This window comes from Chenopodium quinoa, unplaced genomic scaffold (assembly GCF_001683475.1).
Source record: "Chenopodium quinoa cultivar QQ74 unplaced genomic scaffold, ASM168347v1, whole genome shotgun sequence".
NCBI lineage: Eukaryota > Viridiplantae > Streptophyta > Magnoliopsida > Caryophyllales > Amaranthaceae > Chenopodium > Chenopodium quinoa.
In genome coordinates this window covers 2,967,134-3,039,222 of record NW_018742523.1, presented here as the reverse complement: position 1 = coordinate 3,039,222, position 72,089 = coordinate 2,967,134, and the positions used below count along the sequence as shown (strand labels likewise).

General features: G+C 36.3%; 1 protein-coding gene and 3 long non-coding RNA genes across 10 annotated transcripts in view; all 4 read left to right on the top strand.

The window, feature by feature from the left end:
• The window catches only part of LOC110719997, a 7,617-nt gene extending 2,454 nt beyond the window's left edge, over positions 1-5,163 (top strand). The window contains exons 3-10 of one of the 4 annotated variants that reach the window (XR_002511231.1): positions 133-270; positions 670-799; positions 1,562-1,656; positions 2,648-2,701; positions 2,802-2,860; positions 3,539-3,648; positions 3,788-3,842; positions 4,765-5,163. This is a non-coding gene — a long non-coding RNA (uncharacterized LOC110719997). The remainder of the gene's footprint in view (positions 1-132; positions 271-669; positions 800-1,561; positions 1,657-2,647; positions 2,702-2,801; positions 2,861-3,538; positions 3,649-3,787; positions 3,843-4,764) is intronic. The other 3 variants (XR_002511230.1, XR_002511229.1, XR_002511232.1) reach the window with 3 other exon arrangements.
• Positions 5,164-28,289: 23,126 nt separating this feature from the next.
• Positions 28,290-32,525, top strand: LOC110719994 (squalene monooxygenase-like). Its single transcript, XM_021898993.1, has 8 exons — positions 28,290-28,815; positions 29,438-29,549; positions 29,792-29,966; positions 30,447-30,615; positions 30,737-30,955; positions 31,086-31,361; positions 31,695-31,973; positions 32,095-32,525. The coding sequence occupies exons 1-8, from the start codon at positions 28,576-28,578 to the stop codon at positions 32,200-32,202; spliced, it is 1,578 nt and encodes a 525-aa protein (XP_021754685.1). The 5' UTR covers positions 28,290-28,575; the 3' UTR covers positions 32,203-32,525.
• A 1,656-nt stretch (positions 32,526-34,181) lies between these two features.
• Positions 34,182-37,521, top strand: LOC110719995. 4 transcript variants are annotated; one of them, XR_002511225.1, is made up of 3 exons: positions 34,182-35,502; positions 36,030-36,891; positions 36,981-37,521. It is a non-coding gene; the product is annotated as an uncharacterized LOC110719995 (long non-coding RNA). The 4 variants fall into 4 exon arrangements; XR_002511227.1 differs by having other exon boundaries at positions 34,182-36,125; positions 36,292-36,891; XR_002511226.1 differs by having other exon boundaries at positions 34,182-36,125; positions 36,216-36,891.
• A 230-nt stretch (positions 37,522-37,751) lies between these two features.
• LOC110719996 lies at positions 37,752-39,988 on the top strand. The gene is made up of 3 exons (XR_002511228.1): positions 37,752-38,272; positions 39,076-39,256; positions 39,526-39,988. It is a non-coding gene; the product is annotated as an uncharacterized LOC110719996 (long non-coding RNA).
• Positions 39,989-72,089: the final 32,101 nt, after the last annotated feature.

Below are 72,089 nucleotides of genomic sequence, written 5' to 3'. Positions count from 1 at the left end.
TTAAATGAATGTGACAAAAATGCAAGTTAGTTTGTTGTTATTCTCTTATATGCTTATGCCCACTGATTAAATGGGACTTCCACATGTTTTGATGTGGTTTGTATTTTGTTTTTTTTTTTTCTGGAATTGCAGCTCAAACTAGATGAAATTGCCGTTGTTGTGAAGGGTTTCAAGGAGCCCGAAACCCTTACACCGACTAGGTTACACCTTGGTGGAGCCAAGTACATATTTATTAAACATGAACCTGAGGCTGTTATTCGCGGAAAGAAGGTACAGTATAATATTGGTTGATTCCTTATGTTTGCCAAATTCTGGCTTTGTTGGCTCTTTGTTTTTTTTGCATGTATATTGTATGTTACTTTCGTATTATCTAGAGACATTCTTGAAAACAGAATACAACACATAAAGAATAGTTAATGTTTATAGGTCATGTATTGTTTTCTACATCAAAATGTCAATTAATAGTTTTGGTTACCTTTTCTTAAATGCGAGTAACATCTATCTTTGGGTGGAATGTGTTTGTGAACTACTATGATCTTATTGTTACAGAGTTGAAGTTGCGCTTTAATAGTAAAACATTTTGGCAGACTTTAACATTAAATTGCTTTGATGCATTTGATCATTCTTTAGTTTCTAACTTGGTGATTAGTAATGTATTTCATGTGATAGATGTCTTGGATTGCATCATAATCAAAACCTAGGTATACAGGCACCAAAGTGGTCTAAATCAAACTCTCTCTAACTCATTCTCGCTTTCTCTCTGCTCTCAGACAAAGACGACGGTGACTTCATTCTTCTGGTAATTTCATCGTTTTTGTACTCATTTGTTCATTTCTAGGTTCCCTGAATATTTTTCGATTTTTTGTTTGTAATTTATTCAATTTTTGTTGTTGATTTTGCGAGCTTTATTGTACTTCTGTTTTTGTGAGGTTATTGTGTGCTTGTTATGTCTGATTTCAATTTTTTAAGTTAATGGTATAGACCATTATTTCTGTAATTTGCATGTACACATATAATAGCTATGTTAATAGACTGGAATGAGATGATATAACTATACCTACCAAGATGAAATGGACAGTGAAATCATGGTCTATAATGACTTCATTTATTTAGTAAAATTAATTATACCTGCCAATTATATTAATATTATTTTCCATAGGAATAATATGTTAGGCTGTGTCCGTTTCATATCTAATTTCCAAATATTTCACTCTAGAATTCGTGAGAAATCGCTCCCATTTGTGCTCAATTTATCTTGTTTTTTCTTTTATCGAAGGTGATTCCTGGGTTCAGTTTAATCTATTGTGTCGGCAATGTGTTAATTGCTTTTAAGCCCAAACTTTTTCCTTGTCTTACTATAAAATTCTCGGTTATTAATTTAATGATATACCCATATAAGCATTAAATATATTATTAAAATGTTATAGGTTTGAGAATATATTATAAATCACATGTTAATTGGTGTTATTAATGCTTAATAAATTTTAAACTTCCCTTTTTAGTTTTGTTATATGTTATCATTTTCATATATTTTGAATATTTTTCTACTTTGAAATTGCAGATGACTGATGCTCTTTGCAAGAGGTGCAGTGTGAGAAAAGTTAGTCTTGTAATTAACTAGATATCATACAAGCTGGTCATGGTGATCACTATCAGGTCAGTATGATTCCTGAGAATCTAATCAATTATAAAGCCATGGGTGCATTTATAGATATTGTGCTTAGGTCATTGGTCAAGCTTAACAGAGGCCACCGACAATAGTAATTCCCCAGGAAAATGACCATTCAAGATTAACATTCATAAAGATAAACAGCGTCTGGTTTAGGTGGGTTTAATTGAGGTCTGACATTATAAGTGAGATATTGCAGGAGTTTCAAAAGATTTTAATGTCCAAAGATAAGTTGGTTCAATGCTTGAATTGATAGGTTTGGTTCCTGAAGGTGTTGATGTGATGGCCATCTGCTGATTATAGAAGTAGGCTGTGCATATTCCTAAAGAAGGGTTTTATTGATCATGAAAGGTCTACTAGATTCAATGATGGGAAGCAATTAGGCTCCTCAAACTGTCATGTCAGGTTACCGAAAAATCTCAGTAGTTTACAAAACATGAAGGGGAGGAATTGAGTGTAAAGATAGACCTATCCACTTAGCTTATCCAGCAAGGATACTAAATGATAATTGGTGTCAACATAAATGATGTGTAGCTCAAAAAAGTGCTTCAGTTAAAATGGCATGCCTCTTGACTAGAGTAGAAGGAATAAGGTCTAGCTGAAGGTGTATCTTAAAATAAAGCCATAAAAAAAATTCAGTCTGAAGTGTGGGAAAGACGCATGCGCTATATGTTCTGTTACAGAAGCGTGGAAAAGCAATGTAGATAAATGCCTTGAAATTCGGAATAGATTAGTCTTTATCACCCTGGTTTCAATGTGGAGGGGGTTTAGTATTCTTCATATGTCTAGCTTTGTTTGGATCCCACTATTTTTTGTAAAAGTAGTGAAGTTTTTCAATTCTAAATAATCAACAACAAAAATGACACGAACTCCCTTTCCTGTTTATGATCCATACTTCTTTCAGTTCTCACCTTTCAGGCTTTCATATGATTTTACTGTTTCTTATTTTTCTACTGACATTATTTTATTTCATCCCAGACGGATGACTTGCAGGATCATATTATTATATGTGGATTTGGACGTGTAGGCCAGGTGAACATCATTGTTATAAATTATTAAGTTCCTGAAATTTATCATGAGCTTTGTATCTTTTTGCTTTCTCCCTACCTGTGATCTTGCTTCTTTCCCGCAGATCATAGCTCAGCTCCTGTAAGAACGTTTGATACCATTTGTTGCCCTTGATGATAGAAGGTAAACTTATACTCATTTTAGATATGTACCAAATATTGCTGGATCTCCTTTAAAGTAATGTGTATGATCATGGTTAGCATTACATATATTGCTCTTTCTCTTGCCCACATCCCTCTTAGCTGAGACCTTTAAGCACTGGGTTTATTCTTATTTGATCTTTTTTTCCTAGGGAAGACGATACTGCTTCGTTCTTTTTTGGGTCTTAATGCAGAAAAACTAGATATCACATACTTGACATATCATGGAAATAATATGCTTCTCGAGTAGTCACTGATCACAATAATATGATAAATATATTTGATCCTCTAGGGAAGCACGCTTGTAAATTTTAGCTGCTGACAAATGTGTGTGTGTGTGTATGCGCGTGCGTATGTGGAGGCGAAATAAGCATGTAATTACTCTGCTAGGGCTGTAGCAAGTATTCTTTTTGTCTTAAAGATGACAAACTATGCATGAAAACCTAGGCAAACATCCAAGAAATGAAAATACAGGTTATGTTTAGTACAATTATACATGAGAAGCATACGAAGTAATAAGGAATCAAGGGCCTTTAGAAATTTGCAATAGTCATTACTGTTCCAAAATTTTACTTATTTGTGTTGTTGAGTGTACCTCACATTGAAATATGAGTTTAGACACACTTCATAGCAATTATTTTGTACACATTTCGATGAACAGGTTGATAATATAGTTTAGAGACCATTACTGCTTTCTTATGCCTTACTGAGGATGGGAGCCTCTTCAGATGCATGGATGTTGATGTTATTTGACTGGTGGAAGGTCATAGTGTATGCTAGCTACTTTATGCTTCTATTATGTCTCTTATGCTTATGTTTTTGATCAGTTTTGTCGTAATTATTATCTTCTGCTTTTGATTTTGCTGTTTTTCCTTTTGATTTCGTGTATAATTATTCCCGGATATCGCAGATTTGATCTTTGGAATCGACAAAGATGGCGTCATTTGAGATGGGTGATAGAAAAAGTAAGCGTATACTTCTTTTTTTGGATATAAATTGTTGTTAATCTTAATACACTTCAAGAATTTTTAATTGATGTTAATGAGTTAGTTTTAGCTATTGTATTTAAATCATGCTTATGCAAATTGGGATGCTGCTGAGATTGTGAATTAGATTAATGGCGGATTGGCGTTAATTGGGTTTGAGTACAACTCTAATTGCTGTTAATTGAGTTGATTGTTGCTATTGTTTTTATATCATGCTTATGTGATTTGGTATGCTGCTAAGATTTTGAATTCAATATCGCGGTGGATCGTGGCAGTGAATTGTGGCAATGAATTGGGTTTGACTATCACTCTAATTGCTGTTTTTTGAGTTGATTTCAAATCATGCTTGTGATTTCGGATGCCCGATAACTTGGTGGATCATGGTGGTAAATTGGGTTTGAGTTTCTGGATTGTTGCCATAGTTCCTAATCATAAATGGAGAATTTAGGGCCAATTTAGGAGGAAGGGATTGTTGTTTGCAAGTCTTTATTAACTGCTTGCTGTTGATATGTATTTTCAACTTGGGACAGGAATTTAGTTTTGGAGAGGACTGCGGATCTTTGGGTCAAATCTGTTGATCTCTTTCCTGATTAGGATCTAAATCGTCTATTGTGAGACTATAGGTTTGTGTTTAAAATCCAAACTTGGGGACAACAGTCCTATCCAAGTGATAAATTTACAAATCATGTGTTTTCAATTAAGACCTTAGAGTGACAATTCCATGGGGAGGGATATCATGGAACAGAGCTTTTTACTACTTGGTGTTATGTATCAATTGGCCGCGCACTTGATCTTCCTGTATATTTTGGAGATGCTGGAAGTCGTGAGGTACAACAAATTTCCAAGCTATACAAGCTTGTTGCATATTCTCATTTAAAAATCTTTAATATTTTGTGTTTAGGTACTTCATAAGGTTGGGGCTGAAAGAGCTTGAGCTGCAGCAATAACATTGGACACTCCTGGACTCCTGGTGCAAATTATAGAACTGTTTGGGCTTTGAGCAAGCACAACCCTTGACCAATGATCTGCCACTATTAAGCTTGACCAATTTTACCTGGTGGACTTGTTTGGAATAAGAAACTACAATAATTCAATATATAGACATTGGTTGCTTATCTCTTATTTACTTGGACTTTATAGAACTCCAGTTCTGAGCTCTTTTATATTATATTTTGTCCATGAGAACAGCTGGGATTGTTTTTTGTATAAAAATAATTGACATTGATTTCTATGGAAGTTAATTCTGTATACAAGGAATTAGGTTCTGATTTTTTAATAGATATCTTGATTTGAACTTGAATTCTTTCCACCAAAAAATGCTGGAATTATATCTTTCCCTGCAATCAAAGTATCAAAATCTATTTTAAGCAATCTTTAAAGTTTATATGTCATATTGCTAGTAAGCTCAGAAGTTTTTCTCTTACCTTGTCTAGCCATTGCTGGTTGTTAATTTATGTTTTGTATTTTAATAGCTAATCTATTTGTGCTATGGAGAAATTGCCTCAGTATCCATTGTCGACTCTTGACCTTGTTCTGAGAGGTCTTATTCCAACTGAGTTTGAGTTTTGAAATTGAATCACTTTTCCCTATTCATTTGATTCACACAATATAGTATCGAAAGAGTGACAATTTGTCTGATTTATATTGTAGATAAATACAGTTACTTATGAAATACAGTTTGTGCATAACTGTTATTCCTTTAAACTCCCTCTCCCAATGTTCTATCAATGACTACCAAGCAAAGGAGTTTCTTGCTGCTTTGAATCTGGTTCTATTAAAGGTATACAACACGTAAGCAATAAATAAGTTATATTAATTATATTCAATTTTAGATCTAAAATTAATGTTTTTTATTAAAAAAAGTATAATTCATGGGATTATAGGTTCTATTTGTTTTAATTAGTTTGATTTTAGGGAGATTAGAGTCTTTTGTTATAGTTAAATAATGGGATAATAGATTCAATTTGTGTGTTATTATTAATGAAATCGGTATTAATGGCGACAATATTTAAATTGTCTAAACCGTTTATACATTTCATTCTTGATTTGTTTTTTTTTTTTTTTTTTTTAAAGATTACTTATGTGTTTGTGTAATTAAATCTTTGGTTTTTATTATTTTATTGCTGTTGCAGGGATAACAAAATTTATATGGCTTCAAAGGAGAAGGGCTCTTCAGTGGGGATTGATTTAAAGATACGAAATAGAACTGAATCAGAGTTGGGTTTCAAATTTCAAACTGAAGCTGTAGAGTTAATTGATATAGGAGCATTTATTTATTTCTACTATGTTAGTTATTGCACGTCGATTTTCGTTTTTTAAGGTTCAACTTGTGAATTTTATATATGATAATAAAGCTCATTTAGTTTGAACTTCTATTGAATCATAAGTTTAAATTTCTTCTCACCACAAAAAAAGAAATTAATTTATTATTTCTTCATTCGGATTTTATTATTCTCTATATTTCAATTTGTATACAAAATTTAAATTGATTTATGTTTTCAAAGTATGATTGGCCGCAAATAACGATGACCCTAAAAAGGGTAGCAAATAGTTTTTTTTTTTTTTTTTAATAAAAAAATAGGAAGAATAATGAACAGTTGGCTTCAACAAGTGTTCTCTTTGCTATATCATTACAAAACGGTTAAGTAGAATATATGTTGCATATTCCTTCTTTATTTTAGAATTATTGGAAGGGAAAAGAGAACGGTAAATTGGTTAATAATATATTTAGAACAAAAAATTCAACATTTAGAATCATGATGGAGGAGGAGGGTGTGGGAGATAAAAAGGAGAAGAAGAGGGAGAGAGAGAGAGGGGGGGGGTAAGGGAGAGGGAGAGTAAGGAAGAGAGAGAGAGAGAGAGAAAGAGAGAAAAAGGGACATGGAGAGAGTGAGAAAGGAGCATGGACAGAAGGATGTGTCAAGAGAGAAGAAGCCAAATTAGAGAAGGGTCGGGAATGAGAGAGGGGGTCGAGAGAGATAAAAGGGAATAGGAGACAGAAAAGGGCCAAGGGATAGAGGGCAAGCTAGCTAGGAGAGGAGAGGAGGGGGCACACCTAGAGCGGAGAGAGGTCAGGAGAGAGAGAAAAAAAGTGGGGTTAAGAGAGAGAGAAAGATAGAAATAGGGGTAAGGAGAGAGATAAAGAGTGAGAAAAAGGGTGCGGGAGTGAGGAGCCAGAAGACACTAGTAGAAAAATAGAAATTAGCACCGAAGATATAGCACCGGTTATTAAAAACTGGTGGGCAAAAAAACAATGGCACCGGTTAACCGATGCTATTTGTTTTAGAAAATAAATTCCCAAAAACAAAACAAATGGCACCGGTTAACAACCCATAATAAACCGAGAAAAAACGAAGAAAAAACCAAGAAAAATTAACAACCCGAAAATCGAAACCAAGAAAAAACCAAAAAAACCAAGAAAAAACCAGAAAACCTAGAAATTTCGAACCCAGAAAAATCTAGAAATTTCGAATACAGAACCCAGAAACTTCGAACAAAGAAAAACCTAGAAATTTAACCGGTGCCCCCAAAATTTCTATTATAAACCCTTTACTCTCATCCGCCTCTTTTCATTCTATGATCTCCTCTCTCTTCTCTCCTTCTCTCTCCTCTCTCGCTCATCTATTCTTCTCTCCTTCTCTCTCCTCTCTTTTCCCTTCTTCTCGTTTTCTTTCTCTGTACTCCTCTCCTCGTTTCCCCCTTCGGAATTCCTCTTCTTCATCCACTCTCCTCTCTTCGTTTTCTTTTCTCACTTCTCTTCGTTCATATCTGATCTCTTGTTCTTCTCTCCTTCTCTCTCATCTCTCATTCTTCTTCCTCTTCTCAACAACCACGAAGTTTCGAAACCAATCAAGAAGCAACCATTGTCGCCGCCGTCAATAATTCGAACCATGCAAGCATCAGCCACCGTCATTAGAACCAAGTGGTAAATTGCCTTGATTTTTTTTTGGGTTTAATTGATGTAATATTACGGGTTTCTGGGTTCTGGGTTTTTTGTGGGTTTCTGGGTTCTGAGTTTTCAGGGTTTCTTTGGGTTTTTTTGGATTTTGGGTTTCTGGGTTCAAAATTTCTAGGGTTTTCTGGGTTCGAAATTTCTGGGTATTTCTTTGTTCGAAGTTTTTGTGTTTCTGGGTTCTGTATTCAAAATTTCTAGGTTTTTCTGGGTTCGAAATTTCTAGGTTTTTCTTGTTTTTTCTTAGTTTCGGTTTCTGGGTTGTTAATTTTTCTTGGTTTTTTCTTGGTTTTTTCTCGGTTTATTGTGGGTAATTTAATTAATTTTGGTGTTTTAATTGATGCAGGTAGTACTCCACATAGAAGAAGGATTCAAGATTCAAGGCCATGATTGATTTTGTTGTTCATTATTTTTGCCTTTTTTTTTATTTTTTTTATAAAATTGTAAAATAACAATTTATTTGATGAATATATATATGTGATTAATGTATATTACGATTTTGGTGTTTTAATTGGTGTTGTTCATTGTATATTACGATTAATGTATATTACGATTTTGGGGCTGTTCATTGTCTGCTGATTGTTAAGTGAAAAATTGTAATTTTTTTTATTTTTTGAAGGCATATTGGGCACCGGTTAACCGGTGCCAATTGTTGTTAAAACCAAAAAATAAAAAGCGTGGCACTTAGTTTTAGCACCGGTTAACCGGTGCTAATTCTTAGTTTTCCCACCGGTTTTGAACCGGTACGAAAAGTTTTTCTTTTTAGCATCCCTCAAATCCGGACAGGTTCAAAACCGGTGCGAAAGGGGGGTTTTGAACCGGTGCGGATATACATTTTTTGCCTAGTGAGAAGAGAGAAAGATATAAAGAGGAGTTAGGAGAAAAAGCGAGTGAAATAAATAAAGAGAGAATGAAAAACAGGGCCACGAGAGAGTGATAAGGGTCGAAAGAGAAAGAAATAGAGCAATAAAGGAAAAGAGGGGCTGGGAGAGAGAGATGGGTCGGGAGAGAGAGAGGTAAAGAGGCCGGAAGAAAGAGACATATAAAGAGAAGCTAAGAAAACTAAAGGGGATTGGGGAGAAGGGGGGAGGGTTGGGGGGAAAGGAAGCAAGTGTAATCTATACTTTTCAAAACCTTTTAGAGGATGGAATAGGGACAAGAAAAATTAGAAAGAAAGAAAGAGACTGAGAGAAAGAGTATAGGGCCATGCGCGCGCTAATAAAGGAATGAATGAGTGACATGGGAACAAGTTTGATCTATAATTTTTAGAGCCATTAAAAAAAGTGTGTGGAGAGAGAGAGAGAGAGAGAGAGAGAGGATTTAGGGCAACAAAGGAAGGAAGAGGTGAAACAATTCAAGAGACCATTTTGAATGTTTTATTGTGGAAGAGACTTAGAAGCTATGGAGAAGGAAATGGAGAATATGAAATAAAGAAGGTAAAATGGCGATTGGTTTAAAGGAAGGAGAAAAGGATGAAAAACTCTTTATAGAATCATCTTTAGTAGTAATCAAGGAGTAGGTAAACAGTACTTTCCAAAAAGATTTTAAATAATTTTGTAAAATCATATAAGTCAAGTATTAAAATGTTAAGGAAGATGGAAAAAGGTGAGACTAAATTATACCCACCAAATTATCCATATATTGGAGAATCAAGATAGGGCATGCCAGGAGAAGAGAGGGCATACTAGGAAAGGAATTTGTGAGCGGTGAACAAGTGTTACTTATAATTTTCAAAGAAATAGTAGGTAGACAAGGTCAGGGGAAGATAAACAGAGAAAGAGAGGAGAAGTTTGGGACAATAATGGAAGGAATAGATAAGAATAAAACACGTTAAGAGACCATTCTTAGTGCTTAATTGTAGAAGAGACACAACGGCTACAAAGGAAGGAGAAAGAGATAAAGATAACTTTAATTAGAAGACTATTTTTTATAATGTAATCAAAGAATGGATAAATAGTACTTTTGAAAAGATTCTAAAATTTAATAAACCATATAAGTTAATTGTAAACATATAGAGGAAGATGGAAAAGAAGCGTGCTAAAATAGGATGGCAAGGTCCATTGAAACCTTATTAGAGGAGAGCAAGTGAGAATTGGGGGATGAGGGTAGGAGTTGAACGCAAGTAAAGATTATCTAAATAAATTTTGCAAAATTATAAAGTAGAGAAGGAGGGAGATAAGGATGAAATAAAGGAGAGAGAAAGAGAGATATGGTCACTTAATTCCCAATCTTATTTGCTTAAAACTTAATATTAATGTGCTACTTTGTATAGAAAGTCAAATTGATTAATAACACATTTAGAACAAAAAATTAAAACTTAAGGTAGAATCGTGATAGAGGGGGGGAAGGAGTGGGAGACATAGAGGAAAAGGAGACGGAGAGAGCTGAGGGAGATAAAGAGAGAGAGAGAGAGGCCGGAAAAGATAGATGGGCGGGGGGGGGGGGGAGAAGGAGAGAGAGAGAGAGAGGGGCATGGAGAGAAAGAGAAAAAAAAGGATAGAACATGAGAGATAGCGAGAGAGGGGCAGGGAGAGAGGGATGCATCGAGTGAGAAGGAACGAAGTTAGAGAAGGGTCGGGAAAGAGAGATGAGGTGGAAGAGAAAAAGGGATCAGGTGAGAGAAAGAGGGCAAGGGATAAAGGGCAGGCCAAGAGAGGAGAAGAGAAAAGAGGAGAGGTTAGGAGAAGGTATGTCAGGAGAAAAGAGGGGTTATGAGAGAGAAAAAGAAAAAGTGGTTAGGAAAGAGATAGACAGTAGAGTTGGAAGAAGAGAGAAAGAGATAGAAAGAGAAAGATGAGTTGGGAGAAAAAAAAAACCGTGAAATAAAGAGAGAATGAGAAAGATGAACACGGGAGAAAGATAAGGGTTGAAATAGAAAGAAATAGAACAATAAAGGGAAAGAGGGGATGGGGGAAGAGAGATAAATAGATAGATAGAGTGATAAAGAGAGAGATAGGTTGGGGGAGAAAGAGAAGGCTCGGGAGAGAAAAAGGGAGAGGGAGGCCAGAAGAAAGAGGGAGATAGAGAGAAGCTGGGAGAAATAAAGGGGCTTAGGGAGAGAGGGGGGCCGAGGGGAAGGGAGCAAGGGTAATCTATAATTTTACAATCTATTATATTTTCTTTTACAAAAAGTAAAATTACAAGATATTCAAAGAATTTTACAAGATCTTTTACCCATAAAACCTTTTTAAAATATTTGCAATCTATTTCATTTTCCTTTTCCAAAAAGTGAAGTTACAAATATCCAAAGAAATGTACTACCATTTTGTTAACACATAGATAATCATAGCCAGAAGTATTTAACTCTTTTTACATCGAGAAAGAGAGGGAGTTAGGAGAGAGACTGTTGAGAAAGAGAAAATGGCTAGGAGAGAGAAAGAGGCCAAGGGAGAAAGGGACGGAGAGTGATAAAAGGCAAGCCTAAATAGAAAGAGGGCAGGCTAGAAGAGGAGAGAGCATTGCGGGAAAGGAGAAGGGTCGGGACTCGGGAGAGAGAGAGTGTGTGATAGGAAAAGGGACCGGGGGAGAGAAGTCAGAGAAGAGAAAGGAAAATATAGGGGTTAGGAAAAAAGAATTTGAGATAAAAAGAGGAGAGAGTGAGAGAAAAAAAGGGGTAAGAGAAAAGACAACGGTCAGAAAGAAAAAAAAAATAGAGAAATAGAGAGAGAGAGAGAAAGGGAGAGGGCCCGGGAGAAAGATAAAATGATATAGAGATGGATGGGTTGGGGAAGAGAAAAGTGTCAGGAGAGAAAGATAGAGGAAGGCCAGGAAAAGAGGAAGATAGCAAAGAGAAGCTAGGAAAAAAAAAGGGGCTGGTGGGAGACAGGGAAAGGTCAAGTGCGAGAGGGGGGAATTGCAACCTATAATTTTCAAAGTCATTAAAAAAAGAGGGAGCAAAGAGACAAGGTGGGGGGAGGGGGTAAAGGGAAAGAGAGAAATAGAGGTTTTAGAGCAATAGATGATGGAAGAGCTGAGAATCATTTCAAGAGACCTTCTTAACGTATATAATTAATGCTTTGTGTTGAATTTTATAATTTATTACTGAACTAATTATATAATGCAATTACCTTTGAGTGCAAATGTGAAAATTTTCCTTTTTTTCCCTTCTATAATGTAATGGGGAATTCGTTAGCGTATTTAGTAATTAGCATTCTTTATTAGGAATGTATATAAGCAATTCAGTTTGCATAGATATGTAATACTAACTACATAACCTACACCTACAAGTTATTTTTAAAAGCACTCCCTTAAAAAAAAAAAAAAAAAGAGCACTCCCTAAATTAGATACATATATTACAAATAAATTCAGTCAAAGAATATACATTCATTTTAGCATTACATATAACATTGTAAATAACATTTGTTTAACTAGTTTATGGCCTTCTAATTACTCAATCTTCCATGCATTAAGCATTTTGATTGATATGATTACAAATAAATCTGCTACTGCTGTTACAACTTTTATTAATTTAACAAAAGAAAACATATAAGCCTCAATCAGCAATCTGAAGCAAACTTACCATTGAATAAACACAAGACATACATAATCAAATCAACATCAAATTACCTTGTACAAGACATAAACAAAACATAGACCACTTTTGTTTCGGGGTTTTCTGATGTCCTGCGGGAGAGTTACAATTCCGAGACTGGAACCGGACGCCTGTACCTGCAAAATAACGGAGACTCCTGAGAGCTCCGCCTCCAACGGTCAAGTTAGTACCTGATTAAGGAGTAATTAATACAGAAATTAAAGTAATAAGGTCTCTCTAGGTGAGAGTATTTAATGTAGGTAATCTGCTTTGCTAGCGAGATCAGCCGGTTATTAGTGTGTTCCGTAATGTATTCGGTCCCTGATTAATGAGGATTAATCGAGTATTTATAGCCTTGGGAAGCGTGCAACTCTCTAGGTTTAAGGTAAACCTAGGGCCGATCGGGCTTCTAGACTGAAATGGGCCTTGATGGCCGGTTGTCCCATTTGGCATGGGTGGACACGTGGCGTGTCTTAAGTGGTCCGTGGAGGACGCGTGGCGGAACCTGGTTGGTCCACTTGTCAAACGGTGCTTGGTGGATAAAAATCCCCTAATCATTTGCCCCTCACAGGTGGCACGCGACTGGTCACGTGTCGCCTGTGACAGGCGTCGCACGGTGACAGGCGACGGCCCGTTACAGGTGTCACCTTGCAGACGGCCGGGAGATTCTCCCGCCCAAATTTGAATTCGGAAGCGACCCTTCGCCTTCTCATTTTGCCTATAAAAGGAAGTGCTGACTTCGGTCATTTTCACATTTGAGAATTTTTGCGAGAACATTCGGACCCCTGAACTTGCTCTGACATTTTCGGACTTTTTCTGCCTACCGCCTGTTCTGTCAAGCCGACTGACCCGAACTTTCAGGACTTCATCAACTGTCATCCGTTCAGGTAACTCAATTCTCTTACTCTTAATTTTCTTTTTATTTTTTGAAATGGCACCATGGAAGCACACGACACGCCCTAAGTTAGTGATCAGCCGGTCACCGGGGACGGCTGAATCTAGGACTAGGAGTGCCGCCTGCCCTTTTCTGGACCCATCTTTGCCCTTTATACAAAGTCCGACTGAATCTGTGTCTATGCAGAACGTGATGGCCAGAACAAAAAAGACTGCTAGAATATCAAACTCAGACGGCTCCTCCCAAAGGGTACTCCTTAGCGAAACATCTGACCAGGCGCCAGATGTGGAACGAGGCGACTGTCAAGCTGACAGTTCTGAGAGAGGGACCAAGGTGTTCCCTTCTCATCTAACCGTGGACATGTCCAATTTACCTTCTGCTCCTTCTAAGGGAGAGGAGGCGGGCCCCTCTAGGAGAGGGGAGGAGTCGTCCTCTTCGGACTCGTCAGGGGACGAGTCCGATTCCAGCTCTTCTGACCACAGTTCTTCTGACTCAGAAGAAAAACATAACCGCCTACAAGAGGCGAGAAGTTCCCATGCAGTGGAGAAGGGGGATAATTGGGCAGAGCCGTCCGCCTCTTACAGAGAGGAAAACACCCCCTACTACTGCAGGGTGCCCCGGGGCCGGATCGCAACCATGCGAGACAACGTGGCGAGCTTTATTGCTAACCACAAAATGGGCCCGGAGTATTTACTGTTTGTGCCGGATCCAGAAGATACTGTCGTCTGGCCGGCTGGTACCAGCTATGGTGACGGCTGTTTTGGCTGCTATGTGGCGGCCATCAAAGCTGGTCTGCGCTTCCCATTACATCCGGCTGTTCAGCGGATTTTAGATGGGTATGATCTGGGGTTATGGCAGTTAGCCCCCAACTCTTGGGTAAACGTACTCGGCTATGTGGCCGGGTGCGAACTGAACGGGGTGGAGCCAAGTTTTGAGGCTTTCGCCCACATGAACTATCTCAGCCGGACCCCTAAGTCGGGAGGTACCGGCTGGTATCAACTAACAAGCCACAGGGGTTACCTCATGACGAGAGGTAAGGCAAACAAATGGAAGGATTGGCGGAACACCTTCCTTATTATCGAGAGTTCAGACACGGAGCTGAACAAACGATTTAACAAGTGGAACAGGGATCCGCCTCTTCTTGCAGGCGGCCTCAGCATGCCGCCTGTTCCCCCAAAGGCTAAAAGAGAGATCCTAGACAAAGGACTCTTCAAAGTAGAGACTAGGGTGAACTCTACTTCAGGGGTACGAGAGCAAGTACCCCTACACTGCGTCCCGAGCTTCAAGTGGCTCTATGATGAGTACTTCTTGGCCGCCTGTGGCCTCGGCAGTCGGTGCTCTAGAGGTAGCCGGCCTGACGAATACTCTGTTTTTTCACGCCTTGTTTACTTGGGATTTTTACTAACTTTGCTGTTTATTTCTTTCAGCCGACGCCATGAGTAAAATAACAGCATCTAAGACTGCGGCGGCCATGCTGCGGGTTTCGCTAATGAAGCAGTCGTACGCCGACTCCCCCAGCAAGGAGGCACCCTTGGTAAGCTTTGAAAACTCTTCCCCTTTAAGTTGTATTATGCATATACTAACTCTTTTTGTTTTCAGTCTGGCACTCCAAGGGCTTCTTCCTCGCAACAGCCGGACCCCAAGGCCCGGAGGACGACTGTTGCAAGCTCTCCTGGGTCTTCCAGGAAAACAGTGGCGGCTGAGAAGCAGCCGGCCACTTCTTCAAAAACCCAAGCGGGGCCGCCTAGATGTATGGACCCTTGCTTGTAAAAACTCACTCTTGCTTCCTTCTTGATTAGGTCTAACTTGTTTTTCCTTCTGCTTAATGCAGCCGGCCCCCAGGGACTTGACTTGGTTGAGGTAGCCAAGTCAATGGTTAAAGTAGTTCCTCCCTCTGACAGGGAGGCGGTCAAGGGTGCCGGCACCCTTGACCTCGATGGAATTTCGGGGATCCTAGCTGAGGTATACCCTTTTGAAGTTCCAGGACGCCTGTTAACCCTTATGATTGGAAACTGACGCCTGTTTTTCTTTGTACTTAGGCCCTGCTCCGAGTCAACAGCCTTCGCAAGCCGATTGATCGGAAAAACAAAGAGGTAAAGGCCGCAAAGGCTATGGCCGCCTCCAGCTGTGATAAAGCAATGTTTCAAATTGCCCAAAATGAAGTACTGACCATTGATCTTCTTTATTATCAGGCGCAGGCGACCGCCGCTGTTCGGGCTCAGCTAGAGGCGGCCCAAAAGAAGGTTGACGAGCTGGAGGGGACCGTCACCAAACTTAAAGCCGAGCTGAAGCCCCTTCGTCAGAAAATGCACTCTTACGAAGCCATGGAGAAATCTTTGGCTAACGTAAAAGAACGCCTGGTGAACCAGGAGAAGAGTCTTACCCAAGAGCTCTCGGACAAGGCCGAGCAAGAGAAACAAGAGCTCGTCCGGGAGATGGTGGAAGACTCCGCCCAAATCCAACGCATGACCTGGGAACGACTGTTCCCCAGTGCCGACTTTGCCTCATGGGAAAGAACGTACCGCCAGTGTTCGGAAATATATAATCAACAGATCCTGGCGGCTGCTGAAGAAGAGGCGATGGACGTTGCGTTGGAGGAGGAAGAGGCTGTTGTGGCGCTTGTGCCACTTGGGGGTAAGGCATCAAAAGATGATGCAGCTAAGGCCGAGTCCAGCAAGAAGAGTGCTGACCAGGCGGCTGCTGCTGATACTGAACTGCCCCCTTCTTAAGCTTTAAGTATATTTTTTCTTTTCACGGCCTGCGTGCCGTTTGCTTTGTAATTACCCGGCCAGGGGGCCGGGGTTTTGAATATTCTGCTGGTCTTTTATGGCCGGCTCATTTTAATCAAATTTTTTGTTTTTGTTCAAATTTGTCTAAGTATTTGAAATTTGCTCACTAGACAGACTGTTGTGTATGGCCGAACGTTAAGACAGGTACAAATAGTAAGTATGCCGCCTATGCCCCTGGACGACTGGTTGTCTGTTTCCAGGATAGATGATCAGTCGGCCATTTAATCAATCGGTATTCGAACTCTTTATTCAATTTGACCAAGTAAATAGAATTACCAAGTAGCCAAGGAATTTAAGTAGGAAAACAAGCGGCGGGTACCGGTTGTTTCCCTTTATTGCCAATGTTGGCCTCTAATTTGTTATTTGTTAACCTAGCAAGAGTATTGGTTGAGAGCCTTTGTTTATAAAAACAAGTGGACGACTCGTACCTTTTAGGCTCAGTACTAAGTTTGAGTGACTATTAAGTTAACATAGGAGTTACTTAGTCTTCGTCACAATCTTGATTGAGTAGTAAAGGTATCAGGCGGCGTAGGCCGGCTAGACCCCTTGATTTACCAATGTTTGTTGGCTATTTACTCAATAGGTTATCCAGTAGGAATAGGGGTTCGAGTGCCCTTGTTTGTATAAAACAGGCGGACGACTCAAACTTTTTAGGTTCCATACCAAATTTGAAGGAGTGACTATGAGTTAACTTTGGAGTTACTCAGTCGCCGTCACTTTTGTTTGAGAAGTAGAGGTACCAGGCGGCGTAGGCCGGCTAGACCCCTTGATTCGCCAATGTTTGTTGGCTATTATCTCAATAGGTACCCCCTGCATTTATCCCAAGTAATACAGGCGGTCATCTGACTCAGATGTCAACTGCTACCACTGGTTTGGTTAGTGATAGAGTTATCCTTGTCTCAAAAACGGCTACGTGGTTGCCCTTTGGGACAGTCGTATAGGTGCCGTGTAATTAGTTTATAGAACAATGTTCCACCCAAAAGGGAGCTGCTCTCTGCGACGAATTTCATCCGAATGGATGCCGCCGGACGCCTGCTATAATGTTGGGACAGGTCGGATTAGTTTTTAAAAGTTAGATCAGTTGACTAGGCGCCTGGTCTGATCATTCGGCCGGTGGCCTTGGTAAGTTCTTGGTGAACGTAGGTGCTAAGTCAAAGAAGGGTAGCCGCCTGTTAGGCACAGGGTCGGCCAGGCCCTAATCTTTTTAGCTAAGTATTGTGAGTAAAATACTCAATGGAGAGTAGCCGACTGTAAAGGTACAGACGGCATGCCCCTCTGATGATAGAGTGAAAAAACTCAATGGAGAGTAGCCGACTGTAAAGGAACAGACGGCATGCCCCTCTGAAGATAGAGTGAAAAAACTCAATGGAGAGTAGCCGACTGTAAAGGTACAGACGGCATGCCCCTCTGAAGATAGAGTGAAAAAACTCAATGGAGAGTAGCCGACTGTAAAGGTACAGACGGCATGCCCCTCTGAAGATAGAGTGAAAAAACTCAATGGAGAGTAGCCGACTGTAAAGGTACAGACGGCATGCCCCTCGTAATACAAAATTGAATAGTAAGTGCCAACTTTATTAAGTAGCTCTTTACTTTACATCATTCAAAAGAAATATTTCTTAAGGTTATCTACATTCCAAGTTCGAGGCAACGGTTGTCCGTCTGGTGTTTCCAGACGGTAGGTACCGTCCCTGACTTCCGCATAGATTCGGTAGGGTCCTTCCCAGTTGGGAGTTAGTTTGCCAGACTCGTTAGCCCTACCAACTGCTTCCATTTTTCTAAGTACAAAGTCCCCTACTTTGAGTGGACGCCTGTGCACTTTCTTGTTGTATGATCTAGTCATTCTCAGGCGGTAGATTTCATGGCGCAAAACAGCATTGCCCCTCTTTTCAGGAAGTGAATCTAATGCCAGGCGCATAGCTTCCCAGTTTGCCTCTTCGTCATATAGCATTACTCGAAGAGTCGGCTCGTAGTGTTCTATTGGAAGAACAGCTTCTGCACCATAAGTTAGGAGGAATGGAGTTTCTCCAGTCGCCCCTTTTTCAGTCGTCCTAATGGCCCAAAGAACATGTGGTAGTTCATCTGCCCATAGGCCGCCTGCTCGTTCAATTTTTTTCTTGAGACCGTCTGAGATGATTTTATTAAAGGCTTCTACCTGGCCGTTTGCTTGTGGACGGCCGACAGATGCAAAGTAATGTCCAATTCCTTGGTCTCCCAACCAGCTTTTGAGAACAGGCGTCTCAAATTGGGGACCATTATCAAAAACCATAGACATGGGAACCCCGAACCGAGTGATGACGTTTTTCCAAATGAATGAAATTACATCTTTCGTCTTGATTCCCTTTACAGCCTCCGCCTCTACCCATTTAGTGAAGTAGTCAACGGCAACAAGTATATACCTTCTGCCGCCTGTAGCAGGCGTATATGGACCCAGAATGTCCATGCCCCACTTAGCAAACGGTAGTGGGCTGTGAATGGTAGTGAGGTCAGTAGCCGGACGGTGAATTAATTTGCCAAACCTTTGGCACTTGTCACATTTTTTCACCATCTTCATTGCATCTGCTTCCAAAGTAGGCCAAAAGTAGCCCTGCCGCCTTGCCCTTTGAGCAAGCATCCTACCACCTATATGGGAAGCACAGAAACCAGAGTGAAGATCATCTAGTATCTCTCGTCCCTTTTCAGGAGTAACACACTTTAAGAAAGGTTGAAGGTGCCCCCTCTTGTGCAGTTCCCCCTGTATCATTTCAAAACAGGAGGCTCGTTTTTTTCAGTGATGCCGCCTGTTGAGGATCATCCGGCAGTGTACCGTTTGTCAGATATGCCCTGATTGAATCCATCCAGGTTGAGCTTCTGTCTAGAATTCCAATAGGATTTTCCTCGATGCTTCTCTTCTCCATTACTTCCCAAAACACAGTTCGAGGAGTATCGGAGGAGGCGGATGATGCTAATTTCGAGAGTGCATCTGCCTGGTTGTTTTCTGATCTCGGTACTTGGATCAGATGGAAATCCTCAAGGGAGCCGACTGCTTGTCGGACCGCCTGTAAATATTTGATCATGGCCGGATGTGTTGCTTCGTATTCGCCATTGTACTGACTCACTATCAGTTGTGAATCAGAACAGGCGTCTATTTTCCTTGCCCCGGCCGCCTTACACATGCGGATCCCGGCTAGTAAAGCTTCATATTCTGCCTCATTGTTTGAAGCCTGGAAACTGAAGCGTAGAGCATACTCGAACCTGTCGCCCTCTGGAGATTGACATACGACGCCTGCTCCACAACCGTTTGAAGTAGAGCTTCCGTCCACATATACCTTCCAGACTTGTTCTGGAACTTGAGAGTCAGGAGGACGAGTCATCTCTACAATAAAGTCAGCAAAGGCTTGCCCCTTCACTGCTTTTCTAGGCTCGAAAGTAACTTCGAGACTCTGCATTTCTATGGCCCATTTGATCATTCGTCCGGAGGACTCCATGGTGGTAAGGGGCCGCTTGATTGGTTGGTCGGTATACACGACGACTGCATGTGCCAGAAAGTAGGGCTTCAATTTTTTAACAGCCATGAAGAGTGCAAGACCAAATTTCTCCACTAGGGGATACCTCAACTCGGCATTTTTCAGTACGTGACTGACAAAGTAGACCGGAAGTTGACAGCCGTCCCTTTCAGCAAGGAGCACCGCGCTTAACGCATGATCAGAGACGGCCAGGTACATGTAGAGATTTTCTTTGGGCAAAGGGCTGACCAGCCTTGGCAAGGAATGCAAGTGAACCTTTAATTTCTGGAAGGCGGCCTCAGCATCCGGCCCCCATTCAAACCTTGCCTTTTTCTTAATTGCCTGGAAAAAGTATAGGCATTTGTCGCCTGATCGGCTTAGAAATCTTCCCAAGGCCGCCAGACAACCTGTTAACTTCTGAACCTCTCGGACGGTACGAGGCGACTGCATGTCAATGACCGCCTGTACCTTCTCAGGGTTCGCCTCTATTCCTCTCTGGTTGATAAGGAATCCGAGAAATTTCCCAGACTCAACTCCAAATACACATTTCTTGGGATTGAGCATGACATGGTGCCGCCTGAGTGTGGCGAAAGTTTCTCGGAGGTCCGTCAGATGATCTTTCTGAAGTTTAGTCTTAACAATCATATCATCAATGTATGCCTCGACGTTTCTCCCAATCTGATCAAAGAACACTGTGTTTATCATTCGTTGGAATGTAGCCGGGGCATTCTTAAGACCAAACGGCATGACCGTATAGCAGTATAATCCCTGATCAGTGACGAAGGCCGTCTTCTCCTGATCTTTCTTCCACAAAGGAATTTGATGAAAACCAGAATAGGCGTCCATAAAACTCATCAAGGCATGGCCGGCTGTTGAGTCGACCAGGTTATCAATTTTTGGCAGAGGGTAACTGTCTTTGGGGCACGCCTTGTTCAAGTCTGTGTAGTCTACACACATTCGCCAGGTGCAATTCGGCTTTTTAACAAGTACCACATTTGCAACCCAATCTGGGAAGTAACATTGCCGAATGAACCCTGCATCAAGTAATTTTTTGACTTCGGCGGCGGCCGCCTGACCTCTTTCTTCACCATGGTTCCGCTTCTTTTGCCGTACCGGCTTCTTTTTCGGATCCACAGCGAGTTTGTGTACTGCCAGATCAGGACTAATGCCTGGCATTTCATGGACTTCAAATGCAAAGATGTCCTTGTATTCTTTCAACAGGTTGTGAAAGTCATCACCAAGGTTTCTCAGAGCAGTCGTCCCAACTTTGACTGTTCGGTCAGGGCGGGAGTCGTCTAATATCAGGTCCGTATGCTCACCAGCCGGCTGAGGGCGGAACTCATCCGGCCGGTCCTCTGCCAGTGATTGCTATTTTCTTGCCTTTCTGGCGGACTCTGTCTGGGACGCCTTTCTTTTTCTGTCGCCTGTTTCTTGAACAGGCGCACTTTCCTTGACATTGTCAAGGTCTGTTTTTTCTCCACTTGACCCAGTGGCCTTAGCAGTGGGTTTGACATCCGAGAGATAGCACTCTCGGGCCATCCTCTGATCTCCCCTTAGGGAGCCGACTGTTCCATTGTCCCTTTCAAACTTAAGCAGCATAAGTGACGGGATTATAACAGCCTTGGCACTATTCAGGGTTGGGCGACCCAGAATCATGTTGTAGGCAGAGAGTTCCTCTACAACTAGGAATCGGACTACCATGTGTCGTCCTTCCCCTTTTTCGCCCAGGCGGACGGGTAGATCAACTCGTCCCAGTGGGTGGACGACTCCTCCTCCAAACCCTATTAAAGGGTGGGAGGCCGGATGTATGCAGTCCGTCTGATATTTCAGTTTTGACAGACATTTGCTGCTGATGAGATCTGAAGAGCTCCCAGTATCTATGAGGATTCGACCAATTCTCTGGTTGGCCACTTTACATTCAATAACGAGAGGGTCGTCATGCGGCCCCCTTATTCCTCCTAGATCCTCTTCAGTGATGACAATCTCAGGAAATGTATATTTGGACGGTCGTTCTTGGTGAACGGAATTTACATCTAACCGCCTTATATTATCTTTGTTGCCCCTAATAGTGGGGCCGCCTCCTGAGAAGCCGCCTGCAATGGTGTAGACGACTGCATCATCTGTATCGGAACTGTCGGCCTGTTGATTCTTTTTGGCCGACTGCTTTTTTGAGGAAGTATTCCCCGTAGATTTCTTGACATAAGTGTCAAGATCACCTTGATCAGCCAAGCGGTCTAGGTACCGCATGAGACTAATGCAGTCGTTGGTGTGATGACCAATGTCATCATGATAAGCACAGATTTTGTCTTGGCTCCGGTTGCTCGCAGAACCCTTCATGGGGAGCGGTTTCTCAATTGAGAGCCGTCCCTTTATTTCTTTTAGGATAAACTGGTTATCCTTGTTAAACACATACTTTGGGGAGTATGGTTTGAATTCCTTTTTCTTCTTGGCCGGCTGTTTAGAGGAATCAGCCGCCCAGACCCCTTTTCTTTTTTCATCTTTGTTGGACGACTGTTTCTGTCGTCCTTCTCTATTGTCGAACCTCTTCCCGTCCGACTGTTTCATTGTACACAGATCAGTCGCCTGTATATAGGCTTCTGCTTCAATCAAGGCCTCTTGAAGAGTCGCCACCCTTTTTCGAACTAAATCAAATTTGAAGGTAGACCCGTCTTTGAGACCTCCAAAAAAGTCAGTATAAGCTACCTCATCCGGTAACCCTTGAATCTGTATTCTCATCAGGTTGAACCGCCTGATGTAGGAACGAAGCCCCTCCTTTTCACCCTGCTGAATTGTTCCCAAATCAAGGGTCGTTTTCTTCGCAGGGATGTTCATTGCAAAGTTGGAGGCAAATAAGTAAGCAAGCGTCCTGAAACTGTTTACACAACCAGTCGGCAGGTTGCCGAACCATTGCTGTGCAATTCCCTTGAGAGTTGCTGGGAAACACTTGCACCAAGTGGGATCATCCAACCCTTGAAGGTACATCAGGTTGGTGAATGCCATCAGATGGTCTTCCGGGTTAGTAGTGCCATCATAGGCGCCTACTAAAACATTTTTTACTTTGGCCGGCTGAGCGGCTTCAGTAATTTCCTTGGAGAAGGCCGACGGCTGTTCACCAAGTCTAAGCAGCCGTAGCTGCCAGTCCATAGGTTGGACGTTTTTTGCTGCAGGTCCACCAAATGGAGGTGGCTGCATAAAATATTGTTGTTGCGGCACAAATGGCAAATTTGGTACCGCCTGCGCACTATGAAAGCCAGACTGTCGGGAGGTGCCGCCTGACTGACTCTCATGGTACGACTGAGTTGGCCTCATCGAGGCATTTCGCAAACTGTCCTGAAAATTTGAAGTAGAAGCCGACTCTGATAATCGGTCACTCCTCTTCTGCTCTAGCAGGTGCCGAGCATCTGTGAACGTTTGCTTTGACCCGTCCGCCTGAATATGACGAACCGGTTTCCTATTTCCCGTAGGATAACGGAGTTTTGTGAAATCAAGAGCAGACGGCTCCCGCTTCTTAGATTTAGGATGGGGAGTCGCCTCTCGCCCTTGAACTGGCTTCCTCTTCAGTGAAGTGGAAGGTTTTTTGGCCGCCTGCTCTTTGACTGAAGCAGGCGGTTTTTTGTTGATCAACTCTTGGATCTCTCCCTTGAATCCCCTCATGAAGGTCATGAGTTCGTTCCTTGTGATGGGAGCAGACCCATCAGTCGGCTGTTGCCGAGCAAGCGGTGCGCCTGCTGGCTCGCTTCCTGTTTGAAGATACTCCCGTTCCCTTATTTCAGTATGACGGGTACGGCGGGCCCTTAGGGTCCCGTCTGGAGCTGTATGAGTTTCAACTTCAAATTCACTTTCGGTATCATGGTCCGACTGAACTTGAGGGTCGTCTAGGGGACGCCTCTCTTCTGGGGTCGGTACAGACTTGGATGCCATCTCTGAAGTACTCTCCCCACAGACGGCGCCAAATGTTTCGGGGTTTTCTGATGTCCTGCGGGAGAGTTACAATTCCGAGACTGGAACCGGACGCCTGTACCTGCAAAATAACGGAGACTCCTGAGAGCTCCGCCTCCAACGGTCAAGTTAGTACCTGATTAAGGAGTAATTAATACAGAAATTAAAGTAATAAGGTCTCTCTAGGTGAGAGTATTTAATGTAGGTAATCTGCTTTGCTAGCGAGATCAGCCGGTTATTAGTGTGTTCCGTAATGTATTCGGTCCCTGATTAATGAGGATTAATCGAGTATTTATAGCCTTGGGAAGCGTGCAACTCTCTAGGTTTAAGGTAAACCTAGGGCCGATCGGGCTTCTAGACTGAAATGGGCCTTGATGGCCGGTTGTCCCATTTGGCATGGGTGGACACGTGGCGTGTCTTAAGTGGTCCGTGGAGGACGCGTGGCGGAACCTGGTTGGTCCACTTGTCAAACGGTGCTTGGTGGATAAAAATCCCCTAATCAACTTTTTTTAAAGCAAAAATTCAAAATTTAATAAAAAGCAATTTGTTACTAATTAACCACTTCAACTTTCATGATCTAAATGAACATATGTTAAGATAAAAAAAAAAAAAAAAAATTTCGACTAATTATGTAATATGTAATGTATTGTATAATTCGACATGATGATTCAAATTTTAAATTGGCCTATTGATCAACATCTTTCCTTCATTTACAAATATAAATTTTACCAATTTTAAAAACTAAGGTAGATTTTTTTTAAACCGTCAATCACTTTTTTCGATTTGCCACTTAGCCTTATTCCTAATATCTTATACGTTAGTTCATGTTTTACCGAACAATGATTACTCATTTTATATATCAAATTAATTGACGTAATTTTTGAACAATCTTTTTTACTAAAATAAAAATTAAACACACATTCTTCTTTTAGAAAAAAAATAATCTTTCTAATAACTTCCCTCTACTTTAATTAAACGTTAAGTTTGGTATTACATATTGTCATTACGAGACTTAATCACGCTTAAGTAACCCGGTAATAATTGTACAAAAATTGAAGATTGCAAATGCACACTAGAGTGCATATAAACCCCAATACTATATTCTTTAAAGCTTTTCACCTAGCCTCATGAAATATATATACATTAAATACCGCTTTATGTAAAAATAAAAAAATAAAAATAAAACATGTTTTTTACTTCACGTTTGATTTCACAAAATTGGTGGTGTGGGGGGGGGGGGGCACTCGCGTTGCGGGGGCACCCACAACTAGTATCTTACAAGGATCAATACTTTCATAGTAGTTTCATCTACAATTTTATCATATATACTTTATGTTAATGTATAACTCAGTGTAACTATTAAATATATAACTTCTATCCTCTTTATTTCTTTAAAGGGTTCTGAGTCAATTCTAGTGAAACAGAGAGAGTATAAACACATGAGCATTATATCGCAATTAACAAAATGTACCGATGGGCAATGGCTACTCAAGTAGTCGAGTATTCACGCTTTCCACGAGGGAAGAAACCAGATCTTACAAGACAATACAGAGGGAAGCTTGACTTTTTGATTGGTTGAAATAAAATAAACCCAAAGTTTTTATAATATTGGGGAATTTACAAAAATGAACCCTTAGAAAGCTCCCTCGAGGGAAGCGTGGCTCCATTGTGAATTGAAAACTTTTCATAACATATCTAACATGTCAACCATTACAACTCTCAAATCTTATATGATATGGATATCCCATTATCCCCATACAATAATAAATTTCCAACTGTATTCTACGAAGTATGTTGTACGCAATTATGCATTTAATGCACATCTTAAAATCTTTGATGACCTTATTAAATAATTATTATAATATCATACTTTCATACCTAAAGTCGTTTTCCGTGACTTCATGATGCTAGAATTCGGGAACGTGTGGTTTTTTTATTTACATAATCGAATTATTCCCATAAAAAAGAAATATTCATAATATACTTCTTTGTCAAAGCAATATAGAAAAGTGTAGAAAAGCATTAAGTCCATTCATAGATCATGTAATGAATGTGATTATGTACAAAAAAATTTTTTTTTTAAAGAAAAGATTATGTAAGTTAAATGATACTCATACAATATATTTAAATAAAGAGATTGAGTAACCATTTAGACTATATAGTATAAGGATATAATCAAGTAATCACAAAGATCTAAATAATACTTCAATTGCAACTCATTTTGGTTGTCTTATAATAATTATTATACCCCTTATATAATTGCTTAAAAGAGTTTAATATAATACTCATACCAACAAGATACATCTTTCTTTTAGAAAACTTATATGCTAAGTTAAGCGTTGTGTTGGTCTGTGAGGACAATTGTTGGCCCTTGATGCACATTTTGTGACAATAGGCCCCTCCTTAATTTGTTTGGGGTCGGACTGTTACAATAATAACTATGATATTTAATCAATAAAAGGATTGACACAATAATTGTTTGTTTGGATTGAAAAAAAAAAAGAAAAACCTATATGGGAATTAATAATCTTTAAAAACATATTTAAATGCTGTGATTTAGCTAAAAATTTATGATTTCATAAGCTTATAACATCACCGAAAATTCAATTTTATAATCACAAGAAACAAAGTCACCGATTCGAGTAAAAAAAAATCGGGAAAACTAAATGTTTAAAGAGGACCTAAGTATGGATCAAAATCTGAAACTAAAGTTCTTTATGTTTCAATTTGCTAAATTCTGTTCCAAATCTAGTTAGAGTCAATGTAAACCAACCCTTGGTCATGTTCAGTAAAATTAGATACGGATTATATTTATTAAATGGTGCTTTCGTTAGTATATGCTAGCAGTGTCAGCCTGTCACCTTGTAGCTATTTAAGGTAATTGTTAAATGATGTAAAATAATTTTGAATAATGGTAGTATAAAGGAATATCTGGTAGTTTTTGACAAACATTAATAATTCATCAATTATATTAACTATTATGAAACACTATTTAAAGCTAAAAACTCCCCTCCACTATAAATAAACTAAAAAGATACTCGCAAATATGTATTGCTCATCAAGCGTAAACTTATAATAAAATAATTTAAAATAATCTTGATGCACAATAAAAAAAATTTAAATTTTTAATTGATAAAATTGCTCAAATCACAAAATTACACCATGTAAAAAATTATTCATAATGTATTCCATAGTAAGTACAAAGGTAACCATATTATTTTTATAAAACTTATTGTCTTTGTTCACAATATATGAGATGCTCTTTATGTCATAAAGTTTAAAGAAAATGATTTAAGCACACCTCTATGTGAGAAAAGCATTGGAAACTGTGCTCTCACAGTAAGTGTACCAAAAATCAATTTTGAGTGTGTCTAAATCAGTTTCTGCAACTATTTTGAATGATCAACTAAGGTGTCGTTTGGTTGCTATGAGAATTTACTTTCCACAAGAATTTATATTTTATGGGAATTATATTCCTACATCAAATTTATGGGAATTATATTCCTACATCAAATTTATGGGAATAGTATAAAGTTGTTTGGTTGGCATGAGGAAAGTTACAAATCATGGGAATTTTGACTTACCTAGGGGGGGGAGGGAGTTAGGTAATTAACTTCTCATGTTTTGTGGGAAGTCACAATTCCCATGAATTTGCAATTCCCTCATTTACATTTTTTATTGTAAACCAAACAACTCATCCATTTTCAAATTCCCATGATTTTACACTTCCCCCATTTTTTGTGTGTAACCAAACAACCCCTAAATCCCACTAACCTGTTCTATTCACCTTATTTTCACTTATTTAATGTGTAAAAAGTTCAGATAAGTTCAGTTAATTTAGATATGTTCAATTCAAGAAAAATAAGTTTTAATGAGGGTTACCTAAGTACAAATTACAACTTAAAATTTATTTTAATAAGTTCAGATAATTTCAGGTAAGTTAAGATAAGATAATAAGTTTAGATAAGTGAAAATCAGGTGAATAAAACATACCCTAATTTACATTTGTGTCATTTGTTATCATTAAATTATTATCCCATCTAGTGGTGCTTATGAGACGAGACAACTCACGGGCTACTCAAGCTCGACTCGGTCAAAACTCAACCCGAGTGAGCTCGACTCGAACTCGAGATTGACTCAAAATATTAATGAGTCGAGTCGAGTAGTTCAAAACTCGACTAGGAAACTCGTGAGAAACTCGAATTCCTTTGTACATTATTATATTTAATAAAAATAAAAATATTTTTATTCAAAAACTTTATTTTACAATAATAATTAATAAATATATAACATTTATGTACTTATATCATCACATGTATATATCTTATAATACAAACTTTAAGAGAAGGAACAAATATTACACTAAATAGGGGGTTCTACTAAGACCGAATCAATTAGCAAGCTACTCGAAATCGACTCGGTCAAAGCTCGACTCAGTCAAAGCTCGGTCTAAACTCAACTCGATAAAGCTCGACTTGATATGTTAAAAGTCGAGTCGAGATACCCCAAACTCGAACTCGACTCGCATCATAAGCACCCCTATTCCCACCAACTTCACCTTAACAACAAACTCAGCCTACTACATTTTTTCCTTAAATATTGCCATTGGATTTGAACACTAATCTGTGGATTAATACAAACATACAATGATACGACTGATACAAGTTCTTTAAAAGATTATCCCCGTGGCTGTGACTCGTGAGGCATCAAACAATTAGGCTAGTAGGCCATACATAGGCGCAACGTAGACATTTACGTCCTGTTTTAGTCCCTTGAGATTTTCAGTTGCATTCTCATTATCTCAATTTTGTATTTAATCAAATCAAATTAAAAAAAAAAAAAAAAAAAAAAAAAAAAATCGCAAGATACTCTGGCACTCTGCTGAGCTGTAACCTTTATATAACGATGCCATCTATGATCTGTTCATAAACATTTAAACAAATACATTCATCAAATTTAATTTTATTCCAAACACGCCTCCAAATCCTGATCACTTGAGAGGCAAAACTAAGCGAAAAATCCAGAACTCCGGCCGCTGTCGACGGCGGCGAACGATTTTCGAGGAGAAAAAACCGAACCAATTGCAATTCTTTTTTTATTTTCTACTTCGTTAATCTTTGAGAATGTTCGTCGATCAGTACATTGTTGGAGGGGTGATCGCTTTATTGTTGACCGTTACGTTTGTCTGGAATCTTCGATCGAGTAAGAGGAGAGAGAATAAATGTTCGTCGGAAAATAGTGTTTCCGGCGTAACTACCACAGCTGTTTTCGCCGGTGAATGTAGATCCGATGTGACTAGTTCTGACGTCATTATTGTTGGTGCTGGCGTCGCTGGTGCTGCTCTTGCTCATACCCTCGGGAAGGTCTTATGATTTTTGAATTTGGTTTGTTGTTTTTAATTGTATTTTGCTCGTTGACCTGTGTTTATAATTTGGTGGAGTTAGTTCTAAATTGATATGCTAATTTAAAATTTAATTCCTTAATTCAAAGGATTATTCGTAGTACTTAACTACGAGTATGTAATTTCTAATTAAGTGACAAACTGTTTTGTACTCTTTCCATTTCTAAAAGTTCTTCGATTATTTCATCAAAAAAATCGAAATATGAAGAATTTTTAGAGACAATGGATTAGCAGGATTTCAATGAGTTGTTTGCAAACGTTTTTACGTTTATTGTTGGTTGATTGGTCAAAAAAAAAAAAAAAAAAAAATAATTGTCAAAACATGAAGAATTTTTTAGAGATGGAGGGAGTATACAATTGATAAGCAGGATTTCATTGATTTGTTTGCAAGTGTTCTTAGTTTATCTTTTGTTGATTTGTTAAAAAAATTCAAAACATGAAGAGCTTTTAGAGAAAGCAGGAGTATACAATTGATTTGTAGAATTTCAATGATTTTGCGAGTGTTTTTAGTTTATTTGTTTTTACTTGTTATGGCGTATCGCTAATATTATTGCTGAATTAGAAACTTGTAATTTTTTTTGTAGGACGGTAGGCGAGTTCATGTTATAGAGAGAGACTTAGCAGAGCCTGATCGTATTGTTGGTGAGCTTTTACAGCCAGGAGGATATCTCAAGTTAATTGATTTGGGACTTGTAGGTAAAAAAACTACTACTATCAAGTTATTATATACGAAGTATATTTTACGGAGTTAGTTGTCTTGTTACTAGTTCAATTCACGCTATCATTGTGACAATTAATTTTGGACAGGAGGATGTATTTGATATAATAATACATTCTTTTTCCGAATTCTAGGCAACAACTTTGGAACAATGTTTAGTAACGATTACCATGGATTAATGTTGATTGTGGGTATTTCCATTTTATTGATGTGATAACAGATTGCGTAGAAAATATTGATGCTCAACGCGTATTTGGGTATGCTCTCTTCAAAGATGGGAAAAATACTAAACTTTCTTACCCTTTGGAGAAATTTCATCAAGATGTTTCCGGGAGAGGGTTTCATAATGGCCGTTTTATTCAGAGGATGAGGGAGAAAGCTGCTTCCTTGCCCAAGTATGTTATGCTGTACTTGTGTACTTGGATAATTTTGTTTTTATTTTTTGTTGATACATTATATCAAACCCGTTTTTGATTGTCTTTGGTTCAAAATTTATGATTTTGATCAATTTTGTCATTGTTATGTTCTACTTGTGTAGTTCTCATCTTATTATCAGATTGGGATTTTAACCTAGAATTCATTTCTGGGAAAAGTTTGAGGTTTTTGAAAAACATTTTAAAGAGTTGTCCTAAACAACTTAATGTTCAGGCTTGAAATGTGATTTTTTTTACCTTCCTGAAGTTTGAATTTTGCTTTTTTCTAGAGATGATAAAACAAGGTTTTTTTATTTTATTTTTGAAAGTAAAATTTAAAAAGTATTACCTGCTAAGATGATGAAGTTTGAATTTTGCTTTTTTCATCACGTATTTCGGTTTGATAGCCATTGTGTACAGAATAGATTTTACTTGGGACTCATTAAACTTTCTTCTCTCCAGTGTGCAATTAGAGCAGGGCGCAGTTACCTCCCTTGTGGAAGAAAATGGGATAATTAAGGGTGTTAGGTACAAGACCAAAGCTGGACAGGAGCTATGTGCATTTGCTCCCCTGACCATTGTGTGTGATGGTTGTTTCTCAAATTTGCGTCGCTCACTCTGCAAACCTAAGGTGATTTTCTGTGAAAAACTATACATATTCTATTTCTCAAATACTGTTGCTTACTTGCAGTGTATTTATGTATATCTTTCAAAAAGCTTTGAACTAATTCATAAAGCTTTGTTTCTGGCAGATAGACCAGCCTTCATGTTTTGTGGGGCTCGTTCTGGAGAACTGTCAACTTCCTTATGAAAATCATGGACATGTTGTTTTAGGAGATCCATCCCCAATCTTGTTCTATCCGATTAGTAGTACTGAAGTCCGGTGTCTTGTTGATGTACCAGGAGAAAAAGTTCCTTCTATTGCTAGTGGTGAACTGGCCAAGTATTTGAAGACTGTAGTTGCTCCTCAAGTATGTAGATCCCTTAAAAGCTTGGTTTGTTGTAACTTATTTTTATTAGTGCTTCTGGGAGAATTTACAGAGGCTGTGATTTTTAACTTGTGCTTTTAAATTTTATTAATCCACTGATCTGCCATTTCAGATACCTCCGCAGTTGTATGATGCCTTTGTCACAGCCATTGATAAAGGAAACATTAAATCAATGCCAAATAAAAGCATGCCAGCAGCTCCTCTTCCTAAGCCCGGGGCATTACTAATGGGAGATGCATTCAATATGCGCCATCCTTTAACAGGTGGAGGAATGACTGTAGCTCTGGCTGATATTGTACTGTTGCGAGATCTTCTGAGGCCTCTGAAGGACTTGAATGATGCAACTAGTCTCTGCCGATACCTGGAATCCTTCTACACTCTGCGTAAAGTAAGTTATTTTATCTCTTTCAGGTGTTTTAGTGGTTACACCAATCTTGACCGTTTATTAGTTATTAAATAAAGTTCATTTGATGAATCATACTATGAAGATTGAAGGTGAGCAAATACTTAGTTCATATAAGATATAAGATTGAATATTCTTGTTTATTTTGGCTTAATTAGATACTTGGAGGTCTTAGTGTTTAAGTGTTTTAGCTATGACATTCATGCACATGAATCCCCATGTCTCTGCAAGGGTTTGCTGATTTGGCTCACCAGGTTGCATATAGAGATTTATATGTTACTTTTAGAACCGACTCAATTATTTTTTTGTGATTTGCAGCCAGTGGCATCTACTATCAACACATTAGCAGGTGCTTTATACAAGGTTTTCCGTGCCTCCCCAGATCAAGCTAGAAAGGAGATGCGCCAAGCGTGCTTTGATTATCTAAGTCTTGGAGGTGTCTTTTCAAATGGACCCATCTCTCTTCTGTCTGGGCTGAATCCTATGCCATTGAGTTTGGTTCTTCATTTCTTTGCTGTTGCCATTTATGGAGTTGGTCGCCTACTACTGCCTTTTCCCTCTCCTAAACGCTTATGGATTGGAGCCAGATTGATTTCTGTATGTCCAACTTCACTTTCATTCTGTTTGTTTCCTGAAAGAGGATTTATGTGTTTCATTGAGTGAATCTGGTTTTAATTATACTTGATGAATGTTCTTGATCTGATTTTCTCATTCACAGGGTGCATCCGGAATCATATTTCCAATTATTAAGGCAGAAGGGGTGAGAAAAATGTTTTTCCCTGCCATAGTTCCTGCATATTACCGGGTTCCTCCTGTTAATTCATGACCTCTGTAACATCTTCGTCTTCTTGTCGTTGTTGACACCCCTTAAAAAAAAATAAGAGGGCGCAACGCACTCAAATTATTGTCACTGTATCATCTTCTTTTCATGATCTGAAATTACAGAAATTTGGATTGGAAATTTTGGTCATTTGTCATCTTGATTGAGATGTTCAAATTGTATATATGCCATGTATCAATTTTAGGTAGAAGGTGTTTTACTGTTCTTTTCTTTTTGGATATTTTCAGATGATGTTTTTTGGAGAATAAATTGAATTTTACTCTAATTTATCGTGGGAGGACATATAAAATTTGATATTTTGATGTCCCTATGAAGTCTAAACATAAATGCAATGATGAGATTAAGTATGCTAGCTGCTTTCCAAGGGTGTATTCATAAACGTTATGAATATTTTTTTAAATTGGGTAGTGCTACTATATGCATATAAACCTTGAATAGACTTTAAAATTGTACAAATTTAGGAATTCATGATAAAAATACACATAAATTAGTGTAATTAATGCTTTTTTTTTCTTTTTTTTTTTCCTAAAAACATGTGTAAATCAATATATTAATGCTAAAAAAGTAAAGATATTTAAAAATAAACATAAATTACAAACATGGATTTGCAAGTGTTTTTGCCATGGATTAATAAATTTATACTATTATAAAAAGTGCATATAATGTTTATATGCAACCTTAACCGTTTAAAATTTTGGTGTATCGAAAGCCCAAAGAGCAATTGAATGAGATTTGATCATCACCATATTTGATACTGTAGGTTTGTACATAACACTCACAAGGATCAACCCCAAGTGAATCAATCCATTATCACGACACAAATTCATCACAAATTAAATAACTCATCAAAAATTAAATCACCAAACAAAAACCCATAAGGGCAAGTATGAGCGAATAAGGAACCAAAAAAAGTAAAAACAATCAACTTATATCATTTTACATGGAAAACTCGATCTTCTTCTCTTATGAGGGCAAAATGAACCTAATATAAGTTCACAACCCACCATGTAAATTGTATATGCTAGATGTCGCATAAAACGTCACTTGGTTGGGACGTCAACAACTAGATAATGATAATGATGGAAGAAAATAAATGTAGAGAGAAGAAAAAATAATGGTGACACCAAAAACCTTAGGAATTAAGAAAAATTGCAGGTGGCAATGAGTCCACCAATCTAATATTGTAAGTCACCAAGTGGTGACCACCAACTTAGAATACAACAATCTAGTTGTCTAATGAAATGGAAAAAATAGCAATGTGCTCACCAATTGTAGTTGTAATACAAGATTCAATTTTAGAAATAAACTAGGTTTAAATCCCGTGCAATGTATGGTTGTTAAATATTTTTGACAATAATATTACAAAATATAAAGTATATAAAGGATATTCAGAAATATTTCATTTGAGTGTATATGGAATATGATTGTCAAACTGGAAATAAAATACATAAGGTATAAATAGTTTACTTAAAGATTTTGCATATATATATAAAAAAAAAAAAAAGAATGAAGCAAAAAAGGCGGGAAAATTTTGACAAGTGTCATGGAAGGATTTGCTTTTATTACAGGTTAATAAATACTTCTTCCATTTTTTTAGAGTGTTACACTTTAACCGATACATAGTTTTGTGTAAAGTAATTGACTTTAATATAAAAAGATATAAGTGGAGTAATTGGGATATTAAAAAATTATAAGAAAAGATAGTGGAGTTAGTACTTTATTAAAAAGTAAGAGATGATGTGAATTGGAAGGGTTCTTTCACAAGTGTCCTAAAATCCTAGGTCCAAATCTAGGATTTAAACTTTAAATTGCTTTCAAGTGGTAGTTCGAGAATTTCTTAGCCTCAAGGAACTTTAGTCCTTGAGGACTCAAGTAAGGGTCTTTTGGTAATTGGACATATAATGGAATACAAGGAGATCAATAGTGGTCCCCCTTTGTTGACTGTTTTGATTTTTTGTAAAAAAAAAAAAAAAGAGCGAACGAAAAGGCAAAAAAAGTGGGTTTCAAAAGTTAAAAAAAAATGAGTGTTGAAGTAAGAAAAAGTTAGGGTTTCCAATTTGTTTATATATGACTAATAAAGTATGAATAATTTAGGCTTCTTCTTTTAAATATTGTGTTATTTTATTCAAAGTGTAGTGTTTCTGGAAATTTGTTAGGGTTATGCTTAGTTGTTAGGGTTCGTTTATTAAAATAAAATTTATTTGAATATTGTATTAGCTTAAATTGTGTATTGTGTGTTTGTTGGTATTTGTAGTGTGTGTTTGTTAGTATCTGTAGTGTGTTTGTTGGTATCTGTAGGAATAGACCCTTATTTATTTGAAGGTGTTGTTTTTTGGTGTTATATTAGTTACTGTTTTTAGTCATTTTCCCGAGCTCTTGAAGTGTTTGATTCGATTCAAAATGTTATGTTTACTTGTGGAAATGTTATGAAGAATGGATAAATGAGTGGGGTTTTTTTTTTATTTTTTTTTAATTTTTTTAATATATATATGTTTAAAGTGAGATGATCTAGCTTTGTATAATTGGATTGCCAATTAATTAGAGAAGGTGTGAAAAAGATGGGGTAGCATGAATAATTATTTGAGTAGTAGGTTTAATGTTTTTTGTCAATGAAACTTAAGTTTCGGTTTGAGTGAACTATTGAGACTGGATTAACATTGTTATTAATTTATTTTTGTCAATTGTCTATGTTTTGTTGTCGTCCTAAACATCTAAATGGCTTGTGTGTGTGTGTGAAACAACCTCAACCATGGTGTTTACGAAGGGCAACTCTTTTATAGGCCCAAGAAGTAGTATGGGGTGAGTAAACGTATCTTGTTAATTTTGTTTTTCTTGTTAAGTTGGTTTGTTTTGTGTTTTTCCTTGGGAGCTGTTAGTTATATAATGAGGGATCACCCATTTGGTTCTAGCAAGGACAACCCTCGCAAAAGGAAACAGAAAGCAGTTACTGAGCGCCCTGCGCCTGAGGAAGTTGTGGTATTTGATTATGAGGAACCGAGGTCCGGTAGTGAGGATGATTTTCTGAAGATGAAGATTATGTGGAAGAACCAACTCAAGGAAAGAGAATTTGAGGATCAGTAATTTGAAGAGGAGGAGAACGCTGTGGTTCGGCGAGGCAGCAACCATAAGGCTAAATCTAGGTATTTTGAAGAAAGGAAAAGGGGCCATGTCGTGCATAAGAGCCTTGTGATTAGAAGAAAAGTTGCTTAAATTAGGGAGCCACCGCCACTTCCCCCGCCGAGTAGGAAGAGAACTCAAGTTGTTGTAGACAACGAGATAAGTGAAGTAAATATTATTTTGTTTTGTTATAAGTAAAGCAGCCTAGTATGGCAAATTAGAACTTGTATTAGTGCTTGCATGTTTTGGTCAATTAAGGCTAGTAATTAAAGTAAGTTGAATAAGTTCATGCACTTTGTTGGTTGTGTAAGTAGATCGCATTATGGGTTAGGAATCAATTTATTTGTCCAAGCTGTTGCACTTTTTTTATCGTCAATTTGTAATACAATTTTCCCATCATATAGTGGCCATGATTTAATAAGTTTATGATATATTGATTAAGTTTGTGATTGAATGAGGTTTCTGATATATTGAGTAAGTGTGTGATACCATTTTCTCATCATGATAAAATCTTTTTTTTTTTTTATTTTTTTTATTTTTTTTTTTTATCTGTGAATAAGTTTATGATATATTCAATATGAGTTTCTTGAAATCAGAATGGAATTTGTGAATGTGTGTTTGGTTGATCATTCTGATGTAGTTTGTATAATTTGATTTATTTTGGTTTGTAATACTTGCGTATAATTGTCGTTTAGTTGCAAGGTGAGGAACCTATTATACTGTCAGTTGGTGAGAAAGTGAAGAAGAAGCATCTTGTTGTTGCAACACAGTTGAGATTTTAATCTAAGAAGGTACAATGAGTAATAGTTGGTTGTGTATTGTTTGCCTAACTTTTTAAAACTTTAGTGTTGAGTCCTCAAGTGGTTTTTTGTTTTTTCAAGTTTGTATTTCATCATTCAAACTTCATGTGTTGTGTTGGTGCTATGACTGATTTTTTGGACGCGCTGCATGAGGAAGGCGGTTAATCATTGAATGATGTGGGTTTGGTGACATTTTGAAGCTGAAGCATATGAAGTTGTGTCGACAGTTTTCTTACTGGCTCATGAGTAGGATTGATGGTGATAGGTGCCTAGAAGTTGGTGATGGTAGGTTGTTACCATTGTGCCCTGCAAGTAGAAGTGCATTTTTGGTCTTCCCGTCGGAAGGAAAAGTTAACCTAAAAGATTAGGTGATGGTGGCTTGGCTTTGAAGGAGAAGATTGATTATGTGATTAGGCAGCTGTATGGTGCAAAAGATAAGCATAGGACGTTGGGTATTTCGGCGCAAAAGGCTGCTCAGAAAATTATTAAAATGCCAGTTGTTACGAGGAAGGAGCAAGTTGACTTTATGATGGGTTTTTTAGTTGTGATCTTAGGGGAGATATTGTGCCCCACAACTGGTGGAGTGCATTTGGCCGCTTTGTTGGCGTCTGCTGTATGTGTAGCTGTGGAAGCTAGTGAGTACGACTGGTGCTTGCTAGCGCACAAGTGGTTGATAAGTTGTGCCAGGGGTTTTGCTACAAAATTTGATGAGAATGGTTTTGTTCCCGGGGCAAGTGGTTGTGCATTGATCTTGATGGTGAGTTTTTTTGTTTGGTTATGATGGTGATTTTGTTATCCTATTGCAATTTGATGAGATTTTGTATTAACTTGTATATTTTGATGTAGATATTTTACCTTGATCGGCTTTGTTCGACTCTGTTGAGCTAGGGTACGTATCCGAGGGTTGAGGTTGGGATCGGAAACTAGATAAAGGAAGCATATGTTTGGAAAATAAAGACTTTGGAAATTTGAAAGTAAGTGCTTGAGTTTTGTTTTGGATTTTTCTAATTGATTATTTTTATCCTTGTTGGGTTGAAGTATAGTTTTATTTGTTTTCTAGTCGCTGGATGTGGCCTATGGGGAGAGGCATCCTTGGGTTCCAAGGGACAGCGTTGAGCCATTTGAGGTGTCTGTTGCTAATGAGGTATGCAAAAACATTATTCAGTTATAATAGCATTAATGTAATTTGTATTTATAAATGGTTTATTATTGTGAGTGGTTGGTGTTTAATCTTGGTTTGTTATAAACATTATGAAGTTCGAATAATGTTCAAATTACTACCATCAAGAAAACTTGTTTAAATAACTTTTAGATTACAATAAGATAGCATTAATTTACCTAGTTGGTTTAAAGTTAGATTCACATAACTTGTTTTTGGTATATTGAATTGTACAAAGTAAATTTAATTCCTTCAAAGTTAGTTTTTCGTTTCTTATAAGGTTACATTAGTTCTTTACATTACTTTAAATTCTTAAAGATATACATTTCGTAGTACTTGTCTCATAAGGTTAAATTAGTGGGTTTCATAAAAGTATTCCTATTCCAAATGCTTGAACTTTAAAGTTTAAATATGACTACATTATTTGGCCTTATGTTGTTAGTTTGTTGTTAAGTGTATGTAGGCTTTGAAGCTGATGACTCCCGAGTGGTTTGAGGAGAAGCTGAGCCCGTGGCTGCATCAGCTGGAGCAACTTTATAGCTTCGGGTCAAAGGTGGTTGTTCGGGCTCCAATCGAGAATATAGCCACTGATCCGGTGCTGTCGTTGTCTTCTTCACAGTCGGAGAAATTTGGTTGCAAAGGAGTTAAAGAGGCGAATTCTCTTGATGAAAGAATTGGGAAAGTCGATGGTAAGATAGTTATGGGTGATAAGCTCATAGGTATTAGAGATTTGATTTAAATTGTTGCCTCTAGAAAAATGATGCAACAAAGGATGATTAAGCAAGGGAGAATCGGACTAGTGAGCTTGGAGCATAGCCATGAGGAGGGTCCAGTCTAGTAGCCCACCGAGGGCCTTGAGAAAGATGCACACCCTGAGAAAGAGGCTGATTCTAGTCAGGCAGAGATTGCCAGTGAGCAAGTTCCACCTCATAGTGAAATATTTTGTGACCCGCATGCCGATATTTGTTTTCAAGACTTGGTGAGTAATTCAAATTAGTAAATCAAGTCGTTTTAGCCGCGAACTGATGTTTTGGTATAGTTTTAGTCAAAACACTGACTATGTTTTTTAGTTATAGTTTTTTGGTTTTAACACTGAATATTTCTGTTTTGTTGTAAGGATGAACTTTAGGTTTTGTTGATTGTAATGCTTTAAATGAACTTATGAATGATTATGAAGTTAAATGCTGATGATGTTTGTTTGAAATGAGAGAGGTTTTTATTGCATATATTTGTTTGATTTTTTAGTTGAAAGTATATATGTTCTGGTCCTGTTGTTGGTCTTTTTTTTTGTTTTTTGTTTTTTTTTGGTCTCCAAAGTATAATACTTGAAGGTATCGTGGGTGTGTTAAGTTTATTGTTAGTTTTTACCGGTTTTGTCCTTTGGGTGATGTGTGCATAGAAGCAGGTAGTGGGTGATGTTGATTTCAGTGAGGTTTTTGGTGTCGATGGTACGGGTGGTAACGGAGGTTTAAAGGATGATGTTAGTATTGGTAATGGGGGTGGTGTGCACGATGAGGATCTATAAAAGAACAGTCAAGGAGGTAAGAGTAAAAGGGATCGTAGTGTTGGATAACGACCTTGGAAACCATTTGCCAGGGGATTGCAATATGCGAAAAAATGGTCAAGTGTTGAGGAAGGAGGATAAGAGAATCATTACTTATGTTTGTTCTTGGACTCCCTAAATGAAAAGTAAATGGGGTTTATTGGAGAATCATTCCATTATCTGGTTCGTCTTGTAGAATGTCATGTAATCTTATATTGAAATTTGATGTGTATGTGCAGTGGTCCAACTTTGATTGAATGTGAAGGGATGGATGCTTTTATGCAATTTTGTTATAACGTGTGTTGCTGCTAGCGTGTCGAGACACAGTACGTTAGGACTGATGCTAAGATGTACACCTAGGAGTGCTCCGTCCAATTCAAGGGACGTAGTAAGAGGCTTATGTTGGATTCGTCTGTTAAAGTAAGCATTCTGTTAAATGTAGCTTGATTCACTGATGGTTTGTGACTTTAGTTGCTTGATCTTTTAAATGTTCTTTCATGGATGTATTTTTTGGTAGATATGCTTTCTTGATAAGTCTCAATCCGTGGAACAACTTGCTGTGAAATATGGGCATCCTTTGCGTGATGTGCCGTCAAGGAATATTGCTATTGCGAGTTTTATTTACGTATGTGATATTTTAGTTGCTTTCGAAGATGTAGCTAAGCTAACATTCCGATTCCATTTGCCAGGTATTTATCCCAGTTTTACAGAAGGAGCATTGGTGGTGTGCTGCTTTCCATTTAAAGGATAAGAAGATATGGCTCATAGATTCTATGTACCAGGAACCAGCTCAGACTCACGATGATGTCGTAGATGAATTGGTATGATTCTTTACTTTGCCCTTTAGGGTTGGTTGTTCATTTTATTTATAAATATAATAAAGGCTAACAAGAGATAGTCATTAAAGTAGAGGGCCGAAATAGACAAGTTTTTTAAGCTCCATGACGACACCTCGGAAGAGGGTGGTATCATGACTTGGCCATCAAAAGTTGTGGAAATCCTACCTCCGATTGACAAGTAATGATTGTTTAGCATGTAATGTTACATTTTTCATGTAGATGGAGCCCCTAATTGTAGGGTTTTAGGTACTATAAACAGATCTACAAGCATAACACATAAAGAATCACATAATTCATACCTTTGATGCGTGATTTCCACTCTAATCTTATATATAATTAGAGTCCATGTGAAGCCCAAACTCCTAATCCAACCCAAACTCCTCTAGCCTTAATTCTTATGTGGCTTATCATTACCTCATGAGGCTCATTAATGGGCTTCATACTTTGTTCAATCTAAAACCCTTGTGTGTGACCTTATAGGATCCATTCTATTGGGCTTTGGACTATTTGACTAGGCCAAAGATCATTTATCATATCTAACAACAGACAATGACGACCCAAAAGAATGAACTAATTATCTCCATAATAATGATCCTTGATATATCTAATAATTGCACTTGACGGAGACATAAATCCTTCAATCTCCCACTTGTCTGAGACAAGTTTGCAATATTCAAATTTCTTGAGTCAATGTGTGTCTATTTGATATTATGATTACATCTCATGTCGAGATCATATTAATCTACAAATCATTTCTTGAAAACTGAGTTAGAATTGCAAAAACAAATGATTACTATGTAACCCATTTGAGCACGACCATGCATTTTCTGAAGTCTCCCTCTTCAAGGGGCCATGACACATTCCTAATTAAATAGGTAGACTTAATCCAAACTTGTGGCAACCAAAGCTCCTACTCAACTTTTGAAGTAACCAGGTTTATAGTCCCCTTTTACGGAATGACGTTTGGATGTACCACAGTTAAATCAATCATTGAATAAAATCAGTGTTCCACTCATGTCAAAGGAATCTACTAATATATCCGAAAGCTCTTTATTTGAACTTCAAAGTAGGTCAATAGTTCGATCATGCATCATTCATGCATATCCATGTGATTGACAGAGCATCTCTATGCCCTTATAGCCCATGAAATTGAGCTATCATATCAATCTTACATGCCAGTCCATTTATTAAAATCATTTATGTCCAATTTAATGATTTCGAACTAGAAACTTAAATAATTTATGAATTTAGCTCACCTGTGGGGTTTCATTCACCAAATCACATATTTGATGATCCCATCAATTCATAATTATTTTGGACATTTTATTTAATACTAAACCATGATTAAATAAGATTGAAACTTTGATTCAATTGATAAACATAGGGAAACATGATTGATGATTTTGCAATTGTGACTTCCTGGCACACAATCAAAACCATCCACCATCATGTTCATTTCAAATGAGCCTTTTATGTCTTTAGGCTATTGAAATAGTTTTGTTAGTGCAATTCATGAGATTTTCTCATAAACATGAATCTTGCTACTTCTATATTTTATAATAATATTCATCTCCATACACTAAGAATCTTCCTTCATCCTTTCGCAAGGAATTTAGGAATTTCTAAATTGTATTCCAATGTTACATTGGTTTTTCAATTGAAATCTATCACCACATGTTCTCAAAACATGTGAATTAAATAGACGAGTATAGTCCATGACATGCATGATGTATCCTTTGCAAAATGCATAAGGAGCATCACTCAAACCCTTATTTTTATCAACCTTTCTTAAAGCATTGAATCTTGTTTAAGCAATGTGCCATGTTATATGGGATTGAAACTCCTTTTAATATGATGTTGAACCTCATAAGAGTCTTATCAATATAAGTTTCTCAATAAAGGTTAAACATCCTTCATGACCTATCTCTATAGATCTTGAATCCCAAATGCACTCATTATCCTCTTCAAGGTTTTCATACAAAATGCATTAGCCATCACTTGACCCTTCAAGCATGGAATAATATCTCTTTGTATTAGACCAAGAAAATTGTATAACTCCCACTAAACATCTTGTATACACAAGCCCTTTTTCTTTATTTTATGGGAATATCAAACAATTTGATTAAGTCATAGAATTAAGAACATTAACTCCATGATGCTAACTTCAATCCATTAAAGGATCTTTTATGCATCCCTAGGATTATTGGATTTTCAAAATCATTCTAATTGTATCATATACAAATATTCTTTCATGAACAATTTCAAGAAAGCATTTTGAAATCCATCTACCAATTCTCACAAGGTAGAAATCACTAAAATATCTTTAATAGATCTTGGCAACATGACTAATGTAAAGGTTTCATCGTAGTCATAGTCATACTATGAATTAGTTGATTCCTTTAATAACTAGTCTTTGCTTAATTAGAAAACACTTTTCTTCGTTGTCTATTTTTGCTTACAATGGGTCTTATGCAATTTGGCAAATTAATCAAGTGTCACACACTTGCTTTTAGACTTGGAATCTATTTTAGATTTCCATGGTTTTAAACCACTTGGAGTTATAACTTGTCAAACCATCTTTATTACTTGCATAATATTATGTTCCAAAATAAATATTTTAGAACTCTTAGTCAATATGAAATCATAATTATTTGGCTAAGTTTTAGATATGCTAGTCATCATTGTGGGTCTTTATGCAACAATTGAAACTTATACAACAACTTTGTTTAATTTTCAATGAGAAACAACAAAAGAGGGTGTGCACTTGGAATGTGCTACCTTCGACACATGGTTTATTATTCTCATTATACTTTAATGAGACCACGTGTTGTCATTTGTGACATGAGGTGAATCATGCTCATATTGTTGCTTTTATTCGATTATTTCTCGAATTTCTTCAAGATTTTTGAATTAACTTTTCTCGAACTCTTTTGAGGCTCTCGAACTCTATCAAGATTCATATACTCTCACTTGCCTTTTTGAAGAGGCACATTAGCATGGGTTGAACCAACAATGGTTTGAACCATGTTTGTTTGTTGCTTTTCTTGAAACTCTTTCGAGATTTACACTACTCCCACTTTACCTTTTGGAAATGAAATCTTTTCTAGAAGGGCATCTACTTAAGCAACAAAAATTTTGTGCTAAGTATGACTTATGTAGTAGTACCCGGTGCTCTGTATAGGAATTGAACGTGTATTAAACGATTTAATATAACCTTTTTATAAGTATCATTTATAACACATTTTAGGGCGCTTTTCTCCCTTAGTTTTAGGTTTATTTTGGTGTTTCTTTGTTATTTATATTACTTTTAGTCTTGTTTTAGTTATCTTTGTCTTAGTTTATGGTTTTAGGCCTTAGTTGTGAATAATATGCTTTTTGCTCGGTTTCTAGCTTGATTTTCGTGTTTTTCTATGTGTTCTTTCACTCTTTTCTCTCTTGGTCTATTTGTGTAAGTGCTTGACTCTTTTTTTGATACTTATGACCCAAGAAAAGGCAAGAAGGTTCAATAGAAGAAGCTTAAGGCAAGAAAGCTTGAAGCTCGTAGAAGGCCTTAAACCGAGTCTTGATCACTATTTCAGCCATAAATTTTGATCTACAAATTAGATTCAGGAAATTCAAATTTCTTTGGAAACTACACTTGAAGAGCTTTCCAACGGTAGGTCGCACACCCTAAGAGGCCTCCTAGAATAGAAGTTATGGCCGTTTGAATCTGCAAGACACTGTCAGGCTGCAGCTGCCGCGGGCGCGGCTATTTGTGACGCGGGCGCGCCCTTCTGTTCTTCCCAGCTATTGCAACTTTCTGGAGATGCCTCGGAGAAGCCTTGCCGCGGGCGCGGCTCCGGCCATCGCGGGCGCGGCCATGACCGTCGCGGGCGCGGGTTTTTGGGTCTTTTTCGAGCTTAATTTTCGGATTTTGATGTGAATCGAGTCCCCTTCCTTATAACTATTATTTTGCTTTATTTAGGTACTCTCTTGGTTTTACCTTACTCTTAAAGTAGGGGTTTTACAAGTGAGTTTTTAATAATGTTTTTATTATTTTCTTAGTAGTAGTTATGGGGCCTTGGGCTTCCAAAGTTGTGTTAATTAATTAGTGGGCTCTCTTGGTTCATTAATTAATTATTAGGGCTTTTTATTTAGTTTGCTTGCAGGGCAAGTAGGATAGATTTATTTTTCCTATATATACTAGTTGTATGTCAATTATTTTAGGAGGATGTTTTATGAATTATAATTTGAGATTATTGAGCTTTTGCTTGAAGAGAACTTTGTTAAGGTTCAAACTAGTTGTTAACTAGGGTTTTGGGATCGTTACTCCTAAAATCAAACTTAGAAGTCGTTGCCTTCTAAGACTATCTTTCAAATTTCCACCATTAAAATCACTCAAATCCTTCCATCAAATATAAACCGTCAAAATACACATCAAATTGGTATCAAGAGCTTAGGTTTGTGAGCCCTCACGACTTACACGATCTTGGTAATTAGAACAATTTTTGGTTGCTTTTCAAGTATTACGGGTGATTTGCAATTAGATTACGGTAGTGTACTTTGTCTTCGAATCTGGAAGTAAGCATTACGTAGTACTAGAGGTACGTAATTCTAGAGTTTTAGTTGGTGAATTTGTCTCTTAGTGCATATTAATTTCTTGATTTACTTGCTGCAAATCATCAAGTTGGTGGAGATAGTGCAACTAATACTTTTGTGCATTCATATTTCGGTACACAGATACACACAAATAAATTTTAGGTATTGATGAATTATTTAAAAAAAAAAAAAGAATCCCCTGCTAATACAAAATTAGAGTGTTGCGCGAGAGTTGTTATTCCTTGTCCAAATTATTATAAAGGTTTTGTTAGACTAATTTGAGGTTTTTGTCTTAAAATACGGAGGAATAATTTGCTGAAAATTATTTCGACATCATGAGTACTTTAACAAAGGAAGATCTTGATATTATGCTTGTTGATATGATGAGAAATTTTAATGCGAGTCTTGAACGAATGAATGAGAAAATTGAGAAGAGTACACAAGAAATTGCTCAAACCAATCAAAGGGTTGAAACTTTGTCTACTCAAGTGATTGGGGAAGGAAGAATAATCAACAACGAACAACCTAGGGGAATCATGAGAAATTTTCCAATTGACAATGATCGAGATTTGAAGTTGTTGGAACTTCCGGAATTTACAGGTGATGGGGATGCCGAAGACTTTTTAGATTGGGTTCGTCAGATGGAAAAGGTCTTTGATTATAAAGGTTTTGATGAGCAAAAAGCCTACAAGGTTGCAAACCTAAAACTGACGAGATATGCTTCTCTATGGTTTGAGAATTTACGTGCCAAGAGATTGAGAGAAGATGAGCCACGAATTAATACTTGGAACGAGTTGAAGAGACAATTAAGGAAACGGTTCCTACCACGGGAATTTATCCAAGATCAATTCTTGAAGTTGAATCATCTTGAACAAAAGAATCTTAGTGTCGCTGAATACACTAAAGAGTTTGAGAAATTGTGCATGCTTTGTGATTTGCAGGAAAAAGAGGAGATGAAGATTGGAAGATACATAAAAGGGTTAACACCTTCGATTTCTCACAAGGTGGAAACATCAAATTATGTGTTCTTTGATGATGTCTTAAGGTTGGCAGAGAGATTTGAGAAACAGGAGAAAGAAAAGAAAATTTCTTATTTCAAGGAGAGGAAGTCATTCTTTAATGGTGAGGGTTCGAATATCAACTCTAACAATTCAAACAATGAAGGGAAGATGATTGTTGTTACTCCCGAACAAGCTGCATTGGCGAAAAAAGTTTGTTTCAAGTGTCAAGGCATGGGACACATTGCTAGAGATTGTGGTAACAAAGTGACGGTATCCAAGAAGGAACATAGAATGTTGTTGGCTTATCTTGACCAAGAAGAGAAAGAGAAGGAGAGTACATGTTTGCTCAATACAGAGGAAGAGTTTGATTTTGAAGAGTTTGAGGGTCAAGAAAAGATTACTCCTGAACCTGAACATCACCATATCGGTATCTTAAGGAGAGTTTTGCATGCTAATTTTGTTCCTCCTACTACACATGAGCAAAGGGAAAATTTGTTCCATACTATATGCAAAGTGGGTGATAGGAGTTGCTCGTTGATTATAGATACGGGATCGTGCACCAATGTTGCATCTACTAAGTTGGTTGACACTATGAATCTTTCTACTAGGGACCATCCTACTCCTTACAAGCTTAATTGGTTACATGATGGAGATGGACTACAAGTTAAAAGGCAAGCTTTGGTGAACTTTTCCATGGGTTCATATTCTGATAGTGTATGGTGTGATATTTTACCTATGACTGCTTGTTCTATACTCTTGGGTCGTCCTTGGCAATATGATCGAGGGGTGTTATTTAATGGTGTTACAAATGTTTATTCAGTGAAGGTTGGGGATAAGAGAGTCCAATTACATCCTTTACCCCCTAAGGCGCCACCTATTCAAGCTCCTGCTAGAGAGTTGTTGATTATGCCTAAACTTAACAAAAAGGAAAGAAGGGCTAATATGTTGTCATTGAGAAACCAACACCCTTTTGAGATTGGTGAGTATGTTTTCTTATCTTTAAATGCTCAAAAAATCTTTAATAATTCTAGAGGTAAGAATGAACCATTAGAGGAAGGACCTTTCAAGATTGTGCATAGGGAGAATTATGATACTTTTCAAGTACTTCTTGGAGCGGGAATTTGCGCTACTATGAGGGCTAGTGACTTGGTACCTTGTCTTCCGAACGAAACTTGAGGGCAAGTTTTTTTTTAAGAGGGAGGGAATGATGTGAATCGAGTCCCCTTCCTTATAACTATTATTTTGCTTTATTTAGGTACTCTCTTGGTTTTACCTTACTCTTAAAGTAGGGGTTTTACAAGTGAGTTTTTAATAATGTTTTTATTATTTTCTTAGTAGTAGTTATGGGGCCTTGGGCTTCCAAAGTTGTGTTAATTAATTAGTGGGCTCTCTTGGTTCATTAATTAATTATTAGGGCTTTTTATTTAGTTTGCTTGCAGGGCAAGTAGGATAGATTTATTTTTCCTATATATACTAGTTGTATGTCAATTATTTTAGGAGGATGTTTTATGAATTATAATTTGAGATTATTGAGCTTTTGCTTGAAGAGAACTTTGTTAAGGTTCAAACTAGTTGTTAACTAGGGTTTTGGGATCGTTACTCCTAAAATCAAACTTAGAAGTCGTTGCCTTCTAAGACTATCTTTCAAATTTCCACCATTAAAATCACTCAAATCCTTCCATCAAATATAAACCGTCAAAATACACATCAGATTTCATTCTTTCTCTTCTTGTAATATAAATAGAGGACTTCTTAGACTTCCTTAAGACAATTTTACATTTCCTCTCTCCTCTAATTAAGATTAGGGTTAGATTAGGATTTTCTCTCTCTATTTTAGGAGTAGTTTTAGAGAGAGAAAGCTTGGATTTCAATGGAGATTTGAGAGCTTGAAGAAGCAAATTTGTGGATTATCTTCTCATCTATTCAATGAGCTTTTCTAACTTTCTCTCACCTTTATTTCTTTGTTTAATTCTTATTTTTGCTTATTTCATTGTTGATTAGAGTAGTAAATTAGTTTACTTGTTTGATTCTTGCTTTAGTTCTAGTTTTACCTTGTTTTCGATGTTTTCCTTCGTTATGTTTGCTTAGATTTTGTTCTAGGAAAATGGATGAAGGTTATGTTGAGGAACTGAGTGATTGGTTGTGATTAGTATGCAATTGATTCTTGATTATTGTGTTTGGATGATGCTTACATTGACTAGAACCTTTTTAGCTAATTGATTCTTGGTCCTTAATTGTGCTTTCAATCAATTGTGTGGAAGTGAGTTGATTGAGAGTCTAGATTCTTCCATACCTTTGCTAGGCTAGTTGCGCGGGAGTGAATTAGCTTAGTAGGATAATTAGCATGCTTAATTGCGCGGGAGTGAGTTGAGTGTGTTAATCGTTCCTAATTGAGATATCATCTAATTGCGACTTGTTATTGAATTCATTAATGTAATGTGTTTCTCCTTTCTCTAATATCTTGTTAATTGCTCTAAGTAGTGTTTTAGATGTTTTTCTCCCTATCTCACAACTTTCCTACTAGTCTAATTACCTCAAATTAATACACTTAGTCCTTGTGGTTCGACCCTAGCTTGCCACTATCTAGTGTGAACTTGATAGAGTTAAGTTAGGAATATAAATTGTTGATTTGATCTAGGATAGTAGACACGACCTATTGTCCTCTGACAAATTTTTGGCGCCATTATCGGGGACTAGGGCGTTCATTAGTTTGTGTTGATTAGATTAGCTAGGTTCTTGTGTATTGTTTTGATTTTTGTTTGCTTTTCTTTGCTTTATGTAAAAAAAATAAAATGGCATGCTTATCTTTTCCTCAATTTGATGATGAACCCTTCTATGCTTACTTTGAAAGATTTGATGGTTTCCTTAGTTTCCATGGTTGTTCTCTTAGTGATTCTTGTGGTATAGCTTATTGGGGCATGAATGAGTATACTAGGGGAATGGTTGAGAATATGTATAATGATATATTCCATCTTTTGCCTATGCATGATGCTTGGAATTTCTTCACATGGCTTGCTAGAGATTCTTATGATAGAGATTGTCATGTTTCTTGTTTTGACTCTCAATGTCAAGATTCTTTTAATTTTTGCATGAATTCTCCTGATGCGTTTAATATGCCTTGTGATGATCCAAATATGCATGTTAACCCTTTTCCCTCTTATGCTCGTTGTGATGAGGTGTGTTCTAATGTTGATGATATGCATGTTAATGGCGATTGTGAACCTCAACCCAATAACATTGATGCCCAAATTCTTGCCCAAATACAATATCTCAGCCAACAAGTCCAAGAGCTTCAAGAGGAACAAAAAGTGAGAGAAGTGAGACTTTTCCCAAGTGATGAGTGCTAGGGTTGTTGGAAATGGATGCGAGACACCTCACTTGGAGTGTGAGAGTGCTTTTGAGGATGATATGGGCCAAGGGTGTAAAGGTGAGGGGAGATTTTCTTGTGATGAGAGGATTTTGATCCTTTTCATTCCCTTTTTGAGCTTGAGCGCCTTCCCTCCCCTTATTCACCCCCTTTAAGAGCTTCCCTTGGTGAGGATGTGAGTGGGCCATCTTCAATATTGGATGAAGGAATTCATGAGGAGGATGATGATGAATTTGAGCAACCAAGAGAGATTGAGAGTCCCTTGGATGATGGTGGAGGAGTTGAGAATGAAGTAAATGTTGATTTTGTGGATTCTAGCCCCCTTCCCCATCTTGATGAGTCTACCTTGCATGTTTATGACCCTTCGATCCATGAGTATTTGGACTCATTTGAGGTTATGACTAGTGTGTTCATTGAAGGTGTAACGAAAACTCATAGCCTTTTGAGTGAGTTCATTGATAATGCTTCATGGGAGAGAAATGAGTTTGAAATGAATTTGCATCCTTTCATGCATGGTTTTGAGACTCTAGGCTTTGAGGATGTTGAGGGAGTTGTTGTCCATCGTTGTGATAGAGAGGAAGACGTGGTTTCTCTTGGAGGTTGGATGTTTGAGGGAGATGGAGATCATGAGTGTTCTTCTTTTGAGGACTCTATGATTGATTTCTATGCTCTTATTTGTGATTTGAGGAATGCTGGTGAGGGAGAGTTCATAGGTGAGACAATTGCTCCTATTCCCTTTTCTCATTTCCCTTTTTCAAGAATATTTAACCATATCCGCTACTATCCTATGTCCCTCCCTTCTTTTGTCAAAGAGATTATTGGGGACCCTCCTTCTATTAGTGATATTCAAGCCCCTCTCTCATCGATTATTGAGGAAAAGGGTGATTTTGCCACCCAAAAAGATTTTGAGGAGGTTTTGCCTTTTTATTCTTTTTCTTATTTTCTTGATTTTTCTTTTGATTTGTCTTCTTTCTTTTGGCATCTCCCACCTCATTTGCGTGCAATAATCTTGTTGCACGTCCTCCTCCCGTCATTTGCCTACCGTTTATCCTATGAAATGTGTAGTAGTGCATTTGACAAGCTCTTGCGTTCGTTGCAATATTATTTACTAGAGCGGTCAAGCTTGGACCTTAAGCAAGCCTTTCTCAGGAAGTAACCCGTGTTTTATTTCTTTCATTTTCTTTTCTTTTTAGTATATATTTTCGCTCATGGAAATGTATGTGTGCCCTTTGCTAGGTACGTAACTTGATATACTTTGGTGCATTGGTATTGGATCAAGAATCAAGGAAATTTGACTCCTCTTTCCTAGCATATGGTATATGAGGCATAGCTTTGGAAGAAATTGACTTTGAAGGGTTAAATTAGGTCATTTGCGGGTTATTACACCCACCTATATCTGGTAATATCTTTCCTTGCTCTTTCTCTAATGGTTGGTGGCTTGAAGACCATGTGTTGGTTTGTTGGATCGATTACTTTCTTTTCCCCTCCCATGGACTCTATGATTTATGATTTGAGTGTATTGTCTCATTCAATCTTGGGGGAGGGTATTCTATCATGCTTGGTTAGAATGTTGGTCCATTTTTGCCATGCACTTGAGTATATGCATTTCCATGTGTTTTCTTATATTTTGCAAAGTGTTTTGTTTTATTCTTGATTTGGACATAATACTTTTGGATTTGTGTTCTTGAATGTTTTTCTTCCTAAATAGTAGTGGTTTGCACCAAGTCTACTTGTTTGTGGTAAGGAGTTGCTTCCTATAGTAAATTTGAAGCTAATAGTGAGTTTTTGCTACAACCATGTGAGGTTTCATTTCTCTAGCCTTCTAGCTATTTTGCATGAATGGCACATGGATCCTTGACTATCGCTTACTTTATTTAGAACTTGCCTTTTATCTCCCGAGATCGCGACCGAACTATTTAGGAAGGACGAAGGCATCTTTTCGGGGTGATTATTTTTGTTTTTCTAGGTTTCGAGTTTATATTTTTAGTTTTGGGTTTACATTTGCCTCTTTGCTAACCATTTGAGCCTTATACCTTCTTTTCTAGCCATATTATTAGACTTCATACCATTTGTTTCATTCTTTTCACCTTTGGTTTTTGTGAAGCTAGTGGTAATGAGTTTGTTTAGTGATTATAAGTGCAATAGATTGAAGTTATGAGCTCATTTTGTATAGCAAATGTGTATTGTGTATAAGTTTGTGAATAAAAGCAAATGTAAAGTTGAAAAAGCTGTCCATAGTCAAAAGAGGCGAGGACAAAGCAATAAAAAAAAATGTCAAGCGCAAATATATTATGATGTAGTTATGATTTCCCTAGTTTAGGGCATTGAGGACAACGCTCCATTTAAGCTTGGGGGAAGCGTGTCTACACTTTTTGTATATATGTTTGTGATTTTGCTTTGAATAAGCTTGGGGGTGTTGATATTTTTGTTTGAGTTTTGGTGATAACTTGGTTATGGTGTTGAAAATTGGCCATTCTTATGCTTCACAATTAGGTATACCACCAATTTTCAAATTTTTAGCCTACCTTTCTCCTTTTTTCCCATACGTTACAACCCTTCCAAGACCTTTTGACCTTTGTGGTTGAGTCACAAGTCGGTGGAGGGAGATGGGAGTCAAGCCTATGGAGCGATTTGCATAGTCAAGATGTCGAGTAGCCCTAAAATCTTTCTTTTCCGGTTCCCTAGTGGAATCATTAAGATGCTCACTAGAGGTGAATTTGAAACTAGTAGGGAGAACGCAGTAAGATCGTTTGGGATGAAGGTGAATTGTGTCTTATTAGTTCTCTATGCTTAGAATTTCTTATGTTTCAATCAACCTTGGATATCTTGAAGCGTGCACTCCTCTATTGTTTAGAAAGACTTGTATTCATTTGTGCTTGTTCATTTGCAAAAGTCCATTCATGAACATTTGTTTTCCTTCCTTTTATTTTGATTTTCTTTTTATGCTTTGTCTTGTTTTGCTTGGTTTTTGTCAAGATTTGTGGGTTAAACTCTTAGGAAACCCTCACGAGAGAACACTCGTCCTTTAGAGCGATCTAGGGGTTTAAAGGGCTTGTCTTTAGTTGCTAAAATTGACCGTGATTCCTATGAAAGTGAGTTAGTATACATTCTCGTCTCCTTCAGTGTGCTAATCTTGATTGAATAAATCCTTCTCCTTTTCTCTTTTGGTTTTGTCTTGCTCGAGGATGAGCAAGAGTTAAGCTTGGGGGAATTTGATAAGTATCATTTATAACACATTTTAGGGCGTTTTTCTCCCTTAGTTTGAGGTTTATTTTGGTGTTTCTTTGTTATTTTTATTCCTTTTAGTCTTGTTTTAGTTATCTTTGTCTTAGTTTATGGTTTTAGGCCTTAGTTGTGAATAATATGCTTTTTGCTCGGTTTCTAGCTTGATTTGCATTTTTTACATGTGTTCTTTCATTTTATTCTCTCTTGGTCTATTTGTGTAGGTGCTTGACGCTTTCTTCGATGCTTATGACCCGAGAAAAGGCAAAAAAGTTCAATAGAAGAAGCTTGAAGCTAAGAAAGAAGCTAACAAGCTTGAGGCAAGAAAGCTTGAAGCTCGTAGAAGGCCTTTAACCGAGTCTTTCTCACTCTTTCAGAGATAACTTCTGATCTACTCATTGGATTGAGACGATTCAAATTGTGTTGGAAACTAGACTTGAAGAGCTTTCCAATGGTAGGTCGCACACCCTAATAGGCTTCTTAGAAAAGAAGTTATGGCCGTTTGAATATGCAAGACACTGTCAGGCTGCGCATCCGCCGCGGGCGCGGCTATTTGTGCCGCGGGCGCGACCCTCTGTTCTTCCTAGCTGTTGCAACTTTCTGGAGATGCCTTAGAGAAGCCTTTTCGCGGGCGCGGGTTTCTGGGTATTTTTCGAGCTTAATTTCCGGATTTCATTCTTTCTCTTCTGGTAGTATAAATAGAGGACTTCTTAGACTTCCTTAAGACAAGTTTACATTTCCTCTCTCCTCTAATTAAGATTAGGGTTAGATTAGGATTTTCTCTTTCTAGTTTAGGAGTAGTTTTAGAGAGAGAATGCTTGGATTTCAATGGAGATTTGAGAGCTTGAAGAAGCAATTTTGTGGATTCTCTTCTCATCTGTTCAATGAGCTTTTCTAACTTTCTCTCACCTTTATTGCTTTGTTTAATTCTTGTTTTTGCTTATTTCATTATTGATTAGAGTAGTTAATTAGTTTACTTGTTTGGTTCTTGCTTTAATTCTAGTTTTACCTTGTTATGTTTGCTTAGATTTTGTTCTAGGGAAGTGGATGAAGGTTATGTTGATGAATTGAGTGATTGGTTGTGATTAGTATGCAATTGATTCTTGATTATTGTGTTTGGATGATGCTTACATTGACTAGAACCTTTTTAGCTAATTGATTCTTGGTCCTTAATTGTGCTTTCAATCAATTGTGTGGAAGTGAGTTGATTGAGAGTCTAGATTCTTCCATACCTTTGCTAGGCTAGTTGCGCGGGAGTGAATTAGCTTAGTAGGATAATTAGCATGCTTAATTGCGCGGGAGTGAGTTGAGTGTGTTAATCGTTCCTAATTGAGATATCATCTAATTGCGACTTGTTATTGAATTCATCAATGTAATTGGATTCCCCTTTCCCTAATATCTTGTTAATTGCTTTAAGTAGTGTTTTAGATGTTTCTCTCCCTATCTCACAACCTTCCTACTAGTCTAATTACGTCAAATTAATACACTTAGTACTTGTGGTTCGACCCTAGCTTGCCACTATCTAGTGTAAACTTGATAGAGTTAGGTTAGGAATATAATTTGTTGATTTGATCTAGGATAGTAGACACGACCTATTGTCCTCCGATCACTTTTATTCCTTGTTTGTAGAAACACTTTATAAGAACTTTTCTTGTCCTTATCACATATGAAGCCTTTGCTACATTTTGATTTGATGTATGTAGTTTTGCTTTGTATTGTAGCTCATCTTAAAGTTTATCCCTGGAATAATGGTCGCAATACTTTGAATATCTTGCCAAGTAAATGTCTTGACTTAAACTTTTACCATTACAATCATATTGTAATGTATTTTATTATTTTTTCAACTTGATTCCGAACTTCATACTGGACTTTTAAACTTTTCAAAACTTTCAAACTTATGCTTTAACTAAGCACAAGTGATCATATGACAAATGAAGTTTCATTGTTCGTCTCTAGCTTTTGAACCTTAGGTTTTCTTACATTGATATGTATTTGACCTCGAGTTCATGTCATCATTTCTCTAAACGATGACTTTGTCAAATTTTCAAATTAGAATGATGTTTACATATGTCAATAGATTTATAATCTAATGATATTGAAAGTCCATCCCTTTTGATCTTCTGTATGCAATGTTCATTTTCATTTGAATCTTTTGACATTTTAGAGGCAATTTATATATATATATAGAAATGGATTATCTATATCTACCATATAGAACTTTAAACGTATTTAGCTATTCGAAACACACTTTGATTCAAATAGGCATAATATAACATTTGTTCCATGTTTTGAATCTTCAATGCTTTGTCATTACTAACATTGATTGGTGTTTTGATAATGGCAACAATACATAACATTTACTTAATTCTAGCCAATTACTAGGTAAGGTGAAATGAAAGTTCTATTTGTAAAGTTGCAACTTTTTGCTTCTAAACTTGTAGAATCTACTTGTGAAGTAGCAACATTTGTTTCTAAACTTGTAGATTTAATTCTCCCTTAGCTAAACTTCTTCTTTTAATTCAACCAAATTCTTCGATGAGTGAACTAAACATAACATCGCATTTCTAAGAAGTAGTAATATGCTAAATAAATTCCTATAATATACTTCTTAATTGTAACATTTCCATTCTTTTACCTTCCAACTGTATGAGGTAGTTTCTAATCAATTGCAATTGGTCCATTTAATTGGAAACTTTTGTCGTTCATAACAAATTTTAGCATTTATGTAGTTTTAGGTCTAAGAAGTAGCAACTTGCTTGCATTTTTTGGCCTATAACTTCTTAATGCAATCCTCATATTCTTAAACCTTTCCCATTTGAGTCGCTTAGAACATTTCTTTTAGGTTCAAAATAATACTGTGCTTAACTTCTTTAAACATTTTCATGATTTTGCTAAGTCTATTCAATCATTATTCATATTAGAGTTTAATCAAATATTTAACCCCATATGAAATGGATGAAGAATAATGTCATTTGATCAACTTTTGATGATATAGACTTCCAATCACTTTCTTATATTCAATCACATTTAAAATAAGAGATGTTATTGAAATTCCATACTTGTCTTTTAGAGGGTTCGTACCTCCCATCTCATTATAATAACCCTTGAAACACTTTTCAAAATGAATATGGTGTTGGCAATTCACTCAAACGTTTTAAGTTGAAGGAAACCAACCTTAAACATGTGACATGGGTTTCTAAAACTTGCCTTTTAGAACCATCTTAGCAAAATTGGAATATAGGTTCATGGATTTTCTTTTAACCTTTTGAGAACGTCTCTCAACTTTATTTTCAATCGAGGAGATTATATAATCATAAAACTAGAATATATATATATATATATATATATATATATATATATATATATATTACTTACTTAATAAACGCAAAATTCAACTATGTTTACCTATAAAGCACCTAAATTAAAGCTAAGGTAACTTTAACACTTTATTCAATATTAAATTGTCCCAATTGAATTAAGTGATTCCAGGATCCTTTATTTGTGTAATAGTTGACCGGACTGAGGCCCTACCATCAAGTATTACATTTTCAAGGTAAGTAAACTCTTTACTAATTGCGACTCCTGCAACTCTTGGTTGAATAATTAACATCTCATGTTTAATTATTACCCTTTGCTTCAAGGTTCTAAACACTTTAGGTAACCTTGTTGAGTTTAACCAATTAAATGTGTAGAATGTGATCTACCCCAAATTACCTAAGATAACAAGTGACACCTTGTGGAGTTAGACCAATCACTCACGATCGAAGGGTTGTTGAGTATCTAATTGGAAAAGTAATCTCAATATTTTTGGGATCTAGATTTATTATGTTATGATTCATTTAGTGAACACTAGTGCATCATCATCAACATCAATAAAACTAGCATGCATAATCTACTGAATGCATAAACAAGACGTAGTATGACCCCTAATCCTAAGAAAACTAATAAAGTAAATGCTCCCACTTGAATCTTCATGGATCACCATCCCTGATTCACATTGGGCCTTCATTTCATGGATTTCTTGGATTAACTGCAACCTGTATTTCTACTCTAATCTATTTACTACTTAAATAAAATAGATAAAATTACAAAAATACTTAATCGGTACGCAGATCGTACTTAGATTACAAAAATACATCACGATGCGCATATCGTATTTAGTAATCAACTTGGCCATACTAGTCATTATATAGAAACATAATATATATATATATATATATGTATATATATATATATATATATATATATATATATGTATATATATATATATGTATATATATAAATATATATATATATGTATATATATACATATATACATATATATATGTATATATATACATATATACATATATATGTATATATATACATATATATATATGTATATATACATATACACATATATATGTATATGTATATATATATATATATATATATATATATATATATATATATATATGTATATATATATATATATATATATATATATATATATATATATATACATATATATATATATATATATACACACACACACACACACATTATATTCCACATAATAAATATCACGTAAACATGCTTGCCTAAACTACAACATCGAATGTTTATAATTAAGGAAACATGGTACCAAAATATCTCATATTTTAATCTGTAATTAGATAACATCATATATTATTCATGACCATTTATAAAGTATCATATATCATATTTAGGCATGAGATAGAATCAAATATTATTTTAATCTTAAAAGATAGATCTTATTTATCTTTAGAGATTATCCTAACAAACTTAGGAAATTCTATCCTAATTACTTAGCTAATCACAAAATTTTAAACAATTATCTCCTAAAATAGTTATGAGATAATCACATTATTAAATCAATTATTATCCATATGGAATATTTTGTTCAAAATATCCTAAAAAACTTATCAAAATTAACAACTTTAATTTTTAAAACTAATCAAAATAACAACTTTTAAATTTGATATTATCTTTCAAAATAAAATCTGATTTTAATTTTGAATTCTAAAATAATATATATATATATATATATATATATATATATATATATTTTGAAAACAGCCACACACCAGCTACCTTGGTGTGGCCAGCCTAAGCCGGCCACGGTGGCCATACACCTCACGGTGTACACTACTGAAGTAGCGGTGCGGCATCAGTAGCAGCAGTGCCGTGCAACACCTTGCACGGTATTGCGTGGCACTGCTGCTGCTCTTTTTCTCTTAGCTCCCTGCAGCCCCGCCCTAGCCCTCCCTCTTGGACCATCACGGCCGGCAGCCACCGTGGCTACGCCACCAAGCCGCGGCTGCCGCTTGAAATCTGCTGTTAAATCCTTTTTTTTTTTTATTTCAATTTTAGTTAACAACATTTGTTAAATAAAATTAATGTGGTCATGAAAAATTAAAACATAACTTTTATGCTAATTCATCCAATTAAAATTTAATTCACAATCTAATTTTAATTTCTAAGGTTCTTCATGAAAATAATCCCTAATTTAATTTAACTCTTAAATTAAATACATTGAATATGCAAAATTCATAATTTATGCATGAAATCAATTAGATTAAATTCATGAACGAAGCATAAGACAACTGAAATTAATCAGAATACAAAACACAAAATAAAAAATTTAGGGTTTAAGGTTCCGAAAAATTCAAATCTAGGGCTAGGGGGTTTGAAAATTTCTAACACTTAAGGGCTTAATTCGGTCGAAATATTAGGCAAAAATGAGAAATTAAATCATATTTAACGATTCCACATGTTAAATCACACTTTAAAATAATAATTGACCCATAATTAAATTAATCTCCCTCTTAATTAAATTAAAATTTGTGGACATCAAAGAATTATGATCAATATGCGTAATTTCAAGAGGTTAAATGATACCACTTTAGGGTTTTAGGTACTATAAGCGGAATTGCATGAATCATATTTATAAGCACCTAAACAGGATTTACAAGCATAAGACATAAAGAATCACATAATTCATACCTTTGATGCGTGGTTTCCATGAGCGATCTACCACGAACGATTAGGAGAATAAGAGCCACAAGTGTTGCTCCTCTACTTGGTCCACGGGCTAGGATTGAACCTCCACTAATGCTAGTTAGTTGAGATCGAAGTCTTCGATCTACCTTCTACAGAGAGGAGAGGAAACGGGAAAGCCACGAACCACCACCACCACCGCGAGCAACCACCTTGCTTGGGTGGTTCGTAAGGTTGTGCGGACGTGGGAAGAGCGAGAGGCGTGTGAGAGAGGGGATGGGAGAGATTGGTTGTTTGCTTCACACTTTACTGCTTAGGTTAATCGTGACTTGTATGCTTAACCTAGGCAAGACCTCTATTTATATATCTTATATATAATTAGATTCCATGTGAAGCCCAAACTCCTAATCAAATTTAAAATCCTCTAGCCTTACTTCTTATGTGGCTTGTCATTACTTCATGACGAGCCTTTGAGATCTTTGCCTTTGCGACCTACACGGGGTAATAGGTTGAGCATCAACATTGCTGGTTTGACTGAATTTTATCAATAGGCGCTTCTAAAGCCTTTTGATTGTGAGTTTCCTTTTGTTGCTCATCCTCTCGAACTTCATCAAGTTCGATTTTCCTCCCACTTGTCATTTTGGAAAGATGTTCCTTTTCCAAAAAGACACCATCTTAAGCAACAAATACTTTGTTCTCAGATTGGTTGTAGAAGTAATACCCCTTTGTTTCATTTGGAGATCCCACAAACAAACATTTGTTAGATTTTGGTGCATGCTTGTCAGACATAAGTCTCTTGACATATGCTTCGGAACCCCAAATCTTTAGAAAAGACAACTGCGGAGGTTTCTTCGTCCATAACTCATATGGAGTCTTTTCAACAGCTTTCGACGAATCATGGTTCAGTGTTAGTGTAGTAGTTTGAAGTGCATGTCCCCAAAAAGATATAGGAAGGTCAGCTAGACCCATCATGGATCGAACCATGTCCAACAAGGTTCGATTCGTCCTCTAGGACACCCCATTCCATTGTGGAGTTCCAGGAGATTTTAACTCTAAAATAATACCATGCTCTTTTAGATGATCGTAGAATTCATAGCTCAAATACTCGCCACATCAATCCAATCAAAGGGCTTTGATTTTCTTGCCAAGCTGTTTCTTTACTTCACTCTAAAACTCTTTAAACTTTTCAAAAGATTCATATTTGTTTGGCATTAGGTAGACATATCCATATCTACTAAAGTCGTCTGTGAAGGTAATGAAATAGCGATAACCATTCCTTGCGGCCGTGCTCATTGGCCTATACACATCTGTGTGAATGTGGCCCAATAAGTCACTTTCCCTCTCTCCTAACTTGGAGAAAGGTTTCTTCGTCATCTTACCAATTAAGCAAGACTAGTAGTTTTCAAATGACTCCAAGTCAAATGAATCAAGAATGCCTTCGTTAAGAAGTTTCTTGATGCGTTTAATGTTTATATGGCCTAGACGACAATGCCAAAAGTAGGTTGTATTCGACCCATCAGTCTTAGCCCTTTTCGTGGTATTTTCAACATTATAAACCTGTTTGGCTAAAGAAAGCACATAAAGACCATTTTCTGAACATGTCGTACCATAAAAAACATTTTTAAGATATATTGAACAACTATTGTCTCTTATCTTAAATTCAAAACCCTTGGCGTCCAACGTCGAAATTGAAATAATGTTTCTAGTGATACTTGGAACATGATAACAATATGTCTAATTCTAAAACAAGGCCCAAGGGCAAAGATAAACTGAGTGTTCATGTGGATAAGGCCGTAATCCTTGCTCCATTGCTTACCCGAAGTTTCACTTCTCCCTTTTCTAGCTTCCTACTTCTCCTTAGTCCTTGAGAATCGGAACAAGGTGTCAGCCACATCCGGTATCTAATACCCATGAAGCATTGCTAGAAAAGTTAAGGTTTATAACGTATATACCTGATCCAGAAGCAACATTGCCTTTCTTCTTATCCTCCTTAAGCTTGAGGCATTCCCATTTCCAAGGACCCTTCTTCTTGCAATAGAAGCATTCAAAGTCGAAGGGAGAAGAAGCTACCTTCTTTTTCTTGTAGCCATTGGTAGCTTTTGGCTTAGATGGAAAGGCCTTCTTTCCCTTCCTCTTGTAGCCCTTCTTCTTGCCTGTACGCTTGAATGGCTTGCCCTTTTTGACCAAAAGTATGTCATTCTTTCCCTCATTCTTGAGCGTTTGCTCGGCCTACTTCAACATCCCGTGAAGCTCCATGAGGGTTTTCTCTATGTTGTGCATGTTATAATTCATCTTGAACTGGTCATAGCCAGTATGTAGTGAATGGAGAATTATGTCAATTGCCATTTTGGTCGAGTACCCCGCGTCGAGCCTCCCCATGTTCTCAAATAATCTAATCATTTTGAGTACATGCGATCTAACTGGCTTTCCTTTCTTGAGCTTGATCTTATGGATTTGCTAATGGGTCTCGAGCCTTTCGATCCGATCCTGCTCTTGAAACATATTTTGAAGTTTAGATATGACCTCAAAAGCCGTGTCCTTCTCCAAAAATGTCTTTTGAAGCTCCAGGGACATCGTGGCTAGCATGAAGCATTTGATGTCCATGTTGGCACTTGTCAACGGTTTAGGGAAGCCTGAGACACCTCCTCATTCAGAGGGAGAGGAATCTCCTCATCAAGGACATACTCCTTTTGTTCTTGCATAAGAACAATCCTCAAATTCCTTAGCCAATCAAGGAAGTTGGTATCGCTCAACTTCTCCTTGTCGAGAATGGAGCGGAAAGATAACTGGTTGTTGTTGTTACTTGCAAATATTATACTACAAATGAAAAGAATTGCAATGAATAACCATTCATAATCCAATAAGTTTGAAATTAAAGCATACTTGCAATTTTCGACCTTATTAACGTTTTATTCACTCATTCATAAGTTTGTCCCATTTAGGCGAGAATAAAAGATTATTCCAAGATCTTAAAATCAATAAGTGATTAAGCATGCTTTGGCTTTTATTAACACTTATTATTTCAAGGTAAGCAATCCAATTGCTAATAGTTCCAAACTATTCTTGGTTGATAAGTTGTCGCATCTAATGCTTTCATGACACTTATCTCGTTTTCCACAATATCTAAGGACTCTCTACCGATATTATTGAGTTCAACCGAAACTAACGCGTATATCTTATATAGATCAATGATGATGCCTTGCTTTTTCATAGCCCATCACCGACTTTCAATGTTTTAGTAAGTTGTCATTTTGGAATGGCAATTTAACTCAATTTTCTTTGGGACCTAGGGTATTTATGTTGGTTTGATTTAAGTGAACTTAACTAATCATTCAACATGAGAAATCCTAAAACATGCATCTAAATATCAAGATATATATATACATATATACATACATATATATATATATGTACATATATATATATATATGTACATATATGTATGTACATATATATATATATATATATATATATACATATATATATACATATACATATATACGTACATATATATATACATATATATGTATATACATATATACATACATATACATATATACATACATACATACATACATACATACATATATACATACATATATGTATATAAATGCATAGTGAACTACGATGACCCCTTGAAAATTATCTTGAAGCATCCAATTTTCCATCTTCAAGGTCATCTTGGCACCTTTTAACTCCGTTTTCAAAGAAACGCCATCTTCTTGACTTCACCATTAAGCATTCAAGTACTAGAAACTAGAAATAATCTAAAATAAATTAATTACAAAAATACTTAATGGCACGCAGTCCGTATTTTCTATCCTAGTCGGGCCATACTAGTCACTTTTGTAAACCTACATAAGAACATTTATAATATTCCATTCACCCATTAACTTCTAAAGTGAATGGCCCATGCAAATTTTACAAGCAATAAGAGCAATAATACCAAACCATGTATTAATAAAACGCGCACTAGTTACTAACTTAGGTCGTTAATCCAATTAACAAGCCTAATTAAAACTAGTCAAGTTGTTAACCAATTATGTGAACTAACGCAATTAATAAGCATAATTAAAACGCTTTAGACGCTAAAAACCGATTAAAGACGCTCCCACTAAAACCCGTATCCATCTTAAATAAATTAATCCAATTAAATTTAATTAAGCACATTAAGTCAAATTTGTCAAAATTACGCGATCGTGTGAAAAACCGAGGCCTAGCCTCATTTTTAATCAAAATTGCAAAATCGAGGCAATGAGTGGCAAAGTGCCACTCACACTAGCCTTGGCTAGTACTGCCCTGCAAGTGTGTGGCCGCACACACGCAAACCCACACAACCATACAACTGCACAACACGCCCAGCATGCTTGCGGGCTGCTGGTGCTAACAGTGTGTGTGTGTGCATGCTGTGCGGGCAGTAGGTGTTGCCTAACAACCCTACGCTCGCAGTAGCCTTGTCTCACATTTGCACAAGCCCTCTGTACGCAGCAGTGCACACACCGCACCATGTTGCTTTGCTCACCCTCGCACACTACCACACACATGCACCACCCTCAGGCAGCAACATTGATGCGGGCTGCGTGAGCAAGCAGCCTCAGCTGTCCGAGGCATGTGGCCTGGCTCCAAGCCATGCCTTGGTGCATTCTTCGGGTTTTTCAATCTCGAAAAATTTTGTGTGACGATTTTTAATTCCAAATCTGATTTTGAATTAAAATTAGAACATTTTTTTAATTAATTTCAAATCCAACTTAATTAAATCAAGTTGAGTGCAAAAACCATAATTATTTCCAAGAACCATTCTTTAATAATTTTAGGTCATTTTGAATCAATAAAAATGTTAGAGCACGCAACATAATTAAATTAACTCATCCAATGATTAAATTAATTATGACTTTGAAAAACTAATCAAATAAATTAATTAACCATCCAATGAAAATAATTTATTCAATTAGGACTCAACATGTTTGAATATTTCAACCATCTAATGATAAACAACATTCAAACATTAACATGAACAACATGAATCTCAAATCGATTTCCGAAATCATTAAAATTCAATTTTTTTCATTTGGGGTTTTAATAGTCAAGATTAAAATCAATTATCAAATAAAGATTCAATCTTTAACATTTTAGAGGTCATTAATCATAATCCAACATAAACCAAGTCACTTAGAGCAATCTAATTGCATAATTAAGCAAAATCAAGTTTATGTGAAAAATTAAGCATTGATAAGATTTTATCCGATAAAACCGAAACCCTTATCTAATTAGGTTGATAATCCAGATTTTAAATACATTTTAAACCAACTTAATTAATTTTAGTCGTAAAAATTAAATACAAGAGGCTCGTGATACTGTTGTTGGGTTTTACGGTGTTCCAAACACCGTGCGAAACTAAACCCCGCCTCGGACCACATGCATAAATAATTACGACTAAACATGCATATAATTAATAAAACAATAAACACATATACACATAAAGAGAGAAAGACTATCTTACCCTCGACGCGTGCCTCACTACGTACACGAATACGATATTTGATGCCGAAAGCCTTAGAACCACATCCGCAAGTTCCTCCCACTTCGCACACCCTTGCGCCCGAACAAAGGTTGGGTATCGTAGCTAGACGAAACCGAAAACCAAAATATGAGTATTACGAACTCCGAAGGTTTTCTCACGGTTTATATCGGAGATGCCTTTTTCGAGTTCAACTCAAGTGCTTTTTCCCAAATCCCCAGATTGCTATTTATAGCCATGGCATCTCCTACTCCCTCATAATTCTTTCAATGTGGGACTTGTAATAAAGTGAGAAAAGTGGCACTTAATTTAATTCGAAAATAAATTAAACACCAAAACAAATAAGCAAACAATATATGTCAACACCAAAGGGAGAAGGTAGGTGAGGACCACAAGGGGAGGACCACCTATCCCTTGCTCCCCACTCTACCAACCGGGTCCAACCATGGCGCGCCAGCTGATGTAGCCTTCCTTGGGCACCAAGGATGCCTCGCTAGCAACTTGGTCCCTTGGCTGGGCCAACAAGCGGCCCATGGTGCTGTTGCCCGTACAAGCAGGCCTTGCACACAATGTGGGCTGCTGTGCATTGTTGCAGTTGTTCTCGTTGGGCGAGTGGTGCGGGCTTGCTAGCGCTGCTAGCATGCGAGCTCAGAAAGCAAGCCCCAGCCCACATGCGCATGCGGCAGCTGAGCTTGCGGCCTAGCTAGCGCATTGGCTACCATCCCTCCTATCCTAGCCCTCGCATGGCTAGCTATTTGCTAGGCCATGGCGAGGCTACGGCTATGTGTTGACCTAGGTATGTTTTTTGACTTATTTCCTCGTCTCGTCGGTTCCTAGAATCGACTCGACGTCTGAGTTCGTAATATCTTTATTGACGTATTTAACCCTTCGGATTAATTCGTTGCCTTAGTTTGGTTACACGATTGGGTGTGACCCGTATGGTTCAGTCAAGAGAGAGCAAGCTATGAGATTAATTATAATAATCTCACTGATCGGAAGCGGTCTCCAGCTACACATTCCAATCACTTGACTTCATTGAATAATTAGCTTCCCTAATTAATACCGAACCCTCTATTAAAGTAACACACTTGTTAAAAAGACACCATAATAAATAATTTTTACCATAATAATGTTGCAGCTCCAAACCTCCCTCTACGAAAATACTAGAATAATATGTATAAAATACCGTAAACATAGACTTAGGCTTATTACCGCCACGTGAAAATGTAAGGCTAACTCAAACCAACTAATTGAGCAGCGAAAATCAAAACTAACTTTATATTATTAAACACTTGACCAAAGTTGGTGAGTACAAACTCATTACGAAACTTTAAAAGAAACCCTAAACTAGGTGATCAATCTCGAACTCGCGATGCACGATGCAGCACATAGACACCACCTGCAATAACGATTGCTTACCAAAATTGGTAAACAGAGAAAACCAAAACAAATAGGAATACGTGTTAGCAAAAACGCTAAGTACATATACATGCAAGATATGTCAAATTCTTTTATTAGGAAAACATGCTTCCGAAACAGTTACATTAATTCAAACGTTAAAATATGACTTTTCCAAAATTCGTCACTTTCCAAAATTAGACTTTCCAAATATAGGCTTTCAAGAAAGAAATTTTTAAAGATAGAACTTTCCAAAAAATCAATTCCTCTCCTAAGTATGCACACCCCCCGAGAAAGTAAGACTATACTCGAGGAAAGACCAAATCATACAAAGTTCATGGTCTTAATAAACCAGTCCCGGGTAGAGGGACAATAAATATTAAATACTCAGGCCCATAATGAGCTGCAAATTTAATTCAATTCCTTTGATCATAAATAAATTCAATTTAATTCAAACATAATTTCAAAATCAATCCTTTAAACAATTTAATCAAACATTCAAACAAACAATGGTTCAAACATATACATATATAGAAAAACCTTTATCAAAGGTCTAGCCATCTATATGTACCTCATTCTTCAAGAATTATTATCCCACCAATTACAATTACAAACGATCTCCGAAATAAACATTATAATTATGTTTTAAAGATCAAAACTTTATAAAGTTATACCTTTGAAAAGAAATATATATTTTAGAAAACTAACCATAGAAGAATTAAAGGAATAGGACTAAGATTGAATTCGTATTGGAAAGAATAGGCAGAATTTGCAAAGGCCATAACTCCTAGAATATAACTCCAAATTGGGAAATTTTTTATGCCTAACCTCAAGGATTTTTCGAGAGGAACAACTTTATGTGAAATAGTAAAAAGCTAAAAATGAGCAGAAGTGCCCGAAAACTTGCTTTAAATGTATACAGGATGATTATTCTACGAAAAAGTTTTTAAAAAAAAAAGTAAAGAAAGGTTTAGGGAAAGTAAATTAAGAGAGAAGAAGAGAATTGAGTTTTGGTGTGAAGAAAATTAGAGGTGAGGAGGGGTATTTATAGTGTTTAGAGAGTATGAAATTAGGGTTTTATGAATAACAAAGGATAGAATTTAGAGTGTGAAAATAAATAAGATTATCATTGATATATATATATATATATATATATATATATATATATATATATATATATATATATATATATATATATATATATATATATATATATATATATATATATATATATAGGGAGTGGATCATGTAAAAACAAGGCTTAAATTAAAAACTGAAAACATACAATCTCCACCGTCCACAAAAATCAATGGCTGAGATTAGAGGAAAAAAACACGCGATGTTCGTCCTTTTTATTGCCTTTATCCGTAACTTTCTCTATATACTTTATTCCTTTCTCTCTCTTGTTCAAAGCTCCATTACTTCAAATTTCTCGATTCTTCTTCTAATTTCATGCTACTTCAAAATCACAATGATGTAATAGCTTCGATTCTTCATCAAATTCGTTATCATTATCGTCTACGATCTAGTATCAAGTAAGTAAATCGATTTTGATTTCGCTAATTATATCATTTTTACATTATCCGATTAATTTTCTTTATTTTAGCGTGAATTTATTTTTAAATTCAAATTAATTTCTTCATATTGTTGTTTTTTTAGCTATAATGTTATTTTGTGGTTCTATATTTATGTTTAATTTTGTATTTTCTAAGTTTTATTAAAATCAAACTAATTTTTCAATTCAAATTTTTTGAGTTTCGATTTTAATTTTAGTTGTGGCTTGTTCCATTTGAATTTCACGATTCTAATTTTGTATTTGTTGACATTATTGTTATGAACTTAAGCGACGAAGAGAAAACGAAGGTTTTGTTGAGGTTGTGGCTTGTTGGATATGAATTCCAGTGTATATTGCATATTGTTTGGGTTTGTGTTAACTGTTGAGTATAGGAGGAGGAGAGAGATTAGCAGGCCTAGGTTTGGGTAATTATGTTCAAATTTAACTTAATTTCTTCGTATAACATTCTTTGAGATTCATTTGTGTAATTTATTGTATTTTGTGTAAATTAGGTTTTAGCTTGATTTTAGTTTGAGATCTTGCTACTATGATGTGTTGCTTTTGCTTTTGTTTTTCGTTTCTGATTTGTGTATTTTTTGAGTTCTTCGTTTCTGAATTTTTTTATTTTTTTTTATCGTAAATTTGCTCGTTTTTATTCTGGTGGAAATTATCGATTTGATTTGTATTTTTGAGTTTCGACTTCAGTACATTTTCATAGGAGTAGATTTGAACGATATTTTGTTTTAGTTGTTAATCGGACTAGGAAAGTGATTGTTGATGTTGCTGAAGGAGATGCCGAAGATGTGAACAGAGCAGTATCTGCTGCTCGGAAAGCATTCGATGAAGGACCATGGCCAAAGATGACTGCTTATGTAACTAAATTTCGAAAAATTCGTGAAATTATACTTCGATTTTAAGTATTATTATTATTATTATTATTGTTATTGTTATTGTTAGTAGTTTAATTGTTATTTGGTTGAGTTTTCGTTGCGATTTTTCGTGTATTTTTTACTTTGTTTATCGAATTTGGTTTGCGTTTACTGTTAATCTGAAGTAGTTGGAGAAATGTACACTCAATGGAAGATCTTGAGAGTTGAAATGAAATTTTTGTTTGGATTTTCTGCAAGAATTTGTGTGAATTTGTTTCGATTTTCTTTTACTTTTTGTATTATGCTATATTGTTGCTGTGAATGTTGTTGATTAGGATTATGGTGCTGTATTATTTCAATGAATTAGGAGAAGGGACAATCAGAGGATAAAGGACAACAGGAGAAAGGTTCAGATGACAAGGAACAGCAGGAGAAAGCATCATTTGTTAATGAGCGCAGAAGTTATCTGATGACAAGGAGGAGCAGGAGAAGTTATCTGATGACAAGGAGGAGCAGGAGAAGTAATCTGATGATAGTTACCTTATTTTTGTAAATAGCGACTTCTATATAAATGTGGTCAATGTTGTCAAAATTGATATAATTACCTTATTTTTATATATAGTGACCTTCGTTATTTTTATATACAGTGGCTTTGTATAAATGTGGTCAAAATTGATATAGTTACCTTATTTTTGTATATAGTGACCTTTATGTAAATGTGGTCAAAATTGATATAATTACCCTATTTTTGTATATAGTGACCTCTAAGTAAATATTGTAAAAACTGATATAGTTACCTTATTTCTATATATAGTGGCCTCGGTGTAAATGTCATCAAAATTAATATAACTTGATATAATTACCTTATTTTTATATATAGTGACTTCTGGGTTGTTTCACACCATCAGATCATCTAGTGAACTTTCAATGGCTAAGATTGCTTGTTTTTAGTTTTCACCATAAGCTCTGTTTTTAGCGGAACCTCCCCGTATATATATATATATATATATATATATATATATATATATATATATATATATATATATATATATATATATATAGAGTGTGGATCATGTGAAAACAAATCTTAGTGTGAAAACTGAAAACGGATGATTAGGACCGTCAGATTTGTATCGGATGGATTAGATGAAACTCGCGTTATAAGCCGTCAGATTTATCTCTCCTCCTTCTCTCTCCTCTCTCCTAATTTCTCGACATTTTTTCCCCCAATTTCCTGAAGATCTTGAACTCTCCGAATCCAGAAATCTCCGATCTTCCGCTGGTTTGATATCATCTTCATCTTCATCTTCTTACTTTATTAATTTTAAAATCAAAATTCGCTGTTTCAATTCTATTCTTGACTAGAATATAAATTTTGTTCGATTTTGTTTGATTTTGCGATTTCCTGTTTGATTTTGTTCAATTTCTCAATCAACAATCTATTATGTGAGCTATGATGTTATTTCTAGGTTTTTAATTTATGTTTAATTTTGTGTTTTGTACTTTTCCTTCAGAAAATCAAAATGATTTTTCGATTTCAATTTTTTTGACTTTCGATTTCAAATTTAGCTTCATAGGATTAGTTTTGAGCTGCATTTTGTGTAATTTTTCTTGATTTAGTAGATTAGGCTTTTATGTAATTACTCAACATCTCTCAAAATCTCAATTTTTCCCATCCGATTCTACAACTTTGAGCGTGTGAATTGATTTATTTTTTTTGTACTGATTTGATTTTGTGCTTGTATATTATAGGTTGCGAAAGATGTAAGAGTAGATGCATGTGATTGTAAAGGAAGAGATAGAGAAGAACGAAGAAAATGAGTGGTGGTAAGCTTATGATTGTTGATTAACCATACAAATTGTTTACTTTGTTGTTATGTTGTTATCTTTCTGTAAGACTATGATGGTATGAAATCGATTTTGTACATTTTTTGGTTTGAGTTGTTATCTTGTTGCAGATTGAGCTTCAATGGAAGTTTAGTGTTCATGCATTATTTTTTATAGTGTCCACAACCTGTTCGACGAAATGCCCAGTAGAAATATTTAATCTGTATTACTGTTTATTTCTTTAACTTGATTGTCCGATTTACGATGTGTTAATAATGTATATTTGTGCATGCGACGACCTGAATATCTTAATCTGATCGAAATTGTTCCCTCTTCCTAAATTTATTGAGTTTGATGATAGATTTGAGTTATTTTTCACATTTTTTTTTGGATATTTGAGTTTCAATGGAGGTTTTGTGCTCTGCTCATTCAAAATTTTGATAGTTCACACCACCTGTTCGATGAAATACCTAGTAGAAATTTTCAAGTTGTTGTCTTTTCCCACTCTTTGATTGGTTTTGTTTTTATTCATCATAGGCACTCGATTTTTTCGGCTTAGTTTATCACTTTGTGTTCGATTTTCAATTTCATCATCAAATTTTCTGAACTTTGTGTTTTATTTGATTATTTTGATGATATTTTTCTAATGTTGCTGCATTTTATTGATGTATTTAGTCTGATTGTCATAAATGTGATTTCCTTGCTTTTGTATTGCCGTAGAAATTGTTTATATATACAACCTATAATTGAACAGTAAGCTGCTCGTTTGTGAATGGACTGTAAGCTGCTCGTTTGTGTATAGGTGTGTGATTGGGTGAAAGTTCTGCTTGTGATTGTGAGCATGTTGATTTCACTCCTGTGTGCTGTGATGTGTAGATATGTGATTTTGCCTATTAATGGGTTGTTATATGTTGTGTATAAGAAAGAATGTGATTGGTTAAGTTCTGCTTGTGATTGTGATTGTGAACGATATTTTGTTTAATTCTGCAGTAGATTTGTACATTTTCATTTAAGATTTTATTATTCCACTCAAAGAGTCAGAGAGTTAAATGTTAGTACCAAGTGGTCAAATGAATTGTTATCCTACTATAGACTTTCTTTTGAGGTAATGGTACCAGAATGATACGGAGCTAGACATGTATTGTTTTGGGAATCATAGCCTCATAGGCTTATATCTGTTAAATGGTAGAAGCGTGTCTTTAGAAATTTATTTCTAGAATTCGAGTATGCTAGTTTGTGTTATTGCGAGCTCTATCATGCCTGATCTTACCTTGTCAGCTGGAGTTAGTGTAGTAACCTTCTTCAGCCTTTGTGAAGATTTATCTCTGATTGTATGATTTTTGGTGCCTGCCTGTTCAATATCTACATTTAGTTGGGATTCCTCATATACAGGTGGCTTGCTCGTATCATGATATCCTGGTATGCTTTTATTTGCCTCTACTTCTGTTCTTGAAACGTTGATCTTATCAAGCTTGTTTTGCTTCAGTCTGTATGATGTTGGTCTGTGATGTTGGTATGCTTTTATTGGCTGTTTTGGCATGTTGAAAACCTATTAGCTCAATTGGTCGAGCACCGTGTAATCACGGGATGTAGGTTCGAATCCTACATAGACTTTTTTAATACTTATTTTTATATTTATTGACCTCTGGGTAAATGGTGTCAAATTGATATAATTACCCGAAGTTAATATATAGTTACCTATTTTCGATATAATGACCTTAGAATTATGGAAATATTGTAAATTTTGTTTCAGTCACCTTATTTTTATATATAGTGACCTTTATTTTTGTATATAGTGACCTTTATGTAAATGGTGTCAAAAACTCAGTCGATATAGTTACTTTATTTTTGTATATAGTGACCTTAATGTAAATGTTGTAAAAATTGTTATAGTTACCCTATTTTTGTATATAGTGACCTCTATGTAAATTTGGTCAAAATTGAAATAGTTACCCTATTTTTGTATATAGTGACCTTAATGTAAATATTGTAAAAATTGATATAGCTACCCTATTTTTGTATATAGTTACGTTATTTTTATATATAGTGACTCTATGTAAACATCGTCAATTTAGATAAAGTTACCTTATTTTAGCATGTAGTGACTTTTAAAATGTTGCCTTTGTAAAAAAAAAAAAAAAAAAAAAAAAAAAAAAAAAACCTTTAAAACTGTTGAATTGATTATATGTAAGGTTGGAATGATCTTAGGACTTTAGAACCGTCTGATCTTTTGTGCTACTAATGAATGGCTAAGATTGCTTGTTTTTAGTTTTTACCATAAGCTCTGTTTTTAGCGGAACCTCCCCGTATATATATATATATATATATATATATATATATATATATATATATATATATATATATATATATATATATATATATATATATATATTGTTTTTTATTTCTACAAAGATAATTAGGAAAATACAATAGTTTATCATTTAATAATTTAAGATGTGAAAAGATAGAATTTAAAGTGTGAAAAGGAATGAATTTAAGTGTAAAAAAAAAGGATTTACATTGGTTTTTAATTTAGAAAATTAATTATAAAAATACAAGAGTTTATCATTTAATAAATTAGGTAAAATAACAACTAAAAATCTGGTTAGGGATCCGGCAAGAACCCCTCTTTATATAAGAACCCTACTTATATAGGAACCAATCTCATCCGTAGGATTAGATTGAGATTGATGGTTGAGATTAAACAATGGCGTTTTTGTAAATAACGAAACAAACCACAAACCCCAGACACAAAACATACGTCCGTCCCTTTCTCCCTCAAACACAAGACATTTTATCTCATCAAACTCCCAAGAACATCCATTGTAGTTGTAAATCGAAGGATTCAATGATTTTCCTTCATTTTTTTTATAAATTCAACAACATTGATCACAAAACAAGTTAAATTATTTGATTTAAGGACTGATTTTGGTGAAAAATAACCCTAAGTTTTGTAAACATTCAAATTTAGGTATGGTTTTTTCGAATTCGTAATATGTTCATTGATTATATGTTAGAATTAATTGTTTTTGATTTGTTAGATGTACTTCCTTGTTTTCAAATTTATTATTTGAATTTT

Excerpts from the sequence above, each read along its gene's own strand:
- LOC110719994 (XM_021898993.1), top strand. The coding sequence starts at position 28,576 with ATGTTCGTCGATCAGTACATTGTTGGAGGGGTGATCGCTTTATTGTTG. Across the intron at positions 31,362-31,694 it reads CCTTCTACACTCTGCGTAAA|CCAGTGGCATCTACTATCAA; the intron begins GTAAGTTATTTT and ends TGTGATTTGCAG. Across the intron at positions 31,974-32,094 it reads TTGGAGCCAGATTGATTTCT|GGTGCATCCGGAATCATATT; the intron begins GTATGTCCAACT and ends TCTCATTCACAG.